This window comes from Chenopodium quinoa, unplaced genomic scaffold (assembly GCF_001683475.1).
Source record: "Chenopodium quinoa cultivar QQ74 unplaced genomic scaffold, ASM168347v1, whole genome shotgun sequence".
Classification (NCBI taxonomy): Eukaryota; Viridiplantae; Streptophyta; class Magnoliopsida; order Caryophyllales; family Amaranthaceae; genus Chenopodium; species Chenopodium quinoa.
Window position 1 is genome coordinate 125,723 of NW_018744301.1, and position 72,089 is coordinate 197,811.

At 38.1% G+C, this 72,089-nt stretch overlaps 1 protein-coding gene and 1 long non-coding RNA gene across 6 annotated transcripts; both read right to left on the reverse strand.

The window, feature by feature from the left end:
- Nucleotides 1-16,914: 16,914 nt before the first annotated feature.
- Nucleotides 16,915-21,564, reverse strand: LOC110695484. Of its 3 annotated transcripts, none has more exons than XR_002506070.1 (5): nt 21,343-21,563; nt 20,989-21,072; nt 20,569-20,642; nt 19,014-20,465; nt 16,915-17,218 (listed from the first exon to the last, which is right to left on the reverse strand). It is a non-coding gene; the product is annotated as an uncharacterized LOC110695484 (long non-coding RNA). The 3 variants fall into 3 exon arrangements; XR_002506071.1 differs by having other exon boundaries at nt 17,135-17,211; nt 20,989-21,128; nt 21,343-21,564; XR_002506069.1 differs by having other exon boundaries at nt 17,135-17,211.
- Nucleotides 21,565-33,283: 11,719 nt separating this feature from the next.
- Nucleotides 33,284-37,760, reverse strand: LOC110695486 (transcription factor bHLH74-like). Of its 3 annotated transcripts, none has more exons than XM_021872711.1 (9): nt 37,200-37,760; nt 35,927-36,469; nt 35,351-35,581; nt 35,199-35,264; nt 35,040-35,108; nt 34,251-34,322; nt 34,016-34,156; nt 33,844-33,925; nt 33,284-33,728 (listed from the first exon to the last, which is right to left on the reverse strand). In XM_021872711.1, exons 2-9 carry the CDS (start codon nt 36,464-36,466, stop codon nt 33,706-33,708), a joined length of 1,224 nt encoding a protein of 407 aa, XP_021728403.1. In that variant the 5' UTR covers nt 36,467-36,469; nt 37,200-37,760; the 3' UTR covers nt 33,284-33,705. The 3 variants fall into 3 exon arrangements, with proteins under 3 accessions (XP_021728403.1, XP_021728404.1, XP_021728405.1); XM_021872712.1 differs by lacking the exon at nt 37,200-37,760 and adding an exon at nt 36,764-37,124; XM_021872713.1 differs by lacking the exon at nt 37,200-37,760 and adding an exon at nt 36,686-36,720.
- Nucleotides 37,761-72,089: the final 34,329 nt, after the last annotated feature.

Below are 72,089 nucleotides of genomic sequence, written 5' to 3' on the forward strand. Positions count from 1 at the left end.
CTATCATCTTCGGTCATGAGTAAATCTTTGTCAGGGAAATCGTACTCATCTTCTTCTTTCTCAACTTCTTCTAGCGGAAAGTCTGCTAAGAAGTCAGAAACCACAGAACCTTTGATGGCTTTTTGTGGTACAAATTTCAAGTCAAACTGAGCAAGATTGACTATCCACCTTGATAATCTTCCATTGAGCGTTGCTTTTTCGAAAAAGTATTTGAGAGGATCCATCTTGGACACGACATGCACTGTATGAGTGAGCATGTAATGTCTTAGTTTCTGTGCGGCCCACACAAGTGCGAAACACAATTTTTCAAGTGGTGTGTATCGTGTCTCATATACTTAAAGCTTCTTACTCAAGTAGTAGATTGCATTCTCCTTGCTTTCAATCTCTTGTGCTAGCATTGCCCCCATCATTTCTCTTGTGACCGTAAGGTAGAGTCGAAGAGGAAAGTCAGGTATTGCTGGCGCTAGCACGAGTGGGTTTTCCAGGTACTCTTTGATTTTGTCGAAAGCTTTTTGGCAATCTTCATCCCATGTGACTAGGACATTTTTCTTGAGCTTCTTGAATATAGGTTCACATATCGCTGTGAGCTTTGATATGAACCTACTTATGTACTGCAGCCTTCCAATGAAACCTTGAATCTCCTTCTCATTCTTGGGCGGTGGCATGGCCATGATCGCTTTTACTTTTGTGGGATCTATTTCAATCCCTCAAGAACTGATCACGTATCCAAGTAATTTGCCTGACGTGACTCCGAATGCACATTTTGCTGGATTTAATCTCATGTTGTACTTGCGGAGTCCTTCAAAGAACTTGCGAAGTGAAATAATATGGCCTGGGCGATCTTTAGACTTAACGATCATATCATCGACATAGACCTCCACCTCTTTGTGCATCATGTCATGTAACAATGTTGTAGCTGCTCTTTGGTAGGTGGCACCCGCATTTTTCAACCCGAATGCATTACCGTATAGCAATATGTACCCCATTGTGTGATGAATGTGGTTTTCTCTATATCTTCTTTAGCCATCAGTACTTGATTATATCCGGCGTAACCGCCCATGAATGATAGGAGTGCATGGTTTGTTGTGTTATCGACCAGAATGTCAATGTGAGGTAAAGGGAACCCATCTTTCGGGCTTGCTTTATTGAGGTCCCTGTAATTAACACACATTCTGACCCTTCCATCCTTCTTTGGAACTGGAAACACATTTGCTATCCATTCTGGATACTTGGATACTTTGATGAAACCTGCGACCAACTGCTTTCTGATTTCTTCTTTGATTTTGAGGGCCACATCTGGTTTCATACGGCGCAGCTTTTGTTTGACAGGATTCATACCTGGAATGAGTGGTATCGTATGCTGAGCTATATCCCTGTCAATTCCTGGCATATCTTGGTATGACCAAGAAAATACATCAACAAGATCACTAAGCAAGTTAATTAGCTCTTTGCGTTCATCTTGACTTAGTGTTAATCCAATTTTTACTTCTTTAACAGTCGTATCATTGGAAATGTTAACTGTTTCTGTATCTTCGATAACTGCTGTTTTATTTTCGTGTTCTTCCATTGCTTTTATTATTTCTTTGTCATTTTTATCATAAGTAAAGCAATATTGATCAGGGTTAGGGGAATGACACGCATCGTAAGCAAAGGTACTCATTTTATTGAATTCATTGGCTAATACATCAAGAGGGGCAAGTCATCTGCGACCTCACCGGAAAGAGAAGACTCAACAAGAGACTCGGGATTGGGCTCTATAACAGAAAGAGGGTCGGCCTCAGACTCTAAGGACTCGTCTACAGACTTAGACTCAGACTCGGACTCGGACTCGGACCCAGACGACTCAGACTCATCAAACATAGGACCTTTGCCAGCGGTTATTTCCAACTTCTCTCCGCTTGGTGTAGTAATCCTTAATGTATTGCGCCATCCCTTTGAAATATTATCAGCTCGGACGATTAACTCGGAGGGGTCAAAATCCTTGTTTGCTATAACAGCTTGAACGAGCTCGGAGTTATCATTGCAGACGAGCTTAGACTCATTCTTCTCCATTCCAAAAAGCAGGTTGATGCCTAGATCATCAGAACTCGGGCTAGTTGGCTTCTCGGTTGTGAAGAGCTCTTCGTCTTCATCAACAAAGTCACAATCGAGGAAAATCTCGAATCCTAGTTCACGCTTCCCATCGTGGACGAATGGCTCAGGGAATTCATAGCATGGGAAGTCTTCCCCTTCTTTGATGTACTGGCCATTGAGGGTGAATGGATATGGATCCATGGCCATTTCTGTCTTCGTGATTCGAGCGTTATTGCGAGCCTTCATCTTCAAGAGGGCTTGTTTCACATCTTCTTTTGTTGGTTTGAATCCCAAGCCAAAAGTATCCTTCTTGAGTGCACCAGGATGGCCCCAAAATTCAGCCATTTTCTTTTTGAGTCCGAAGGTCATTCCAAGGAAATGCCCTTGCTTCTTCAGAATGGCATTAATGTCGGTGTTTGAATAGGGATCGAAGTCGAAATGACACTTTTCCTCCTCTTCAATCACGAGAACATCATCGAGTGAAAACCCCCAAAGATCTTCGTCTTCTTCGCCATGTTTGACATGGACGATAGGAGTGTCGATAACTTGAATACACATAGGAGAGGCATCAATGGTAATTGGAACCCCTCCAACTATGGCTTTCACCTTCTGGTGCAACGATGATGGAATCGCCTTTTAGCTCGTGAAGCCAAGGGCGTCCTAATAACAGATTGAAAGAGGCCTTAATGTCCACCACCTGAAATTTGGTGCGACGTTCAATGGCCCCAGTAGCTATGTTGAGTATGATAGTACCCACGGCTTGACGGCGAGTATTATCATAAGCTCGAATCCCTTGAGTAGAGGGAGTCAGTTCTTCATTCTTTATGCCCAACTTCTTTGTAGTGCGGAGTGGGCATACATTGATTGCAGAGTCGTTATCAACTAGGCTCATAGGAACGTTCATCTGCCTACACACCACAGTAAGGTGTAAGGCCTTATTATGTTGATCCCCTTCCGGGGGCAGATCCTTGTCAGAAAACCAAATCAGATTGCTAGTACTTGACAATTCAGTAGTGAGAAAGTTGACCAGTCCTTGAGGAGTCATGTCATCATCAACTCCTATTTTCACCAGAGCATTCATCACAGCCTTTCAATGCTCGTGGGAGGTGGCCAAAAGCTTCCATACATTCATCTCCACCTTGGTCTTTTGCAATTGTTTGACCACATCGTTGTTCACTGGGTCGGTGGGATCAACTATCGGATGTGATTGTGGTGGAGATGGAGGTGGACTAGGTTGTTGTAACCGTCCACTTCTAGTGAGAACCTTGACCTCAAAGTCTCCCCAAAAATCTTCACTTGTGCCAAGAGATGAACAGGCTATATCCTTGAGATAGACGTCTTCATCGTCACTATCCCAAATTCCATTCACTTCTTCAGACCTCGAGACAAATACAACTTCCGGAAGAGGTTCATTCACAGGTTGAATGAGTATTGACGGATCAAAGGAGACTTCATCTCCCATGATAGCCAAAGCATCAGAAAGAGGACTTGTTTGAATGTTAGGCTTCTTGCCCCCTGGAGGGACAGGAAGTTGATTAGCATCAATTAGGTCTTAGATTGCATCCTTCAACCTCCAACACTTCATAGTATTATGATCCTTGCCTTGATGAAACTTGCAATAAGCTTTGGGGTCATAGCTAGCGGTCCTATTCTCTGGTCAAGGTTCTGGAAATGGTCCGATTGGCATAATCAGTCCTTGACCATGCAAACGGTCATAAGCAGCATCATAAGTGTAGGCGTCGCTCGAAGTGCGCCTACGTTAAAAGCATGTGTGAATATGCTTGGCACTCATAGGAAGTGGGAATTGACATTACTATTAGGGACAAATAAAGTAGGGAGCCGCCAACAAGTTTTTAAGGAACTTCTAAACCGTTCACGGATCATAAAAGGCAACCACGAATAAGGGACAATGATAGGCAACAACGATTGACCCGTGAAGGTTACACCCCATTCATAATCCATGAGATAACTAACTCCATATGGTTCGGAACCACGAAAGGAGGATCGAGGATGATGGTACGAAGTGAGTCATGGAGCCACATTCGCCCGTATTGGCCTCTACTCGATTCTTATATTGAAAAGCACTCCTGTGATCTCAAAGGCATACAAACAATAATTCAATTCGCTCCAAACTATTATTCAATTAAATTGGTTTAAAATTAATGCACACATAATTCTAAAATATTGGTGATCACTTGAATTAAACAACAAGATTAAAAAGGAACCTAAACCGATTGTCCAAATTATCTTATTAAGCGTGATTTGCAATTACATATTCCCTTTAACATGCAATATGGTGATCATAATAACAATAATATTAAAAGCAATTTAATCACAATTCCAACAACATAAAATCGTTAGAAAAATAATAAAAATAAAAGGAGCATGACTCTTACTTTGATTTTGTTTGTTTGCAACTACAAAATAATAAACGGGTTAGTAACTTCAAGGAAATAAATAAACAATAACTAAATTAAATTAAATAAAATAAAGTTGATTTTGGGGCCAAACCCTCAAACAGTTCTACATTTCACGCCTTGGTTTAAGGACAGAACCTCGAGTAAAATGTGGACTCCTTTGAGTGCTTGAAGAAGGAATTTTGAAGTGAAAAGGGTAGGCTAGTATTTAGGCTAAAGCATAGAAGATAGAAAATAAAATAAGAGAATTACTCGGTGCCCCGTTCATCAGAAATGAGGGGGTATTTATAGGGAAAATGTGCTGAGGGAGCATACGGAACCCTAAAATGATAAAAATCCTAAAAAAGTATCACGTGACACAGTCAAACTGTACCGTGACACGGGAAGCCCCACCGTCAGACGGTACACATTCTCGTGACACGGTACACTTTTGGCATAACACGGGAAATTTTCAGAAAACGGGATAGAAAACGCATCAAGGGTTTACGCGGAAAAGACACGGAATGTCCCGTGTCACAGCAAACCTCCCGTGTCACGGAATATCCCACCGTCAAACGGGAAGGATTCCCGTGACACGGTGGCAGTCTGCCGTGGCGCGGGAATTTCCAGTCCATTTTCCGTCTAAATACATTTTTAACCCTAATTTCCTTCGGCTTTTTTTAAGTGCCGATTGATAATTTCGAGCCTTTTCTGACTTTTATTATTCGGGATAAAATAAGAAAATAATTAAAATAAATAAAAGGTTTGGGCCAAAAATAAATAATAAAACAATAAAATAAAAAAAGGTTTGGGCTGAAAATTAATTAATAAGTTTGGGCTGAAATTAAAACTATGCTTTTACCAAACATCAAGACTAATCCATGGACTGTTCAAAAATATGAATTTAATAAAATACGATTTTTTAAGCACTCTCGGGATTAAATACTAAACCCGACCAATAGTGGCGGTGAAAGGTTGTTCATCATCGGGTTTGGTTTTGGGGAGACATTTTTAGGTGTCTACAATAAGTCATTCCCAAAGGCGTGTAAACCCTCCTTTGCCTTTGGAATCTTTGAGGAGGAGCATTAAGGGCCATCACATCATTGATATTGTTGGTAGCATTATTGGCCTTGGAAGACGAAGAAGAAGGAGTGTTGTTCTTCTTGTTTTTCCAAGTGCTGTTATTACTGTTGCTACCAGCAGTCATCATTAGTTCATCCTCGATACTGATTCCAATATCGTATACAAAGGTATCAGAGGCAGAAACTTCAAGTGTTGCTTGTACTTATGAGTCATATTGGCAATGAACAAGCGAACCATCTCCTTTTCCTTGGGGGGATCCACCAAGAGCGCGGTTGTTTCCCTCCACCTGCTTAGGTAAGTGGTGAAGCCTTCATTCTCTTTCTGTTTGAGAATGGAGAGTTCACGTTCAGAAGTCTTAGCCTGAATATTACACTTGTAACGATTCATAAAGCTTTCAGCAACATCCTCCCAGGTCGCGACATGTTTGGATTCTAAAGAGTAAAACCACTGTTGACAGGCATGCTCCAAGGAAAGAGGGAACACTGTAGGGAAGAGTGTCACATCTACTCCCTTAAGAGCCATGGTTGCAGAAAAAGCCTTCAAATGGAAAAGCGGATTATCAGTAGGCTTGAATTGGGGAATATCAGCAGTGGAAAACTTCTCAGGAAGTTTGTCCCTTATGGACGAAGAGGTGACAGGTTGTTCCACATAAGTGAATTCTTCAGAAATTTTGCTCATCTGTTCCTTAATCTTGTCCATTGCAACGGTAGTGACATTGTTTTGATTGTCTTGGTCTACCGTGCTGACTCTAGTGGTGAGTGTTTGCATCATGTTAGACAACATTTCAATTGTCTTGTTGATGTTCTCGATATCTTCCTTAGTAGCCATTGGTTGAAAGTAGACTGGAGATGGATCTTATGGAGATGATTGTGGTGGTTTCCTTGTACGCCTCTTTGGTATAAGACGTTGTTGAGGTATTGACTCGAACCATAACAATCTACCCTTGCTTCTTGACCAAGTGCTGTGACACCGAAACAAACACACCTTTAATGACCAAACTTAACCTTAACCCATCCGGATAAAATGAATTTTTTTAAAAAAAACTATAGCTTTGAAATTCTATTTGTTTATTTTAAAAAAAATATATATGGGAGGATACTATCCGACTTACTCCGAAAAAAAAACGAAACAAAAAACAAGACTATCCTAAAATACAGTCAAAAAGTAGTGCACGAATAAGGAAAAAAGTGTGTGAACACGATATGTGAGTGATTAAGTGAGGTTATGGACGCGTGTTTTGACCGTATAGCTAGACATGACACCAAACTAGACACAGCAACCACATACGTACGCACAAAAACCGAAAAAAGACTGACAGGACACTTTTCCTGGGCACCGTGTCACGGTGCTGACTGTCGTGACACGGTGCAGTCTACCGTCAGATGGTAGAAAGCCCCGTGTCACGGCACTGTTCACCGTGGCGCGGCAGAACATGTCGTGGCACGGTGCGCACTTCCAGGTCAGTTTTGTGATTTTTCCAGATTTTAATCGATTTTAGGTCCATACTAATTACTATGTGAAAATAAAAACCCTCGGTCATGGGTTAAACAAAAGAGTAAACACATGAAGGTTAGCACCAAACAACCACATAGCATTTAGGCACGATGATGTAAAAAAAAGTTCGCAACCTAGAGTCAAGATCTATGTTCAACTATTGGTCAAGATTTGGGTGTCCAAAAGGGTACCATGGTTAAGAGTTTGGACGCGTTAGCAAGGCAGCCTCCCTCGAGGGTGTATGCCAACGGGCAGCTCCGCGAGTTCGTGATGAAATCAAACTCGACTCCATGGTTTGGGTGGATTTAATAACTTGGATGAACCCTTATTGCCATGAGCGTTTTTGGGTTGATAGAGCTTAAATCCCCCGGGGCTAAGACGCATGTAGAACACATACGTTTTTTTCAGGAAAAATCGAAGGAAGTTGACTGTGAGAAGAGAAAATAAGCCACCGGACTTATTTTAGGACTGCCGTGACACGGAAAAAATTCCCGTGCCACAGTACTGTGCACTGTCAAACGGTGCACTTTACCATGACACTGCAGATTTTGTCGTGCCACAGCAGTCAAAAGATCTGACTGGTGCCCTGTTTTCCTTCGTGCGCAACCAAGTTATTCAATTTTTCCTACGGGACAGACCTAAATGCGACGTTAAAACGTCTATGCATATGCAAAAATGCCAAATTAATCACAGGAATATTTTTTCAAGAATCTTTCAAGTCTCATCCACTCATCTTAATTAAATACCGATCACTCAAATCGATAAATAATCAAGAATCCTCCGCAGTGGAGTCGCCAAATTGTAGGCGTCGTTCGAAGTGCGCCTACGTAAAAGCATGTGTGAATATGCTTGGAACTCATAGGAAGTGGGAATTGACATAATACTATTAGGGACAAGGAAAGTAGGGAGCCGCCAACAAGTTTTTAAGGAACTTGTAAACCGTTCACAGATCATAAAAAGGCAACCACGAATAAGAGACAATGAAGGCAACAACGATTCACCCATGAAGGTTACACCCCATTCATAATCCATGAGATTACTAACTCCATATGGTTCAGAACCACGAAAGGAGGATCGGGGATGATGGTACGAAGTGAGTCATGGAGTCACATTCGCCCGTATTGGCCTCTACTCGATTCTTATAGTGAAAAACATTCCTACGATCTCAAAGGCATACAAACAAAATATTCAATTCTCTCCAAACTATTATTAAGCTAAATTGGTTGAATATTAATGCAACACATAATTCTAAAATATTTGTGATCACTTGATTTAACAACAAGATTAAAAAGGAACCTAAGTCGGTTGTCCAAATTATCTTATTAGGCATGATTTTCAATTACATATTCTCTTTAAACATGCAATATGGTGATCAATAAATATAATAGAATTAACATTAATATTGGAAGCAATTTAACAATAATTCCAACAATATAAAAATCGTTAGAAAGTTAATAGAAGTAAAAGGAACATAATTCTTACTTTGATTCTGTTTGTTTGCAACTACAAACTAATAAACGAGTTAGTAACTTCAAGGAAATAATAATAAAACAATAATTAAATTAAATTAAATTAAGTAGAGTTTATTTGGGGCCAAACCCTCAAATAGTTCTACCTTTCACGCCTTGGCTTAAGGACAGAACCACAAGTAAAGTATAGACTCCTTGGAGTACTTGAAGAAGGAATTTCGAAATAAGAAGGGTAGGCTAATATTTAGGCTAAAGCATAGAACAGAGAAAAATAAACTAGAGAATTAATTGATGCCCCGTACATCAGAAATGAGGGGGTATTTATAGAGAAAATGTGCTGAGGGAGCACACGGAACCCTAAAATGATAAAAACCCTAAAAAAGTATCCCGCGACACGGCAAACTGTACCGTGACACGGGAAGTCCCACCGTCAGACGGGAAACATTCCCGTGACACGGTGCATTTTTAGTGTGACGCGGGAAATTTTTAGTAAACGGGGAAGAAAACGCGTTAAGGATTTACGCGGAAAAGACACGGAAATTTCCGTGTCACGACATTTCCCGTGTCAGGGGAAATCCCACTGTCAAACGGGAATGATTCCCGTGACACGGTGGGTACCTGTCGTGGCGCGGGAATTCCCGAATGCACACACGATTCATGTACGTTGAGTCATATCACCTCGAATTGAGTCTAACACATGTGTCAAAACACATTAAATCACACATTGAGTCAATCTCAAACACATTGAGTCAACCTCAAGACAATTAATCACCTTAGGTCAACCCTAAGAAAAACACTAGCAAAGTCTTTTTGGCAATCTTATGATTTTTACAGGATACAATGATTCAGCAAAGCTCCTGTTCGCAGCCAACCGAAAGATCTGAACAACAAACATTCAAATATCAAAGCTCTTTTGTTTAGAGACGCGTGGACATATTATCAAGCTCTTTTGTTCAGAGATGCGTGGGCATCCTATCAAAGTTCTTTTGTTCAGAAACGCGTGGACATTACTTTCAAGCTCTTTTGCTCAGAGACGCGTGGGAAACCTATCAAAGCTCTTTTGTTCAAAGACGCGTGGACATTCCTTTCAAGCTCTTTTGCTCAGAGACGCATGGGAATCCTATCAAAGCTCTATTGTTCAGAGACGCGTGGACATTTCTTCAAGCTCCAATGTTCAGAGACGAGTGAACATTCCTAAAAAAAAGGAAGAAGCTCTTTTGTTCAGAGACAAGTGAACATCAACAGCAGCGAAGCGCGACCACAACATCAACATCAGTAAAAATGAAGTTGGCTACAAGTAGTCACCTTCGACGACGTTCCCTAGAATGTGGAGAGTTGTCATAAACAATAGAAGATGGCTACAAGCGGAGTTATCTTCGATCATATTCCCTAGGATGTGGAAGATGGTAATAAAAAAGCAAAAATTGAAGGCAGCTACAAGCGGAGCAGTCTTCAGGCGATATCCCCTAGCTTGAGGAAGATCGTCAAACAAAAATTGGTTACTCCAGAGACGTGTGCTCGACGGTGCAAGATACGCCTTTCTTAACTCTTTTATCTGTTTAACTAATGCTAGTTTGCAGGTATTTGCGTTACAAGAATGATTTAGGATCACAGAACGTTCTGAATCATTCTCTGTCCTAATCGCTACTTTGACTTTTGTTTTCGAAACTTGCGTTTCTCCAAACTAAGTCAAAGTGGGGGCTTATGTAGACACCCAAATGTGTCTCCCCAAAACCAAACCCATTGATGAATACCTTTCATGTCATTTGATTATCAAACGAAGTGAAAGTGTGAAAATCCTAGTGATGCGGTTGTTTTTATTAAAATATCTTTCTTTATGTTTTTGAAAATATTCCTTTTTGTACTCTATTTATGGAAAACAACCAGTCTAGTTTAGTTTGGTCCACGATAAGGGTCCAATAATGGTGTAGTTGGTTGGGGTTTATAAGGACTTTTCCAGCGATATATTATAAACCAAATTCCGATGAATAATGAGGAAGTTATGGCCAAAATACTAAATTGGGCCCAAACCGGATTTTACCTACGACCCAATGATCATGTGGAGGGTTCAAAGGTTTAATCCCATTCTTAAACTAATTAGTATTTATTATAAGCTTCTATGAGTTTCTATAAGATCTTAATTATCCTTTTTTGAAAAGATAAGATCAAAGAATTCGAAATTGAATAAAATTTCTATTTTTTAGAGTCCTTGTTCTATGCGAAATGGATGATGGTCATATATTATTTTCGTGTCTCATAATCTTATCAAAATCTTATATGGTTGAATGTATCTTGAAAATTATCTTTCCAATGATATATTATAATATTAACTAGTACAGTGCCCGTGCATTGTACGGTTTATAAATCAAATCATTATTTTTTTTTGACAAAAACATGATTGATCCCGTAGGGAAAAAATCCTAAGATAATTCAATTAGTATTAAAGGGCTTATTTTCTCTAACAATTAATTATTAAAATTTTGTTCAGTTGCAATAATGGTCGATACGTAAATAAATTATAAAAGATGTGATTTGAATAGTATTTTATGTCATTTACTCATTTGCAATTCTTTTCTTTTATTCCCTATTATTTTTTATAATGTTATTTATTATAATTGAAAAATAATTAATTATCTTGCCTCACATAACTATATAAGAGAAGTAGAGGAAAACTTCGAGCTACTTGTCATACCATCCGCACATAACTATAGATGAACAATAGAAGAAATACTAAAATTTAGTTATCATATCACATATTCAGTATCTATACAATCTAAAACTTGTTTTACCCGTTGCATTCACTAAATATACAAAACATAGTACAATAATAGTCTTATATCTTATTCACCTCTATATTTTACAATTATCTAAGCTAAGCATTGTGTCAAAAACTATTACATCATATTCATATAACTAATCAACAACTGATGATTGAATATACAACACAAATATATAGATATGGTTATTAATAAACTTTATATGATTAAAAAAATATTTATTGAAATTATAAGAATAAAAGACATTGGGCATGTTCACTTCAGCTTAATTTCAGTTCAGCTCCAATCTGTTCAGTTCAGTTTAGTTCAGTTCAGCTCCAATCAGTTATGTTCAGTTCAGCTCCTAATTTCCTTCTCTCATAAAATATTCATTTCATCTCAATTCTATTCAGTTAAGCTCCAATCAGTGCAGAAAATGTGAACAGGCCCCTAATTTGTCAACTAACCAGTCATGTATGTAATGCATTTCTTTACGGACATGTATTCTTATACTGTAACTATGAATATTATAAAACTTATAAAATTGAATATTGAATTATTTAAATTTTTAATATGAGAATTACATGAATAAGAAAATATGAAAATTTAAAGACAAAAATATTTTGAAACTATTATGGTGTACCTTTCCATCAACTAAAATTGAATTGACTCAAGTGAGCTAATTTATTTTGATTGGAATATTTAGGTTGGTACCATATAGCCTCACAATTCATACTTTTATTCTCCATGATTTTTTTAAGAGGGGTGAGGTCAGATATCATAGTGCATGCCATATTAAATAACAATATATTAACATGCCCTGTTCACTTCACCTTAAAAAAATAATATATAGTAAAAATAATTTCAGTTCAGTAAAATTAATTTCAGTTCATTACAAATAATTTCAGTTCAGTAAAAATCAGTAAACTAATAGAAGAAATATAATAGAAAATCGATAAAAATAATTTAAGTTCAGCAAAAATAATTTTAAGTTCAGCAAAAATAATTTTTGTTCAGTAAAAATAATTTCAGTTCAGCAAAAATAAGGTGAAGTGAACGGGGCTTAAATGATATGACCTTAAAATGAAAATTGTAAACACTTATATAAAAATGACTATTATTTATATTAACCTAACATATTATATAGATGATAATACAAAAAAATATTGTATCTTATTTTATTATTTGAATATTATGATTTGATTTTACATGTTAAGTATATTTTATTTTTGCCGTTTTTTATACGAAATATGTGACAATATTATGTTTGACTAATTTATGTAAATCATTATTTCTATAGAGGGGTGTATCATGTTATCATAATATTTATAGACTTTACAAATAAGATATGAAATTGCATTTTACTAATTAAGGTATAAGTAATTAAGGAAGTATATATATACACGATATCACGATGTTACCATAATATTACTAATAGAATTAAGGATGTAAAATTTTAACAGAATTAAGAAATATGTAACTATAAGAAGTGGCATAGTAGTTTACTAATTACGGAAGTATATTTATGCACGGGTGCTATGCTACCATAATATTACTAACAAAATCATGCTCTGACCATTTACCATCATTATCACTATGCTAGACTTTACTAATTAAATGTGATATTACATTTTTTTTTTACATAATATTTTATGTAGTCATTTAGAAAAACATACTTAATTAGAATATTCTTGTTTTAATATGGAAGCATAAACGTTAAAAAAATCAAAAAAAAATATAAGATAGCGAATCATATAGTGACATTTGTGAGGCTCGCATTGACGCGCTTCTCTTTTAGTATAGTATATAGATTCTGAGCTATAACGAAAAAAGATATGAAAGAAATACAAAACTCTATCCAAAACTGGCACCCTTCCACTATTTCGGCCATATGTTTTTATCTAAAAAAGATTTTAATCTGATTGCAATTGGGTTGGAAATTACACTTCAAGAGATTTCCAATGACATATTATGACTTATTTGGACTTATAGATCAAAAAGATATGATAAAAATAAAATCCGCAAAAAATTGTCCCTGCGCCAGACGACAGTGTCTGTCACCAAACAACAAAACAATTTTATTCCGATTTGAATTCTTACTCTTTTCTATCGGTTTTTGGACTATTTTCTTATAAATAGGGTCCTAGACCTCCGTTTTCAAATCAACCAGAATTCTCTAATTCTCTCTCTTCTCTCTCTTAAGCAATAGCTTATTCTTTCTCTCTCTAGCTTTCTAAACTAGCTTTTTCATAAACACCATTCCGCATACATTATTTCTAGACACACCTAGCCAAGTTCGAAGTTGTCTTCGCCCTAGAGGTGAAAGGTTGATAATTTCTGAGGGTTTGATCCCAAATTCTATTTCAATTATTTAAATTAATTGTTTGATTTATTATTTTCCTTGAAGTTACTAACGTGTGTATTTTGTTATTAGAAAGAGATACGAGGCATCCAAGTAATTTAATTGATTAATATTTTGATATAGAAATTATGCATTAATTATAATTATTTTGATTCCTAGTATCATGTTAGGATGTTTTATTGCAACCTAGTATCATGTTTAGGGTAATAACTAAAATTTCTAATATCATATATGTTTATATGATGCTTCCTATTTCTTTCTAATATCATGTTAGTATCATGTTAGGGTTAAAGATTTAATCTTTATAGTTTAGTGACATGTTAGGATTTGTTACTAATCTAGCTTGTTAGTATCATGCCTAGGATCTTGCTAATATTATTATGATGATTGTTATTATGTTTCTTGTTATATTATTTTTATTGCTTGATCACGCTTTTTATGCATGTTTAAAAGGAATTTGTACTTGTAATCATGATTAATAAGATAATTAATCATCTTGTTTAGGTTAATAAGATTATAATTCAAGTGATCGCCAATAATAGGTTTGTTTGTGCATTTATATTCAACCAACATAGATTAAACAGGTTTAGGGTTAATCTATGGATTGTATGTTAGTCAAAAAGCGCACATGAATACGAGAAGAATAAAGTAGAGCCTATTATTAGGGAAGGTTCAATCTCTTTTAGGTTGAATTTGTACCTTCATCCCCGAATATCCAGTCATGGTTCCAGACCACTATAGAGTTAGCGATCTCATGGATCGTGAAGGGGTGTAACCTTCACCCTGTGAACGGTTTACAAGTTCCTAAAACTTCTTGGCGACTCTTTTACTCTAGCTTCCTTCCCTTTGGACGCCACCATGCTTAAGTGTACGATCACAGCGGGGCTCAAGTGTGGGATGCTTGAAATATTCCCTACGATTACCTTGATAGAGAAGGTACGAGAGCCGCTTGGAATATCCGGGACGTCTGCTTAACAGGCGTACTGGGTGCCGAGCACCGGATGCTATCATAGATGAGGACAGAGGCTCTTAAGTCAAAGATCCAAAGATTCTCTCTAAAGATTCACGCAAATGTGTGAACATAATGTGGGGTCAACCACTATTTATAAAAAGGGTGAAAATTTTAGGGTAAAAACCCTAAATTCTACCCATGGTAAACGGTAATATCCTAGACCAATGCCTCGCTGACACCTGTCATAGGTGCCACGTGGCATGCTACGTCACCCCTGTGAGGGGCAAATGATTTGGGTATTCTACCTCGCCACATGGCATAATGAGAGCTCACCACGTGTCACTTGAGAAGGCCTCCAAATGGACCTCTCAAGGACCGCCATGTGTCAAGCAGATAGATATACCCTCAGGAATTGGCGTCCTTCAAGGCCTAATTCCCGAGGTAGGCGCAAAACGACGCAGCCCGAATCCCTAGGTCATCACACCCTAGGGCAGGGCACACTTTCCTAGGATCCTATAAATAGGGAGATTCCCCCATGTTTGGGAGCATGTCCTAATCATTACATCATTTATTACTCTTGAAGACCACCTAATCTTGGAATCCAAGAAGATATTTACTTTCTGCAAGTTTTTACTCCGAACCCGTACTAACTTAACCGTCGGAGGCGGACCTCCGAACATTCGGAGCTCTGTTGTTTTGCAGGTACAAGCGGCTTCATTGGATCCAATCTTCGAGTTGTAACTCTCCCAAGGGACACAAAAGCACCTGAAAACAAATAGTGTGAGGAAAATTATATCTTTAAAATGTTTGTTACCTATATGCCCTTACTATATGATGTTATTTGCCTTTTAGTTTTTAATGATTCAACTCTTATAAATAGTATTTGGACAATTCTACCTTCTAAATGTTTATTTACTAATTGATCTTCGTTGATGTTAATTGTCTCTTTTTTTTTTTTTTTTTTTGAACTCATAAGAATATTGTATGGACATTTATAACCCTAGAAATATTAATTTACATATTTTCCCTTATTAATGTTGTTAACAACTAAAAGGGCTCTCCAGACATGGCTGCCTATGCCATACGCATGGCCACCCTAGTTTTATCAAAATAATAGTATTAGACTTTTATTGGATATTATGAGTTATTTGTTAGCAACTTTACAAATCTTTGTTAGCCATGTCATCCGAATATCCATATAACTCATGATAATAGTGTTTTTTCATATATAAAAATAATCTTACAAGTATTTGTTATCTTTTAAGTTAAATTATCAATAAATAATACTTGAATAGGCTTATTCATATTTCTATTACCCGTTGGGAGAAAAAAGTTCTACAAATATTTTTCTTGTACTAGTGGTCTATTATCCAAATTTCCCTTCGTATTCCCGTGGTATATTCATATATAGTACTGTATATTTTTTCACAAGCATAATACAAGAAATTATCACACTACATTCATATACAACCAACAACATCTATTGAATATATGCACAAATAAATAGATATCTATATAAGTTACACTTCAGGTCTTCAGTTCCAACCAATCATGTAATGCATTCTTAAAATTAATTATGGCGTAACACATACAGATGTATATAATTTATTTTGAAAATATAAGCATTAACTTTAAGTAAGGAAATGGTTATAGAATAGATAAATATTTTTCACGTAAATTTCATTAATCATCAAAGTCAATTTTATACTATTTTAAATTTTTTATAGCATATTTAATTATTATAGTGCAAGATTATTTGAATAATTTTTGGTAGAAACATATTTTAGTTTTTTGTTTGGAGGAAATTATCATTATTAGATTTCTAAATTTTTCACAATTTGGAAATTTACATTAGTAGGAAATACACATTATTAGAATCAATTATAAACAATAAAATATATATATATATATATATATATATATGAGAATAATTTACATATTAGGAAAAAAAATCATCTAACATAAGTTGACATAAATAAGTTCATTAATTTCTAAATAATTTGAGATCAATCAAAATAAATAAATAAATAAATAAAAAATATTAGAATCAATCACTAGGAAAAAAACCACTTAGCCACCGGTTCAAAACCCCCTAAGCCACCGGTCATTTGGGGGGTGGCAATAACCCCAAGAAAGGCCACCGGTTCAAAACCGGTGGCAAAAATGATTATTGCCACCGGTTAACCGGTGGCAAAAACCCATTCCCGCTTTTTTTAAAGGGGTTTTTGGCACCGGTTCTGTTCAAAACCGGTGGCAAAAATGGCCCAAAAAAATAAAAAAAAATATTTTTTTTTTTTGCTTTTTTTCACATAAAATGATATATAAACACTAACATATATATATACTTACATATTTTCATTAAAAAAGGCTATAATATTACAATTTTGGTCCAAAAAACTTAAAAAAAATACTAGTCACTGTTAAATACAAGCAAAGTCACACCAATGAAACAGCCTTGGCGAGGCAGCAGCTGCAGCAGCCTTACGAGGCAGCAGCAACCTTGCGTATAGATAAAATCTTCCAATAGTCTTCGTATATTTTCTCTTTTGTCACCTCCTCTGACATTGATCTAGAATGCTCCACCACTCCAATCAAGCGATGAATGCAATTGTCCCTCTTTGTGGACCTGCAAGCTTGTTCAAGCAACAGATCTTAATATATACTTCGTATACAGTCCTTACTACACCACACTCACAATAAAGGTAGCATGATACAGAATGCATGCATATTGCAATAAACACAGCTAAGTAGAATTTACACACACAAACTGAAATTTCACTCTCTACATTCATATGGTTCACCCCACCCTCCTTTTCTTGTCCTAGATTGGGAAACTCCATTATTATGAACTTACATGACTGTCTAGTCAACACAAAAACCAAAAAAAAAAAGGAAAGGGAATAAAAAGCTGGCACCTCAAATTCAAACATGCTCATGAGGGAGTGCTCTATCTCTTTTAAAGTGCCAAGTATTTGTAGCACATAATTAAACATACGAAGTATATATATATCATAATATCAAAACCAGGCAGCAAGGGCAGTAAAAGCAAGTAGCTTAATTAGCAATTAACACAAGTGCACCAAGAGAAATGCATATCATACTTAAGGATCCCTTCTTTCACCAAAACTCAAAATTAAGAAACATAAGACACATCGGCACCACATAGGCACATCACATCAGCATTGTATTTAGAAATAATCAAATCTCACAATCACACCACATAGGCATATCGCAGCAGCATCAATAATAATGCATAATAACAAAGAATCAATCACAACAGCAGAATACAAAAATATCATCATCAAATGTCAAAATTATCAGAAAACTAATTTGATTTTGACCCCTTACAATTAGCACCAGAATATTTCCAATAAAAAGCAAATTCAACCATATATAACCAATCAAATACTCGAAGTAAGGCAAAATAAACATGATCCAGATCATATTAAAAAGCAACAATCTTTAAGCCTAAAATAAAACAAAACCAGCTAAATTCGACAGAATATGTAACACCCAAATCCTTTCATCCACAAATTTTATAATCAAAACACCAAAAACTTGCATCAAGATATAGAATACGAAAAAAAAAAAGCAGGATTAATTGTGAAATTTCAATTAATAGAACCTACAAAAATCAAAGATAGAAATTTAATAGCAACTAAAACAATCAAAGATACAAATTTAATAACATGCTACAACGACACATGCTAATGAAATCTACTTTTTTGTAGAATGATTGAAAAGCTACAATCATGAAGCACCGCGCACCAAAACCACTGATCAAACAAGCAATCGCAAACACCTAAATATACAGAACTATAAACCTGACACATTGAATGGCAGGAGTACATGAATGGGAAGAGAAGAAAATATCTATATCCTCAAGACCAAACACACAAAAAAACACCACAACCCGAATGAACTCAAGTCGGTTGCAGGGGACCAAGTCGATCAACAGCATAATTTCAGTCCCAAACAGCAGCTATGCTTGCAAACTCAAACAAAAAGTTTTAAAATCCCATATTTCTAAAACATAGAATATAATGAGAATTCATCAAATCGTGAATTATGGAGAAAAATAACAAGAAAATACTTTCCATATTAAGCATTTCATTACCTAACACTCCAACTTTATCGTCTCCTAAAATCGACTCCTAATTCATCCAAATATCAATTAATAGCAACTAAAACAATCAAAGATACAAAATTTAATAATAAGCTCTGGACAAATTTTCCCACATAAATTATATCAACAAATTGACAAAACAACATCAAATATCGAGATTTTTCATCCAAATATCATAATAATAACAACTTAAACAATCAAAGAGGCAACAATCAATAATTATAAAGGTTCAAACTGATTAATTTCACGAAATAAATCCATACAAAACCACCAATATGACACATATACAGCCACTAAGGTACCTTCAGAAGTGATATTAAATCTGGTGATCGCTAAATGAAGCAAGCATAAAATCCAAGTCTTTTTCTGACCTGTGTGAAAAGTATACTTGTCAATAATTGATACTTCCCTAAGCAAGATACGGAGTATCAGAGCAACAAACAAAAAGCCTAAGAAATTATCAAACACATGAAATTAGAAACTGCAAAATCATTATTCAAAAAAAAAAAAAAAAAAAGAAACTGGAAGATCTATTTGTATACTCTAAGCATACATCTAGGCATATATGTTAACTTTTGATTTTAAAAATCTATTTCAATGGACTTAACTTCTCTAAATTTACCTATCATTAACTTTGTTCTAAAATATGATTGAAATCATCTCAAAGGTAGTCAAGAAAGGTCTAATTTAGCCATGTCTAAGATATATACAAAGAAAAGGAAATGTGACCAAATCTCAGGAACTTCAACATAAGATAAGTAAATTATTAATCAAAATTCAAAGAGGTCAAGGATATGAATTTTGTAAAAGTAATGAAAAACATTAGGATCTACAAGCTGAGGGTAAAATAATTAAAAATAAAATATGCATAATGCATAAGATAAATTCTGTATATCAGATCATTAGGATTTATGCATTAAAAGGGCAGAAGACAGGTGTGCACTTTCAAAGAGATTAGATATTGAAAGTAACTAGCAACTCCATCCATGCACAAACAACTAAACAAAAGGCAAAAGAAATTTCATGATTTCTTATGTAAAAAGCAGGAAGGCTGGAAGGGACAGCCACTACACATCTTTAAATAGCCAATAAACAAGGAGACCTGGTGCTAGACATGCAGACTCAATTTTTCAAAGCAGAACTAAACATGTTCACTGCACATTATGAGCAATAAAGATTCAAGAGACATCACAGGGCCCAAATTGACAGAACGTTGAAAGAGACTCATAACACATTTGAGCACTTCATTCCATATACTGCTAATGTACAAGTGCAATATTCATCAGTTTGAAAAAAATTCAAGTAGAAGCCAAACCTCCACCTCCCACCCTCTCACTCTATATATAGCTCCCGAAAAAAAGTAGCTAACGACAACAACTATTAATATATTATCTAATTCGAGCTGCAAAATCATCATTACAACCAAAACAATAAAACATTGCATCTTTTCGAGATCTTTTTCAAATCCAAGTAGCAAAATCATCATCATTATTTCAAACAAAACAACCCCCTTAGACCTTGCATCAGATTTAGGATTTCAAACAAAACAAAGCCTCATTAAGAGACAACAGAGGAACATTAACAGCAGATTTAAAATTCAGAACAGAATCCTTAGCTTGGTAACATCTGAGTGAATTCAACATATCTTCATACAACCCCCTTAGACATTACTATTTATTCCTTGAGACGTTTACCCATTTTTCAGCATAAGGGTTGGCACTAATGTTGACATCAACACCACCTTTAACAGTCCACTGCAAGTAGATAAACACATAATACCACATCAATTAGTTGCAAGCCCAGAAAACCATAATTCACAAACTTGCAAGAAATGAAAAGATTTGTACAGATTCATACCTTTCCATCTACGTCCCAAAGGCATCCATTGAAGAGTTCCTTGTAGGGGTATGAGTCAGACAAAAGCTCAACACCTAATAATTTCGAGTTTCGGATGAATCCATTAGATAACAATCAAACGAATACTATACACACAAAATATTGACAGATCTCACGAGCAAAAAACAGTACTTCAAAATTAAATTGTTCGACCAAAATTGAGTTCCTACATATCTATTTCTTAAGAATTCAGTGATTTATAGACAAACCAAAATTCAACATTGATCACAAATATAAATCAAATCTCACGATAAGAAACCTATATAAATATACATGATCAAAGACAAAATCGATAAGCCCCATATCAAGTTCAATTTTTTTCTGTAATTAGGGTCAGATTATCACGAAAATGCAGAAAAATTATTAAGAAACATCCTTTACCTCATCGTCATCAAACTCATTACCATACCCAACCTTCACATGGCCTCAATACCCGAGTTAAATCCCGTACCCAGGTTCGCTCCACTGCACATCAGTAATTTGAAAGCACAAAAACACAGATCTATATGGTGTTAAGAAATCTGACAATGAAATGTTGTCAAAATTCAGTAATTGCGAAGCTGCATGTAATTGAGAAAGGAATTGAACAATTTCTATAGTAATATTGAATTAAATCGAAATCCATAAAACCCTTGGTTTCCGAAAACATGAAATTGTAAGTTTGACAAAAATGAAAACTCAAAAAACACGAAATAATGAAATTATTTACAGAGAAAAGAAGAAAAACGCACGAACCTTCAGGGAAAATCATTTCGCGAGGGGGAAACGACGAGAGGTGGGTTTGTATCAGCTCCTAGCGCCACTGCCGCCGTTGCTAGGACATGAATAGAGGGAAGCGGGAGGAATGGACGACGGCACGGTGGAGAGAGGAAAGAGAGAGAGAATAGGGAGATCTAGTTGAGGAGAGAGGAGGAAGGAGAGAGAGAGAGAACGCGAGATAGAGGAAAGAGAAAGAGCTGAGAACGCGGAAAGAGAAAGAAAATAGAGGGGCGAATTTGTTTTTTATTATTGCCACGGGTTTTGAACCGGTGGCCTTAAAAACATATGCCACCGGTTCGGTTTGAACCGCACAAAAATACTTCCTCTGTTTCTATTTATTTAACGCGTTTAATTTAGGCACATATATTAAGGAGAGGAGAGAGTAAGAGACAATGTCAAGTTATTCTACATATAATAAAGTATTACTCCGTATATAAATTAGACAAGCGTGATATTTGTCATCCTCACATTAATTTGCTTGTTTTTTGGTATATACTAGGTATTTTGCCCCGTACAATGCACAGTTTTTATAATAATAATATTTTGGAAATTTTGTGTAGAAGTACCCTAAAGATAGAGTCATTTGTGAACAACTACCCATTTTTTTAATTTGTTTAGAACTACCCGCAAGTTTGAAAAAGTTTTGGTAGCACTACCCACTAACGTTTTTCGTCCCATTAAAACGTTATTTTGGCCCAATTTTATACTTTTTTCAAATACAATGGTCAATGAATGCTGAAATAAGCAAAAACCCCAATTTAATTAAACTCTCAAACCTTTGAAATTAAAATCCCCAAATAATACTACACTCATGAACCCTAAAATAAATTATGATTAAAACCTTAGTGAGGTTAATTAAGGTAAATTAAAACCTTTATACAAATTGGGAGAACTAATTGGATGACAAAAGTGAAAAAAAGTAAGCTCCGATAACGTCTTAATTGGACGAAAAATGTTAAAGGGTAGTGATTAGGGGATTTTTATCCACCAATCACCGTCTGACAAGTGGACCAACCAGGTTCCGCCACGTGTCCTTCACGAAGGCCAATAGGAGCCTGCCACGTGTCAATCACATATACGTCCTCTACGGACCAATCGAGGCACGCCACGTGTCCACCCATGCCAAATGGGAAAACCGGCCAACAAGGCCCAATCCTGTCTAGAGGCCCGGTCAGCCCTAGGTTTACCCTAAACCTAGAGAGTGGCACGCTTCTCAAGACTATAAATACTTAATTAATCCTCATTAATTAAGCAATCAAAAAATCAAGAAAAGAAAACATCAGGCAACGAAGCAATTGAGAGGCAATTGATCAAGCAATTAATCTCACCTGAAGAACAGAAACATTACGGAACACTAATAACCGGCTAATCTCGCTAACAAAGCAGATTACCAACATTAAACACTCTCACCTAGAGAGGTCTTATTACTTTAATTTCCGTATTAATTACTCCTTAATCAGGTACTAACTTGACCGTTGGAGGCGGAGCTCTCAGGAGTCTCCGTTATTTTGCAGGTACAGGCGTCCGGTTCCAGTCTCGGAATTGTAACTCTCCCGCAGGACATCAGAAAACCCCGAAACATTTGGCGCCGTCTGTGGGGAGAGTACTTCAGAGATGGCATCCAAGTCTGTACCGACTCCTGAAGAGAGGCGTCCCCTAAACGACCCTCAAGTTCAGTCGGACCATGACACCGAAAGTGAATTTGAAGTGGAAACTCATACAGCTCCAGACGGGACCCTAAGGGCCCGACGTACCCGTCATACCGAAAGGAGGGAACGGGAGCATCTTCAAACAGGAAGCGAGCCAGCAGGCGCACCGCCTGCTCGGCAACAGCCGACTGATGGGTCTGCTCCCATCACAAGGAACGAACTCATGACCTTCATGAGGGACTTCAAGGGAGAGATTCAAGAGTTGATCAACAAAAAGCCGCCTGCTTCAGTCAAAGAGCAGTCGGCCAAAAAACCTTCCACTTCACTGAAGAGGAAGCCAGTTCAAGGGCGAGAGGCGACTCCTCATCCTAAATCCAAGAAGCGGGAGCCACCTGCTCTTGATTTCACAAAATTCCGTTATCCTACGGGAAATAGGAAACCGGTTCGTCATATTCAGGCGGACGGGTCAAAGCAAACGTTCACAGATGCTCGGCTACTGCTAGAGCAGAAGAAGAGTGACCGATTGTCAGAGTCGGCTTCTACTTCAAATTTTCAAGACAGTTTGCGAAATGCCTCGATGAGGCATACTCAGTCGTACCATGAGAGTCAGTCAGGCGGCACCTCCCGTCAGTCCGGCTTTCATAGTGCCCAGGCGGTACCAAACTTACCATTTGTGCCGCAACAACAGTATTTTATGCAGCCACCTCCATTTGGTGGACCTGCAGCAAAAAACGTCCAACCTATGGACTGGCAGCTACGGTTGCTTAGACTTGGTGAACAGCCGTCGGCCTTCTCCAAGGAAATTACTGAAGCCGCTCAGCCGGCCAAAGTAAAAAATGTACTAGTAGGCGCCTATGACGGCACTACTAACCCAGAAGACCATCTGATGGCATTCACCAACCTGATGTACCTTCAAGGGTTGGATGATCCCACTTGGTGCAAGTGTTTCCCAGCGACTCTCAAGGGAATCGCACAGCAATGGTTCGGCAACCTGCCGACTGGTTGTGTAAACAGCTTCAGGACGCTTGCTTACTTATTCGCCTCCAACTTCGCCATGAACATCCCTGCGAAGAAAACGACCCTTGATTTGGGAACAATTCAGCAGGGCGAGAAGGAGGGGCTTCGTTCTTACATTAGGCGGTTCAACCTGATGAGAATACAGATTCAAGGGTTACCGGATGAGGTAGCTTATACTGACTTTTTTAGAGGTCTCAAAGACGGGTCTACCTTCAAATTTGACTTAGTTCGAAAAAGGGTGGCGACTCTTCAAGAGGCCTTGATTGAAGCAGAAGCCTATATACAGGCGACTGATCTGTGTGCGATAAAACAGTCGGACGGGAAAAGGTTCGACAAAAGAGAAGGACGACAGAAACAGTCGTCTAACAAAGATGAGAAAAGAAAAGAGGTCTGGGCGGTTGATTCCACTAAACAGCCGGCCCAGAAAAAGAAAAAAGAATTCAAACCATACTCCCCAAAGTATGTGTTTAACAAGGATAACCAGTTTATCCTAAAAGAAATAAAGGGACGGTTCTCAATTGAGAAGCCGGTCCCCATGAAGGGTTCTGCAAACAACCGGAACCAAGACAAAATCTGTGCTTATCATGATGACGTTGGTCATCACACCAATGACTGCATCAGTCTCATGCGGTACCTAGACCGCTTGGCTGAGCAAGGTGATCTTGACACTTATGTCAAGAAATCTACGGGGAACACTTCCTCAAAAAAGCAGTCGGCCAAAAAGAATCAACAGGCCGACAGTTCCGATACAGATGATGCAGTCGTCTACACCATTGCAGGCGGCTTCTCAGGAGGCGGCCCCACTATTAGGGGCAACAAAGATAATATAAGGCGGTTAGATGTAAATTCCGTTCACCAAGAACGGCCGTCCAAATATACATTTCCTGAGATTGTCATCACTGAAGAGGATCTAGGAGGGGTAAGGGGGCCGCATGACGACCCTCTCGTTATTGAATGTAAAGTGGCCAACCAGAGAGTTGGCCGAATCCTCATAGATACCGGGAGCTCCTCAGATCTCATCAGCAGCAAATGTCTGTCAAAACTGAAATATCAGACGGACTGCATACATCCGGCCTCCCACCCTTTAATAGGGTTTGGAGGAGGAGTCGTCCACCCACTGGGACGAGTAGATTTACCCATTCGCCTGGGCGAAAAAGGGGAAGGACGACACATGGTAGTCCGGTTCCTAGTAGTAGAGGAACTGTCGGCCTACAACATGATTCTGGGTCGACCAACCCTGAATAATTCCAAGGCTGTTATAATCCCGTCTCTTATGCTGCTTAAGTTTGAGAGGGATAATGGAACAGTCGGCTCCCTAAGGGGAGATCAGAGGATGGCCCGAGAGTGCTATCTCTCGGATGTCAAGCCCACTGTTATGGCCACTGGGTCAAGTGGAGAAAAAACAAACCTTGACAATGTCAAGGAGAGTGCGCCTGTTCAAGAAACAGGCGACAAAAAGAGAAAGGCGTCCCAGACAGAGTCCGCAAGAAAAGCAAGAAAATAGCAATCATTGGCAGAGGAGTGGCCGGATGAGTTCCGCCCTCAGCCGGCTGGTGAGCATGCGGACCTGATCTTAGACGACTCACGTCCTGACCGAACAGTCAAAGTTGGGACGACTGCTCTGAGAAACCTTGGTGACGACTTTCACAACCTATTGAAAGAATACAAGGACATCTTTGCATTTGAAGTCCATGAAATGCCAGGCATTAGTCCTGATCTGGCAGTACATAAACTCGCCGTGGATCCGAAAAAGAAGCCGGTACGGCAAAAGAAGCGGAACCATGGCGAAGAAAGAAGTCAGGCGGCAGCCGCCGAAGTTAAAAAATTACTTGATGCAGGGTTCATTCGGCAATGTTACTTCCCAGACTGGGTTGCAAATGTGGTGCTTGTTAAAAAGACGAATGGCACCTGGCGAATGTGTGTAGACTACACAGACTTAAACAAGGCGTGCCCCAAAGACAGTTACCCTCTGCCTAAAATTGATAACCTGGTCGACTCAACAGCGGGTCATGCCTTGATGAGTTTTATGGACGCCTATTCTGGTTTCCATCAAATTCCCTTATGGAAGAAAGATCAGGAGAAGACGGCCTTCGTCACTGATCAGGGGTTATACTGTTACACGGTCATGCCGTTTGGTCTTAAGAATGCCCCAGCTACCTTCCAACGAATGATAAACACAGTGTTCTTTGATCAGATTGGGAGAAACGTCGAGGCATATATTGATGATATGATTGTCAAGACTAAACTTCAGAAAGATCATCTGACGGACCTCCGAGAAACTTTCGCCACACTCAGGCGGCACCATGTCATGCTCAATCCCAAGAAATGTGTATTTGGAGTTGAGTCTGGGAAATTTCTCGGATTCCTTATCAATCAGAGAGGAATAGAGGCGAACCCTGAGAAGGTGCAGGCGGTCATTGACATGCAGTCGCCTCGTACCATCCGAGAGGTTCAGAAGTTAACAGGTTGTCTGGCGGCCTTGGGGAGATTCCTAAGCCGATCAGGCGACAAATGCCTATACTTTTTCCAGGCAATTAAGAAAAAGGCAAGGTTTGAATGGGGGCCGGATGCTGAGGCCGCCTTCCAGAAATTAAAAGTTCACTTGCATTCCTTGCCGAGGCTGGTCAGCCCTTTGCCCAAAGAGGATCTCTACATGTACCTGGCCGTCTCTGATCATGCGTTAAGCGCTGTGCTCCTTGCTGAAAGGGACGGCTGTCAGCTCCCGGTCTACTTTGTCAGTCACGTACTGAAAAATGCCGAGTTGAGATATCCCCTAGTGGAGAAATTTGGTCTTGCACTCTTCATGGCTGTTAAAAAATTGAAGCCCTACTTTTTGGCACATGCAGTCGTCGTGTATACCGACCAACCAATCAAGCGGCCCCTTACCATCACGGAGTCGTCAGGACGAATGATCAAATGGGCCATAGAAATACAGAGCCTCGAAGTTACTTTCGAGCCTAGAAAAGCAGTGAAGGGGCAAGCCTTTGCTGACTTTATTGTAGAGATGACTCGTCCTCCTGACTCTCAAGTTCCAGACCAAGTCTGGAAGGTATATGTGGACAGAAGCTCTACTTCAAATGGTTGTGGAGCAGGCGTCGTATGTCAATCTCCAGAGGGCGACAGGTTCGAGTATGCTCTACGCTTCAGTTTTCAGGCTTCAAACAATGAGGCAGAATATGAAGCTTTACTAGCCGGGATCCGCATGTGCAAGGCGGCAGGGGCAAGAAAAATAGACGCCTGTTCTGATTCACAATTGATAGTGAGTCAGTACAATGGCGAATACGAAGCAACCCATCCGGCCATGATCAAGTATTTACAGGCGGTCCGACAAGCAGTCGGCTCCCTTGAGGATTTCCATCTGATCCAAGTGCCGAGATCAGAAAACAACCAGGCAGATGCACTGTCAAAATTAGCATCATCCGCCTCCTCCGATACTCCTCGAACTGTTTTTTGGGAAGTAATGGAGAAGAGAAGCATCGAGGAAAACCCTATTGGAATCCTAGACAGAAGCTCAACCTGGATGGATTCAATCAGGGCATATCTGACAAACGGTACACTGCCGGATGATCCTCAACAGGCGGCAGCACTGAAAAAACGAGCCTCCTGTTTTGAAATGATACAGGGAGAACTTCACAAGAGGGGGTACCTTCAACCCTTCTTAAAGTGTGTTACTCCTGAAAAGGGACGAGAGATACTAGATGATCTTCACTCTGGTTACTGTGCTTCTCATATAGGTGGTAGGATGCTTGCTCAAAGGGCAAGGCGGCAGGGCTACTTTTGGCCTACTTTGGAAGCAGATGCAATGGAGATGGTGAAAAAATGTGACAAGTGCCAAATGTTTGGCAAATTAATTCACCGTCCGGCTACTGACCTCACTACCATTCACAGCCCACTACCGTTTGCTAAGTGGGGCATGGACATTCTGGGTCCATATACGCCTGCTACAGGCGGCAGAAGGTATATACTTGTTGCCGTTGACTACTTCACTAAATGGGTAGAGGCGGAGGCTGTAAAGGGAATCAAGACGAAAGATGTAATTTCATTCATTTGGAAAAACGTCATCACTCGGTTCGGGGTTCCCATGTCTATGGTTTTTGATAATGGTCCCCAATTTGAGACGCCTGTTCTCCAAAGCTGGTTGGGAGACCAAGGAATTGCACACTACTTTGCATCTGTCGGCCGTCCACAAGCAAACGGCCAGGTAGAAGCCTTTAATAAAATCATCTCAAACGGTCTCAAGAAAAAGATTGAACGAGCAGGCGGCCTATGGGCGGATGAACTACCACATGTTCTCTGGGCCATTAGGACGACTGAAAAAGGGGCGACTGGAGAAACTCCATTCCTCCTAACTTATGGTGCGGAAGCTGTTCTTCCAATAGAACACTACGAGCCGACTCTTCGAGTAATGCTATATGACGAAGAGGCAAACTGGGAAGCCATGCGCCTGGCATTAGACTCACTTCCTGAAAAGAGGGGCAATGCTGTTTTGCGCCATGAGATCTATCGCCTGAGAATGACTAGATCATACAACAAAAAAGTACACAGGCGTCCACTCAAAGTAGGGGACTTTGTACTTAGAAAAATGGAAGCAGTTGGTAGGGCTAATGAGTCTGGCAAACTAACTCCCAACTGGGAAGGACCCTACCGAATCTATGAGGAAGTCAGGGACGGTACCTACCGTCTGGAAACACCAGACGGACAACCGTTGCCTCGAACTTGGAATGTAGACAACCTTAAAAAATATTTCTTCTGAAAGATGTAAAGTAAAGAGCTACTTAATAAAGTTTGCACTTACTATTCACTTTTTGTATTACGAGGGGCATGCCGTCTGTACCTTTACAGTCGGCTACTCTCCATTGAGTTTTTTCACTCTATCTTCAGAGGGGCATGCCGTCTGTACCTTTACAGTCGGCTACTCTCCATTGAGTTTTTCACTCTATCTTCAGAGGGGCATGCCGTCTGTTCCTTTACAGTCGGCTACTCTCCATTGAGTATTTTACTCACAATACTTAGCTAAAAAGATTAGGGCCTGGCCGACCCTGTGCCTAACAGGCGGCTACCCTTCTTTTACTTAGCACCTACGTTCATCAAGAACTTACCAAGGCCACAGGCCGAATGATCAGACCAGGCGCCAAGCCACCTGATCAAATCTACAAAACTAATACGACCTGTCCCAACATCATAGCAGGCGTCCGACGGCATCCCTCCGGATGAAATTCGTCGCAGAGAGCAGCTCCCTTTTGGGTGGAACATTGTTCTATAAACTAATTACACGGCACCTATACGACTGTCCCCAAGGGCAACCACGTAGCCGTTTTTGAGACAAGGATAACTCTATCACTAACCAAACCAGTGGTAGCAGTTGACATCTGAGTCAGATGACCGCCTGTATTACTTGGGATAAATGCAGGGGGTACCTATTGAGTTAATAGCCAACAAACATTGGCGAATCAAGGGGTCTAGCCGGCCTACGCCGCCTGGTACCTCTACTTCTCAAACAAAAGTGACGGCGACTGAGTAACTCCAACGTTAACTCATAGTCACTCCTTCAAATTTGGTATGGAACCTAAAAGGTTTGAGTCGTCCGCCTGTTTTAAACAAACAAGGGCACTCAAACCCCTATTCCTACTAGGTAACCTATTGAGTTAATAGCCAACAAACATTGGCAAATCAAGAGGATCAGCCGGCCTCCGCTGCCTGGTACCTCTACTATTCAATCTAGAGTGTGACGAAGACTAAGTAACTCCTATGTTAACTTAATAGTCACTCAAACTTAGTATGGAGCCTAAAAGGTATGAGTCGTCCGCCTGTTTTTAACAAACAGGGACTCTCAACCACTACTCTTGCTAGGTTAACAAATTACGAGTTAAAATCCAACATTGGCAATAAAGGGAAACAACCGGTACCCGCTGCTTGTTATCCTACTTAATTCCTTGGCGACTAGGTAATACTATTTACTTGGTCAGACCAATTGAATAAATAGTTCGAATACCGATTGAATAAATGGCCGACTGATCGTCTATCCTGGAAACAGACAACCAGTCGTCCAGGGGCATAGGCGGCGTACTTACTATTTGTACCTGTCTGCAACGTTCGGCCATGCACAACAGTCGGTCTAGTGAACAATGGGATATTAGATATGGAATACTTAGACAAATTTGAAGCAAAACAAAAATTCATTAAAAATAAGCCGGTCATTAAAGACCAGCAAAATATTCAAAGCCCCGGCCCCCTGGCCGGGTAAATACAAAGCAAACGGCACGCAGGCCGTGGAAAAAATACATTAAGCTTAAGAAGGGGGCAGTTCAGTATTAGCAGCTGCCGCCTGGTCAGCACTCTTCTTGCTGGACTCGGCTTCAGCTGCATCCTCTTTTGATGCCTTACCCCCAAGTGGCACAAGCGCCACAACCGGCTCTTCCTCCTCCTCCAACGCATCTCCCAACGCCTCTTCTTCAGCAGCCGCCAGGATCTCTTGATTATATGTTTCCGAACACTGGCGGTACGTTCTTTCCCATGAGGCAAAGTCGGCATTGGGGAACAGGCGGCCCCAGGTCATGCGCTGGATTTGAGCGGAGTCTTCCACCATCTCCCGGACGAGCTCTTTCTCTCTTGCTCGGCCTTTTCCGAGAGCTCTTGGGTAAGACTCTTCTCTTGGCTCACCAGGCGTTCTTTTACGTTGGCCAAAGATTTCTCCATGGCTTCGTAAGAGTGCATTTTTTGGCGAAGAGGTTTCAGCTCGGCCTTAAGATTTGTGACGGTCGCCTCCAGCTCGTCATTCTTCTTCTGGGTCGCCTCTAACTGAGCCCGAACAGCGGCGGTAGCCTGCGCCTGATAATAAAGAATATCAATGGTCAGTACTTCATTTTGGGCAATTTGAAACATTGCCTTATCACAGTTGGAGGCGGCCATAGCTTTTGCGGTCTTTACCTCTTTGTTTTTCCGATCAATCGGCTTGCGAAGGCTGTTAACTCGGAGCAGGGCCTAAGTACAAAAAAAAAAAAAAAAAAAAACAGGCGTCAGTTTCCAAACAAAAAAGATAACAGGCGTCCTGGAACTCAAATACTCAAAAATATGCTAAGTATACCTCAGCAAGGACCCCTGAAATCCCATCAAGGTCAAGGGTGCCGGCACCCCTGACCGCCTCCCTTTCAGATGGAGGAACTACTTTGATCATGGACTTGGCTACCTCAACCAAGTCAAGCCCCTGAGGGCCGGCTGCATCAAGCGTAAAAAAAAAAAGCAAGTTAGACCTAGTCAAGAAGGAAGCAAGTGTGAAAGTTTTTACAAGAGATTGTCCATACTTCTAGGCGGCCCCGCCGGGGTTTTAGAAGAAGTGGCCGGCTGCTTCTCAGCCGCCACTGTTTTCCTGGAAGACCCAGGAGAGCTTGCAACAGTCGTCCTCCGGGCCTTGGGGTCCGGAAAAATAAAAAGAAAATTAAGAGTAAGAGAACTGAGTTACCTGAACGAGTGACGGTTGATGAAGTTCTGGAAATCTGGTGCAGTCGGCTTGTCAGAACAGGCGGTAGGCAGAAAAGGTCCGAAATGTCAGAGCAAGTTCAGGGGTCCGAATGTTCTCGCAAAGTTCTCAAATGTGAAAATGACCGAAGTCAGCACTTCCTTATATAGGCAAAGTGAGAAGGCGAAGGGTCGCTTCCAAATTCAAAATTTGGGCGGGAAAATCTCTCGGCCGTTTACAAGGTGACACCTGTAACAGGCCGTCGCCTGTCACCGTGCGACACCTGTCACAGGCGACACGTGACCAGTCACGTGCCACCTATGAGGGGCAAATGATTAGGGGATTTTTATCCACCAATCACCGTCTGACAAGTGGACCAACCAGGTTCCGCCACGTGTCCTTCACGAAGGCCAATAGGAGCCTGTCACGTGTCAATCACAGATACGTCCTCTACGGACCAATCGAGGCACGCCACGTGTCCACCCATGCCAAATGGGAAAACCGGCCAACAAGGCCCAATCCTGTCTAGAGGCCCGGTCAGCCCTAGGTTTACCCTAAACCTAGAGAGTGGCACGCTTCTCAAGACTATAAATACTTAATTAATCCTCATTAATTAAGCAATCAAAAAATCAAGAAAAGAAAACATCAGGCAACGAAGCAATTGAGAGGCAATTGATCAAGCAATTAATCTCACCTGAAGAACAGAAACATTACGGAACACTAATAACCGGCTAATCTCGCTAACAAAGCAGATTACCAACATTAAACACTCTCACCTAGAGAGGTTTTATTACTTTAATTTCCGTATTAATTACTCCTTAATCAGGTACTAACTTGACCGTTGGAGGCGGAGCTCTCAGGAGTCTCCGTTATTTTGCAGGTACAGGCGTCCGGTTCCAGTCTCGGAATTGTAACTCTCCCGCAGGACATCAGAAAACCCCGAAACAGGTAGTGCTACCAAATGTTTTCAAACTTGCGGGTAGTTCTAAACAAATAAAAAAAATGGGTAATTGTTCACAAATGACCCAATGTTTAGGGTAGTTCTACACAAAATTTCTTAAAATTTATACATAATAAAAGTCAATTAAAATGAAGTTAATTTAAATTTAAGGATTTATATAATTTTTGTTTTACAAGTATTTAATTTATTTAATGTCTACCTTTAAAACTCTCTTGTTTGATATATACGTAGTAATTATAATATTTTATGAATTATTGTAAGTTTTTATTAAGTAACCTTTTTATCACGTTATTTTTTAAGGGAAAAAAATGAAAATGTTTTTGGCGGAAAAAAATTATGTTGTGAATGCGACTCGTGCTATTTAGATATAACTTTCGTGATGATTGCTTTAGTATAGATATTGATTGATTGTAATTGTACTACATAGACATCTTTTTTACAGATCTTTGTGTATTATTTATATGGTCAAAACAGTCGTATCACTCATATGAAATCTAACATAGCCATATATACATTTAAGAAAAACAAAGGAAGTGGTACATCAACCTCAAGGCTGGTACATTCAAAATAGTCTAGTACATGAATACCTCTCATACGGAGATAAACAATGGATTCCTCAACAACAGGTGCACGGAGGGTGCCATTTGTTTGAATGTTACGTACACTTCGTATACTAGCATGCCATTATGCCAACATAAGACATGACACACAAGATTGGACATGATCCCGAACCCAGGAGGAGAAGGGACCATGGACCTTACAAGTTACAACTACACAATATTGACACAAAGATGAACAAGTAATCTATTGCTAAACTTGTAATTGACAGAAGCATAAAGAAAAAACCCGATCTCACTTCTCATACTATCAATCATCAGATTTAAATTTGGATCTCTTTACAAAAAAAATTTCCTACTAATCATAGCAATCAAAACATTTCAAAGCTTTGCGTTCCCAAGTTAATGTTGGGTAAAAAAGAAAAAAAAAAAATCAATTGTCTTTAACAAGTTTTGAAACAGCTTTCTCAATTTACAAAGAAGTTGTGAATCTAACAAGTCACCTTCTTCTCTAAAACTCGAAGAAAAGTCAGGAACTGAACACCTATACAACACCACACTACAGCCTTAATTTTCCATTTTTCCTGCAAAAATAATCTTTTTTTTCTTCGTTTTTCTAGTTGAGTCAAATGCGCAGTAAACTAAATATTGAATTTTCTGTTAGGAGAGATCAGAACCTGCGTATTTTCCATAATAATCCTACAGCTCAGTCTTTGAGCTACCTGTCACAGTTCCAAGGATAAAATTTCAGCTACAATCATAATACCAATAAAAGTAAATTTTATAGAGAAATAATTATACAAAGAAAATACGAAAAATAAATTAATTTTTTCCTACCATTTGGTCCTAGACCACCAACAGCAGAGTTAGAGTCAAAACCCATATGAAGAAGACTTTGCAGGTCACTATCCCATACAGCCTGTATGAGCAAGGAAAATAAACATGTTACACCTTTTTTTACACTATGAAAACAGGCAAGTTACATTTTTCAAGGGGTCTGAGGATTTACTTGAGGCATGTGATGATATTGCGACGCTGAATTTGGCATAGCAGTCAAACTTTGATGGATTCCTTGAGTAAATGGATGGGCAGAGCCCATTCCTTGGTTAAATCCGAGTGCAGACGATTCATTACCTCGTGAGTGCAGAATCTAAGCAAGAGGAAATGAGTGCAAGCTCAACACTAGCTCAATTATTGTGTAATTGAATATGGAATTAATAGTCTTTTGAAGAACTTATGCTTACATCTTTGGTTAGAAGTCTCTCAATATCAAAGTTCAGCTCAGGGTTCACGGTGGAAAGTTTCATTGACAGAAACTGTAACAGGAAATAGAAAAGATTAGCAAGCATTTAAATTCCACAAGAGTTCGATAATGGCCAAATGGGTTCCCAAACCAAAACTAACATGTGCTATCAGCATTCAACAATGATTGCAGAAGTACTATTTAGTAACCTCAAAAAGTTTAAGTTCTGATAAGTTCCAATATTTTCTGTACGAAGCAACGAGTATTTAAGTTAATTTCAAGATTAAAACAATTTATGTTTTGTTCCAATAAAAAAGAAAAATTCATGCAACTTGAGATAATTGTTTGTCAGCTAAAATAAACAAAGCTGTAACAAAGTAAATGTACAACTATTTGCAAATGCAATTTTTTCAGGAAATTGAGACCGAAATCAAGTAAAGCAAAGAAGGTTTCAAACCTAAAATGTAGCAATCCACGACAATGGCAAAGACATGTACCAAATGTAAGAATAGATACATGTGATATGCCGTAAGCACTACTGGTTCTCTATGAAAAAGGAACTTCACAATTAATAAGCAACATCTAAGAAGATATATATCCATCTCTGCTTTTTGAGAACAGACAAATCATACAAGATGGAGGTACCAACATGCATTTTGAACTTATTTTATCAATCAATTGACTTTTTCACACTCGTTTTATGACTTCTAATCTGCTTTAACTGAAGGTACAAATTTTTTCAAAGACAGTATCCAAGCAACAAAGGGATAAACCAAAACAAATTACGCACCTCAACCTGCTGCTGGAGCGATTGAACATAATTGATTATCTCATCTAGCATCACAGCTTTCCCGGTAATCTTGAAATAATTAAGCAAATCATGATCAACTCAGTTTACACGAAAAATTAGTTTCTACCGCAACTAACAATTAAAGGAAAATTTAGTCACCTTATTACACCCAGGAACAAGTTCTTGAAGAAGTCTCATTCTCTCACTGATCTTCTCTCTCCTCACCTAATAAATGGACATGGTTTATGTTCAGAACATACACATTAAGTTTTTAAGTTTATACCACAAGCTAAGGTGTTCAAACTGATTACCCTTTCCGCAAGGCTGTGACTATTTGTTGCCTGACCGCGTCTAGCCCTCACATGAATGTAATTTTGCTTCGGAGCCTCTTCACTTTGAGAGCCATCTTTCACCTGTTTACCTGCTTGAGCACTGGACGAATTGGCAACAGCATTTGGCTCGTTTCTCTTTTTCTGATCATCGTGTCCCTTTTGGCCCGACACATCACTTGAATGATCTTTCTGCGGGTCTCCATCAGTAGTCTATCATGCACAAAATCCATCATATTAATCAGCTAGTGCATCGATGAATTAACCAGTTCAAGATACACAAACCATTAAAGGTCATCATTGATATAAGCCCTAACCCCATTTATGGGATTAAGGCTTTAATTGATCGATAGATACTGATATAAACCCAATAATCTAAAGCAGGACTCCATCACGTTATCTAGCTAACTAAATACAATACATTTATTACAATAGCCAAAAAGCAATAAGAAATTGACACATTTGTCAAACACAACACATTAATCAATCAAATTGCAAATACATATCACAAATTACACAAATCAGTCAAGTTACATAAGCTGATAAGCTGATATGTACCTCATTAGTCGGAGAAGGAGACTCGGAGTCTCGCTTCCTCTTGCCATTTGGTGATACACCTACAGCTCTCCCATCGGCAACTTGGCAGCCTCGTTCAGTCTGTGCAACATTCGCCGATGACTTCTCATCGATGCCCCTTCTATTGGATGCATATGCTGGAGGAAAGTGAGACTGTGAGCCCTCATGTAGGCCAAAAGGACCAACAATTTCAGGGAAATTCCGGCCCCCGAACATCGGAAGCTTGGGCAAAATCTGATGAGCAAGGTTCGGATCAGCAGGGTAGTTACCAAGGTGTGAACTGCTAACCCCTTGGGATTCAATTAACATAGGATAGGAAGACGACTTTGTCAATTCACCACTAGAAACCATAGAAGCACCACCATAATTTCCACTTTGATTACCAAGATTAACCATTTGATCCCAACTAGAACCATAAATTGAACTTAATGTCGTAGATCTTGAGATCATACCCGAAGACGGCGAATTGGGTATAATTTCACCATGGAACCCCATTTGATTACTACTCCCATCATCACCCATATTCTAGAAAACAATAACCAAAAAGACCCCAAAATGTAAGTTCATGGTTGATATATAAATACACAAAATGTAACAAAATAAAATACTAAAATATAACAAAAAAAAAAAAAAAAAAAAAAAAAAAAAAAAAGAGCTCAGAATTCAACAAACTAACACAATTACACACACCCAGTACACAAAAGAGGAGCAAAAAATTGATAAATTAAGTAAAGGAGTTACAGCAACTAAAGCCAAAGTGACTTTGACCAAAAATGAAACTTGTTGATATCTTGTATGACTCAACAAGGAACAAATTACCTTTGCAGCTTTTTATAGACACTGACTAGAGATGAGCTAAAGTAAAAAGAAGGCTCTTAATTCAGCATCCTATGAATACAACCCAAAAAAATTGAAAAAAAAAAAAAAGAATTGGGATTATGTAAATCCTTTATATCAACTTATCAAGCATAAAATCTACTACCCGGTACCCCGTATCTAAAAGTCGTTACACCACGGTTCATTTGTAAGGATGAATTAGATTCGTAAGGATGAATTAAGTTTGCGATTCTTTAGTAAACACGACTTGATGATAGATGACTGATTAGCTAAGTTATCCCATTGCCAAAAAAATCAATCAAGTGACATACGTTAAATACTATATGAAATAAATAAACCGACAAGAAAGTGATGAATTTTTCAGAAGCATAAAGTTTTGGAAACAAAGAAGAAACGAATAGCATTATTAACAGCTCACCAGAGTTGCATAAAGAAAGCAGATTCCCTTTTCTTGCTCTTCTTCGTTCTACCTTTTATTTATTCACTCTAAATATTAAACCAAAAAAAAAATGACCTGGGCTACCAAAAACAGAAGGGATCAAGAACAACTCTGCAATCAAATCGACAGTGCGAATCGAAATGGGTATCAAATACTTGCAATAATAATGGATCAAATTTTGTTATTTTTGTTCAATTTTCAGAATGAGATTTCCAGAAATTCAAAGGAGAGTAAATTGAATTGAAGCATAAAAAATATAATAAAAATAAATAGTATGGATCACAGGAATAATAATAATAATAATAATAATGGGAGTAGATTAGATTAGTATAGTAATGTAATACTAGAAGGTAAGGAAGAGAGAGTGTAATGATTGTGATTTAGGAGAGAGAATGAAAAAAGGGTGGTAAAAGATTGGTTACCTGCTGAAGCAAATGGTGACATACATTATTTTTTAATACACTCTAAAAACTACTGCCAACTGCTCTTTGTTTGGTAAAATCATTTCCTAAGAACTTCAATAAATTTTTTTTTCGAAAAAAAAAAAAAAAACTTTAACTTTTATGTAATCTTTTAACTAAGCTTTAAAAATAATAATTACATGTATCAGAGAAATGCATTGATGAGTTAGTTTTAATTAGTAAACAAATAAGAACTTGGAAGAACAGAGTTAAGACTTCAGAGGTGCTTCTCTTGTAGCCCAAGCTTGTTGGTAGTATATTTTACTTTTTGTTTTATCAATTTATTTTTTTGTTATTTTAAAATATGAAATTACTGACACAAATGCCAACTATTTCTTAACTAGCCTTCTCTAAACAATTTGCTGTTTCTCACTCATTTTTTCTGAGTGCCAACTAACCCCACTCTTTGTTCCTTTTCATTTCTTTTGATAAAACTAACTCATTATTGTGTAAACTAAGGTTCATGGCCCTATATGATCACCTCTTTCGTCATCTACATTGTCCACTGACCACTGGTGTGGTAATCATGGTTTATTTAACCGGGAAAACAAATCTAATTGATGGCTGTCTGGTAAAAATTGGGTGTAGAATTGAACAATTAAGGTGCATTTTATTTATGCAATTTTAATTTATTTGAGCTAGTCTCATGTCTCATCTAAGTTGGTTTTTAACTTAGAGGTGATCAGAATTTGGGATATAATGGGCCTTAGTATACAACTTTAAGCCCAAGCCCACACAGAAGTGTCAGGCATGTCTTGTTATACAAATTTTTACCTAGACTCCAGGGTAGGTAAAAGTCCCTACACCCCGCCCCACTGTATAACTCTATACTCTTCCCCACTACATCTCTCCCATCCTTTATCCCCTTCTTACAAATTATTGCAACTATCACCGCATCTTATCCCCAAATTATGTATCTATCTATCTTCATCAACTCTAACTATAGCATATTCCGTCCATTTCTGGCTATTTCACCGCCATTCTCTTCTTCTCCGGCGACATTCTATAACTCGTCCCGTCTGCACTATGAGCTCCGATAAAATCTCAAGATTGATCACTTTAAAACACTCGATTTGTATAAAGAATCTCGGATCTTCGAAAATAAATTTAGTGGCAGTTTCAGCCGTGCTTCTAGTGGCAACAATTGTGGTTATGGTGGTAGTCGTTGTTATGCAGTGGTAAGCGTATTGAAAGCAGAGAATTAAAAGAAGGTTTTGATTACATGGAGTGATGGAGTAAAAGTAGATGTGGAAGATGAAATTCCATCGCATCACCCCCACCATGGATCATTTGTCACTAAGAAAGCATGGCAGCTTGAACTGATTTTGCTTGGTGATGGGGCTAGAATATCGAACAGAGGAATTTCGAAATTGTTGGAAAACTTTTTATTATTGAACATTTAATATTTTTAAATGAACATTTTTTTTAATGGTTGTAAAAATGAACATTTATTTATGGATCGGAGCATTAAAATAACCTATAGCGGTTAACGTATCACTTGCAAATTTATTCATTGACCAATGAAAAAAAACATCTTTCAATTAAAAACTAAGTACTCTATATCTAAAAGTTAATAACATAAAATTAATAAGATATACTAATTGTAAAATATTCAATAATATGCAAATGAACATTTAGTATTATGAATATGTATTATTTTAATGTTCATTTTTATATGTGTAAATGTTCATTGTTACATAATATAATAAATTTTATAAATATAAAGTACATGATATAATAAGTGTTTTAGTATCAAAATGAACCTTTAAATATATGTAAATTGTTCATTTAAATAAAATGCATGTAATTGTTTAGTATGAAATTATCATGAATAAAAATAAAATGAGCATGTATCAATATGAAAATGAACATCTGTATACAATAAAAAATTCAATACTTTTTCTATAAATTTTTTAGAAAGGTTGTTTGCAGGAGTTCTAAAAACTTTATGAGAAGGAATTTGTAAATTAGAAATAATCATAATATCAGCTTCCAAAATTTACATATATATTTGTCTTTTAAATTGAACATCCTAGTATACTAAAAATGTACATATTCGGATTAGACAATTGTTCAAGAAAATGTTAAAAAAAAAAGCTAAATCATTACTTCAAGTTGTTTAGCTTACTTAATATTTTTTATTTTATTTATGGACATGTTACTTTCCTAATATGAACACTTTATAGTGTTTAGGATGGAGATCATCTCATAAAAGGTTGGTATGTCACTAACTCACTACTTTACCCATTTTACTCTTAGAATTTAAATTTTTAAGTATTAGTTTAATAATTTTTTTTGTTGACGAATTGGCTGGCAATTTGGGACATCTTTCCCTAAGATTTTATCATTATTTAGGTAGGATTTATCAATGAAAAAGAGTAAAGAATCATGTTAGTAAGGAGTACGGTTTATGTTACGTAGTATTATTTATGAACATTTAATGATATAGCTTAGTAATGACATATAATTAAAGAGATGATACAATCTAGCGAACAATATCGATTATAGTCTAGATTATGACATACAAAAAATATAACTCATTTATACTTATCGATGTGTATTATGCTACCGATTGGGTGTTCCGTTGTTCTCTGCCTCGATACCGTGCTCTGCTTGTTCGAGGGTTTTTCCAGGGGATATTTTTGGCGATCACGCAGTGTCCTGTGCTGGTATCGTGGGTATTAAACATAGACATAATGTTGTTCGGGATACCCTAGTTGATGTTTGCTATCGTTCTGGGATTTCAGCAAGGAAAGAGGTTGATATTGGGTTGTCTGGAGGGAACGATGAGGCCCTCAGACCTGCTGATGTGTTACTTTATTCTTGGGATCGTGGTCGCGATGTCTGTGTTGATTTGACAGGATCTTCTCCTTTGACACAGGCAAGGCTATCTGACTTTATTCCTGGCGGGTTGTGGTTGATGCAGCTCAGCGGAAGCGGGATAAGTATGAGGCTCGTTGTCAGGCGATTGGATATGGGTTCATTCCCTTCTCCTTTTCTTCGTTTGGTGAATTAGAGAAGGAGGTTGTTGCGTTGCTTAAGTGAATTCAGAGGTTCTCGACGACGCAAGACATTGGAGCACGTGTTGCAGCTCATATTTTTACTAGGGTAGGCTTTTCTATAGCTAGAGGAGGCGGGGTCCAGATTGTATCTCGACTTCCTACTAATTTATTGTAGGTTATATGACTTTTTGTATAATAATAATAAAAATAATAATAATAATAATAATAATAATAATATTAATAAATCATAAAGATACAAAGTGTATAACTGTGTATACCTCACGATGAAAACAAAATTTGAACGTCGATAATCTAAATTGTTATCAAACAATCAGTTTGGGGAAAAAATAGGGTAATTCAATAGTCAATGCACAATCATATTAATTAATTTTTTTCAAACTTAGAGTTACATTCAACAACAATTCATAAAATAGTATATCAAATTGAAAAGGAAAATATAAATTGGTACCTCAATAACAATATTGCGTTGGCAATGAAAAAGGGGATGAATGGAGAAAGTTTTGGGCGGAGTAAAGAAGATAGTGAAAATAGAAAAGTGGTACCTCCTCCGTTTTATAATGTTAGTCCCATATAGAATCAATTACATAAAATAAGAAAACAAATATATTAGGAATCTAACATTAAAGTACAACATATTTCAATATTAGTTTACCTTATTTAATTTTTTTGATTTTTCATTAGGAAAGCACAAGTCATAATTGCATAATTTAAGGTAAAATTTTTCTTACTTAGAGGCATGTCGTTAATCCAAATTCAATTAATTCCAAAAAAAATCAAGTTATAAATGAAATATATTCAATATGGGTAGATTTTTTTGAAACACCCAAAATAGTATATGGGACTAACATTATGAAACAGAGGGAGTATTTAGTTACTGCGATTATTGTGGGTTAGTGGGGGGGTGTGGATAGCACTCTAAACAACGCGTTTAGAGGGGGTGTAGGGTGTCCTACCTACACTAGGGTTTAGTGTTCAATAATTAGTCTTGTTAGACTTTTCTCGGGCCAAGTTCGATTTTAATTAATAATTTGTTTTTAAGGTTGATCAATGGCCCTTTTTAAGAAGATGGGGTAATAAGGTGGAATTATTTCCAGAATTTCAAAAGTTGGGATTGTTTTGAGAAGATGAGTCAAAAGATGGGGTTATTAGTTTCAATTTTTCCCTTACCATTTGAGGGTTACCACTCTTACCATTTTATATTTTTATTAGGGTTTTACGTTATATTGGCGTCGAAGCAGCCAGAAATGGTGGCATTGATCTAAGGAGAAATTTTTTGTATATGGTGTTGGTGGGGTTGGGGATGGGGATGGGGATGTTGTTTGGCCAAAACCACCTTTTTTGCTAAGAAAGGAAAAAGGAAGTAGAAGGTAGAAGGGAAAATGGAGAAGTTAACGGGAAAAAATATTACTCCCTCCATCCCTTATTGATAGTCTCTTATGGCCTAATTTAAGTCCCAAAATGATAGTCTCATTTGCATTTTCCAACTATTATTAATATTAATTTTTTTACTTAAATTTCATTCAAATTGCAACATTATATGTGCAAATTTAGCTTTCCTTTGTAAATTTTGCATTTTCATATACTTTTATCACTTTCTCTCTTTACTTTTTTGCATACCCTATGTAAATTTACTTTTCCTATATACTTTTACTATATCTTATTTAAGTTATTTCAGTTCCTTAATTCCCATAAAATTCCACCATAAGGAACTATTAATAAGGTATGGAAGGAGTAGATGCTTTTTCGGGCCTGTTCATATTTAATGAACTAAGCTGAACTGAACTGATGAAATGAGCTGAAATGAATATTATATGAGAGAAGGAAATTGAGAGTTGAACTGATCTGAACTGATTGGAGCTGAATTGAACTGAAATTAAGCTGAAGTGAACAGGCCCATAGTGATGAGAAATTAGGGCTGCCTAAACATTATGTCTTATATAAGTGGTTATTTTCTCATTCTTTATAAGATTTTTGCACAACTTTATATTTATGCAAAATGTTTAAATCTACAATAATGGGGCTATAGTTAGCGCTAGAAAAACAATTTGGACTTAAATTTCTAACCAAAGAGGCATTCTTTTATTTCTATATATATATATATATATATATATATATATATATATATATATATATATATATATATATATATATATATATATATATATAGGATTTTTTACACATGAGATTTGGGGTAAAGTTTATAATTTATTCTAAAGCCCGATACTCGGAGCTAGCTTCTTAATTCTGGAGGATCAGTTTATGCAATACAATTTATAAGTGTATTGCAAAGTGTATGGTTTCTCGATTGAAAGTTGTTCTTCCTTCTTTAATCTCCGACTTTCAACATGGCTTTATTCCTAGAAGGCATATGGAGGACAATAAATTCATGTCACAGGAGATTATACATTTCATAAACTCTAGATGTAGTATCACACATCTAGCTGCAGTTAAGGTGGATATGTCAAAAGCTTATGACATAGTTAATTGGCTCTTTCTATTGAAAACACTTCAAGCTTATGGGTTCCCTCAAAAATGGATACAATGGATTTCCCAATGTATTTCAGTTGTCTCTTTTAAGGTTCTTATTAATGGGAAGACTTCATATTCCTTTAGGCCAAATTATGGCATACGACAAGGTGACCCTCTTTCATCGTATCTTTTTCTATTTTGTATTTTTGTATGGATGTTCTCTCCAGGATGTTAAGTTTGGCGGAAGACATAAAACTCTTAAAAGGTGTGAAAATTTTAAGGCATGCTCCGTCAATTTCTCATCTTTTCTTTGTGGATGATGCCTTATTATTTTTTAAACAAATGAGGATTATTGCTCGATCTACTTTCATGGAGATTATAGCCAATTTTGGCAAAACTTCTAGTCAACAAATAAACTTTAGTAAATCTTTGTTAAGTTCAGCCCTTCTATTCCTCCTGTTTTAGCCTATTCATTTAAGAACATCTTAAGAATGCCGATGGTGTCTAATTCTGGAAAACACTTAGGCGCCCTAGTGGATTTAGAGGGGAAAAAGGCTCGTTTTTTTCTAATTTGGTTGAATTGGAGAAGAATTTATTTTTTTTTGGCCATTGGCACATTGTAAGCTTTCTGAAAACGAAAAATCAATTCTTATTAACTCGGTATTTTTAGGAAACACGACCCATGTAATGAAGTCCTTCAAGATTCCTCTTGCAACTGCAAATAAGATAGACTCTCTAATTACTAGATTCTGGTGGGCAAAAAGTTGTGATAAGGGTATTCATTGGGTAAAAAGAAAGTTATTCAATTACCAAAAGGAATTGGGTATTTGATCTACTTCCACCTATAATGACGCCCTCCTTTTCAAGCAATTTTAGCGGATGCATTCCAATCCTTCTCTTCTAGCAACAAAAGTTTATAATGTTAGCTATAATTGGATCCTCTGCCCAAAGGCTATTATAGGATCTATCTCGACTTCTTTCTCTTGGGCTACGAGATCTATGCATCATCTTTCTCTAAAGATGAAAAAAGGTTTTGAGTGAAAAGTTGGTTATGGAAAGGATATCCTATATACCAACTCTAAATCGGTCCACAATTTGGTTCCGGTGGTTAACTCAAATCAAAATTTGAGGGACAATTCTAAATTGAGGGTTAACGAGTTTATTAATCAACATTCTCGTTCCTGGAAAATTTATATCATTAGACAGCGTTATGAGGGGGAAAGTGCTAAAAATATTTTGTCAATAGATCTCCCACAAAAAGAGGAAGAGGATTTCTTGTTTTGGCCCTAGCATGATTTGGGTAATTACACTGTTAAAACGAGTTACGCTTTTCTTGCAGGACTCACTGGTATCAAAGAGTCTGCTAATAGAAAAGAGACTTTAAAAAAAATTTAGTCATTTGGCATTTGAAAATCCCTCCAAAATAGAGCCTTTTCCTTTGGAAATTAGTTTACAATGGTATTTCAGCCAAGAAGAATCTGGCTTTTGAGGGTTGTTTCAGCATAGGTTATGTGACTGTTGTGCAACGGAAGAGGAAGACACCTATAGGGAATATTTCAAGCATCCCACACTTAAGCCCCACTGTGATCATACACTTAAGCATGGTGGCGTCCAAAAGGAAGGAAGCTAGAGTAAAAGAGTCGCCAACAAGTTTTAGGAACTTGTAAACAATTCACAGGGTGAAGGTTACACCCCTTCACGATCCATGAGATCGCTAACTCCATAGTGGTCCGAAACCATGATTGGATATTCGGGGATGAAGGTACAAATCCAACCTAAAAGAGATTGAACCTGCCCTAATAATAAGCCTCTATTTTATTCTTCTCATATTTATGTGTGCTTTCTGACTAACATACAATCATTATATTAATTCTTAACCTATTTAATCTATGTTGGTTGAATATTAATGCAAAACAAAATTATTATTGGCGATCACTTGAATTATAATCATATTAGCCTAAATAAAATTATTAATTATCTTATTAAGTATGATTACAAGTACAAATTCCCTTTAATCCTGCAAGACAGGGTGTGATCAAGTAATAACAATAATAAATATAATATCAAGCAACATAATAACAATGATACAACAAATCATCATCATCATAATAATATTAAAGCATAATAATATTAGCAAGATCCTAGGTGTTTGGGGTAATTTTACCCTGCCATATGGTCCAACCAGAGGGTGACACGTGTCACTTTAGGGTTAAACCAAAATGGACCAACCCCTGTTTGACACGTGTCATTCCAGAGAAAAGGGAGAAAAGGCGGCCTTCACGGCCCAAATCCCGAGGGCGCAGCCCACCAATGATTAGGGCTCGATGACCTAATAAGGGGCACAAATCCCAAGGACTTTATAAATAGGGAGAGTTCCTCCATTTGGGGGCACGTTTTTAACCATTTATTACACATTTTACTCTTTGAAAGAGACATCTCGAGCTTGGAATCCGAGCAGATACCCACCTAAATTTCCGCACCTTTTTACTCCTATTCAAGTTACTAATTTGATCGTCGGAGGCGGAGCTCCAACCACCCGGAGTCTCCGTTGTTTTGCAAGTACGGCTCACGCTGGACCAAACTTTGTGACGTAACTCTCCCAAGGGACAAAAACACCCAAAACATTTGGCGCCGTCTGTGGGGAGAGTACCTCAAAGATGGTTCAAAAGTCTGTACCACCTCCTGATCCAAACAACCCTCAACCTATTACTCGACTGGGTAATACAAGCATTTCTCAACCGGTTAACCAACCGGGTAGTTCAAGCGTTCCTCCACCAGTACGTCAGCCAGAAGTCTTCACTGACCAAGAAGATGATGATGACAATGATGATGTGGGGACGTATGTGGCCAAAGATGGCTCATTCATCTCCTAATACACTAATTCCAGAGATCAACTGGAACGTGAAGCAGACAAGGCGGGTCGAATCAGACCCACTGGGAGGCTAGAAGGGGAAACCCAAAAGGCCAGAGGATCAGCTCCGGTCACCTGAGACGAGCTCATGACTTTCATGAACTTCTTTAAGGGTGAAATCAAGGAGATGATCAACAAAAACAAGGCTGGTCCCAACAAGGGTCAGCCAGCAAAGAAGACACCTCCATCTGGGAGGAAGAAGCCGGTCAGGCAGCCTACTCCTCATCCCAAGGAGAAGGAGAAGGCAGCCGCAAGACTTGACTAGACTAAGATCCTTATGCCTAAGGGTCCTCAAAGGCACACCCGACAAGAGCAGCTGGGGGCCACAAAGAAAACTATTTCTGACACTCGACAAATTATTGAGCGGAGGAGACACCAGCAACTGTCTGAGTCAGCTTCCACCTCGAGCTTTCCAGAAAGCTTCAAACAAACCTTTGTGAGAACTCACTCTCCAGACATGAGAGTGGGACAGGCGGTAAGTCCGTCAACACCGATCCTCAAATGATGATAGGGTCTGTTTCGTTTGCACCTCAGGCGCAATACGGGAAATATGGTTTTCCATTTATGCAGCCGCTTCCTTTCGGAGGACATGTGGCATTCAACAGCGTCCAACCTTTGGACTCGCAGCTCCGACTGCTCAAACTTGGTGAACAACCCTCTGCGTTCACCAGGAATATAACCGAGGCGGCACAACCGGCAGGTTAAGAATGTGTTGGTAGGTACTTATGATGGTACCTCCAACCCAGAAGAACCTAATGGCATACACCAACCTCATGTGTCTACAGGGGTGGGACGATGCCACTTGGTGTCGTTGTTTCCCGGCTACATTGAAGGGTATTGCCCAACAATGGTTTGGCAACCTGCCGGCCGGTTCTATTGATTGCTTCAAGAAGCTAGCCTTCTTGTTTGCCACAAACTTCTCTATGAACATCCCTGCTAAGAAAACGAGCCTTGGTTATTAACCTTTCACGTCTAGGGCAAAGTAAACTTCGAGCTTGGCTAGGTGTGTCTAGAACTTGTGAACGCAGAATTGTATTTTTAAAAGGCTAGGCTTAGAAAAAGGGAGAAAGAAAAGTTATTAGCTTGAGAGAGAGAGAGAAAGTAGAGAATAGAATTAGATGATTGTTAATTGTTCAAAACGGGAAAACACGACCCTATTAATAGAAAAAATTGTTCGGAAATGATCAGAAAAAGACCAAATCCTATTAAGAGTAAAACTGCCCCTGTCGTAGAACGATAGGGTCCAACGAGACGCAACAGACTTGTCGCTGTGCGACAGGCTTGTCTTTCAGTGCCATCTTTGTCATTCCATGCTGATTCATGCATTTTCTATAAACCTATACGAAATCCTTAATCTAATTAAATTCGATTAACAACGTCTGTACTTATCTTTAAAAATCAGATTTAAACACTTGTTTTAATCCAAATAGAATTCTTTATTTTATAAAAAATATAATTATTAATCCTAACTTCATTAGAACTCAAATAAACCTTCTAGATTACCTTAGAAGATTAAAATCAATCGTAATTACTTTAGGAATATTAATTAATGGGCCCTCCACTAGATCATTGGGCCATAAAACCATTTCAAGCTCAATTTAGTATTTTGGCCAAAACTTCCTCATTATTCATCAGAATTGGGCTTATAATATATCGTTAGAAAGCTCTTTTCGAGCTCAATCCAACTACACTATTATTGGAACCTTATCAAGGATCAAAATAAAAAAGATTTGAAATTTTCATAAATAGAGTACATTTTTGAAAACAGAAAGAATGAAGAGTTATTTTTAAAACAACCACATCACAAGACTTTTCACATCCTCACTTCGTTCGATAATCAAATGACGTAAAAGGTACTCATCACTGAGTTTGGTTTTAGGGAGACACAACTAGATGGTGTCTTCAATACCTTACACCTATTTGTTAATTGTTAAATGGGAAGGCATGTTTGGAATAACTGTCAAATACCAGGCTATCAAAATCTAAATGATTTTAATTCCTTTAAGGTTTGGATTCAAAGCAATATTGTAGGGAATATTTTAAGCATCCTACACTTGAGCCCCACTGTGATCATACGTTTAAGCATGGTGGAGTCCAAAAGGAAGGAAGCTAGAGTAAAAGAGTCGCCAACAAGTTTTAGGAACTTGTAAACCGTTCACAGGGTGAAGGTTACACCCCTTAACGATCCAGGGGATCATTAACTCCAATAGGTTTGGAACCATGACTGGAAGTTCGGGGATGAAGGTACAAATCCAACCTAAAAGAGATTGAACCCGCCCTAAAAATAGGCCTCTACTTTATTCTTCTCGTATTCATGTGCGTTTTCTGACTAACATACAATCAATAGGTTTACCCTAAGCCTGTTTATCTATGTTGGTTGAATATTAATGCACAAACAAATATATTATTGGCGATCACTTGAATTATAATCATATTAACCTAAACAAGATTATTAATAATCTTATTAAGCGTGATTACAAGCACAAATTCCCTTTAAACATGCATAAAAGGTGTGATCAAGCAATAACAATAATAATCATCAAGCAACATAATCATCATCATCATAATAATAATCACAATTATATTAATCATGTTAAAGCATAATATTAATAGCAAGATCCTAGGCATGATACTAACAAGATTAATAACAAACCCTAGCATGTCACAACACATTAAAGATCAAAGCTTTAGCCCTAACATGATATTAAGAAAGAAATAGGAAGCATCATAATAAACATACTTGATATTAAAAATTTTAGTTAACCCTAAACATGATATTAGGAAGCAATATAACATTCTAAAATGATACTAGAAATCAAAATAATAATCTAAGCATGATTTCTATATCAAAGATCAATAAAATAATTAAAGTACTTACTTCGATGCCTCGTATCTCTTTCTAATAACAAAATACACACGTGTAACACCCCCAAATCTCCCTCTATGGAAATACCATTATAATGTGTATAATTATACCGTAGAGATAGAATTAGACGTATTATCGCCGCGTGATTACGCAAGGCTACTCAACTTACTAAACAAAACTATACTTTGCAGTGGAAACTTCAAAACTCTTCTTATTAATAATAACTATAATAAGAAACCAATGTCATGAGTACTCAAATTAAATAAAAAGACCAAGATTCCTGAATTAGTGAAACCAAATCCCGGGACTCCATGCATCACTTTATTCACTTCACCTGAAATAACACTGCTTACCATTACGGTAAACAGGGCAAACCAAAACAAATAAGAAGTACGGGTTAGCAAAACATGCTAAGTACGGTAAGTGCAAGATAATTAAACTCAATTTATTTGCAAACATGCTTTTAAAACCAGTTCCAATAATCAATCCAATAATTCCAAACTCATGATTCAAAACCAAATTCTCAATATTCCAATCTCAATAATCAATAAAACCAATTCCAATTATTTAAAACCAAATCCTCATATTAAAAACCAATTCCTCATAATAAATCAATAAAACCAATGAAACCAATTAAACCAATTCCTCTCCCAAGTGTGCACACCCCCCAAGCTAGTCTCCTAATGTTACAAGGCTATTCTTGAGGAAAGACCCGATCATACAAAGTCCTAGGCCTTATCAATAAACCAAATCTGTATAGTGGGATTACTAACATGCTTATAAAGAATAATAATAAATCAATGATTCAATAAATCCTCTTTTAAATCCAATAATTCAACCTTTAATGAAAACAATCCAAACTCCTTTTTAATAAATTCAACATGCTTTTAAAATCAATCCCTTTTTAAACATGAATAATAAATTAATTAATCAAAACATGTTATGAAAATCAATACTCCAATTCAATTATTAAAACCAATCTTTTAAACATACTTTTATTTCATAAACCATAATTCAAGTCAATTTAATTCAAGCAACATAAATCATTCAAACATGTTCATTCAAATCGATCACTTCCAAGGTATCTAGCCACCTAACGTACCTTGATCCTTGCTTAGCCAAAAATTACTTCAAAAGAACTCTCAAGTAGCTTGATCAAAAACACCCTACAAATAAATATAACCTTAATTAATATAAGGTTATCAAATAATCACAAACAATTAAATTAAACCCTCCCAACTATATGTACATGAACCTTTTAAATTAATTAAAATATAATTAAAACTACTTATAATAATTTTATATTAATCTCCCATAATAATAATAATAATAATAATAATAGTAATAATAATAGTAATAATAATAGTAATAATAATAATAATAATAATAATAATAATAATAATAATAATAATAATAAATGAATAAGAGAAAAGGAGAAGAAAGATAAGAAACCAAGGAGAAAGAAGAATTGAATTTGCGTTGGAAAAAGGAGGCAGAACTTGCAGAGGCTATAACTCCTTTGTTATAACTCCGAATTGGGTGATTCTTGAGCTTAACCTCAAGGATTTTTCAAGAGGAACAATTATGTGAAACATAAATTCCCCAAAACTGATCAGAAGTGCCCTAAAATTGGCTACAAAGATAAATGGGATAATTTGTGTCAAATTGAGGAGAAGAAAAGAAGAGAATTGGTGTGAAGAATGTGAGAGGTATGAAGGGGTATTTATAGGCTAGCTCATGCAAGAATTAGAGTGGAAAAATGTAAGAATAATTATGGTAAGTAGGGTTTAAGGGATTACTTGGAGAAGTGAGTAAAGATTTAAGGAAAGTTTTAATATTGAAGAGATTGTGTATAATTGAATATGGAAGGTATGTATGTCATGAAAAATCTGAAGGAAATTGGAATTACTTGGGGAATAATTAAGAAGAATGAATGGCAAGAAAATATAATGATTAGATATTAAAAAGATGGAGAATTAGAATTAAGGAAAATAGGAGATTTTAAGGAGATAATTAAAAATACAAATTACCAAAATATTTTTCCCAAAATCTACATGGGATGGCCGAAATTTTTGAGCTTTCCTAAGCTCATATTTTCGGCCCTCCTATTTAGTATTTAGGAAATTATTTTGATAGTTTTAAGGAATTAAAATAATTGTGTAAATAATATTTATTGAATAAAATAATTAAATAATAAAATACCAAATATTCACCAAATAATTTAACTAATAAAATCAGATTTTCACATAGGAAAATCCAAAATTTATTAGTCAAATAAATGGGATTTTTGGATTTATTAAAATAATCATAAAATATAGCTTTTGCCTTAATTAAAATATCCGAAATATATAAATAATCTGGTTTTTAAAATGGGATAAATGGATAATAAATCTTATCCAAAATAATAATTTGTTTTTAAAATACTTTTGGCGCCAAAATTCAAATATCATTTTGGCTCCAAGATTTAAATAGTAAGTTGAATTACTAAAATACCCATTTTAGAAAATAATAATTAATTAATTAATTAGGAAAATACGTATGAAAATACGGGGTATTATAACATGTTAGTAACTTCAAGGAAAATAACAAATCAAAACAATTAAATTAAATAATTGAAATAGAGATTTGGAACCAAACCTTCAGAAATATCAAACCTTTCACGTCTAGGGCAAAAGCAACTTCGAACTTGGATAGGTATTTCTAGAACTAATGAGTGAGGAATTTTGAAAGAGGGAAGGTTTAGAAAAAGAAGAGAGAAAGAAAGCTTCTAGCTATTAGAGAGAGAGAGAGAGATGAATGATTATAGATGTAGATTGTAGATGATTTGAAAACAGGGAAATACGACCCCTATTTATAGGAACACGGGATCAAAGAAAATCATATTCGGAATAAAATACCTCCTGTCGCCAACGACAAGAGTCAGCGCCAGGCGACGACTCTGTCATCTCGTGGTGGTTCAAAAGTACAACGCGCTTTTACACGTGGAATTACCTTTTAAACCAGTTACAGGTAATTCTGTGTCCAAGCAGATTTAAAATCGGATTTAATATATTTTATTCAAAATAAAACATATTTAAAAAAATATAATTATCAATCCTAATGTTGTTAGAATCAAAGAGAACCTTCTAGATATTCCTAAAAGATCAAAATCAATCCTAATCACTTTAGGCATAATAATTAATAGGCCCTCCTCTAGATCATTGGGCCTAATTTGATTTAATCCATAACTTCTTCATAATTTATCGGAATTGGGCTTATAATATATCATTAGAAAGATCTTTTCAATCCCAATCCAACTACACTATTATTGGACCCTCATCATGGACCAAACCAAATTGGATTTTCTATTTTTCATAAATAGAGTAAGAAAAGAAATATTTTTGAAAACAGAAAGAGAAATATTTTAATAAAAACATCCTCATAACTAGACTTTCCACACTTTCACTTTGTTTGATAATCAAATGATGTGAAAGGTATTCTTCACTGGGTTTGGTTTTGGGGAGACACATTGGGTGTCTACAAATATCCTGCTGTTTTATAGTCATGATGGAACTGGAAGTTGGCGTGTACAACAATTTGTTGCCAATCTTTTGTCTTTGTGGGCTACAAGGAATAAGCGGATTTTTGATGTAGATAACGGCTATCTACTCTCCTTTTTCATTAATCTTAATCTAGCGATTGCACTTTTTTAAGATTTTAACAAAATCAATACTAGCAGCTTGGGAATTTCGACAACTCTTGATCAAGAAACGTATCCTCCACTAGCCTTTCTTAAGGAAAATTTGGGTATGTTTTTCCATCATCTTTGTTACAAAACCACGCCTAATCCCTTTACTATTCGTGTAAATGGATTTTGGCACAAAACATCGAAATTGTATGGAACAGGTTGGAAGATTACTCTTTCCGACCAAAGGGAGATCAGAGAGATGCAGGGGATACCTTTGGTATTGCTTTCTTGGCTCTCCAAGCAGATGGTTTGTCAGCTATGATCTGGGCCCAGAAAAATGGATACGTTTCCATACAACTCTATACAGACTCTACTATGATTATCTACTCTCTACGTAAAGAGAGGATTTTATCTATGGAACTCTACTGGATAGTCAAAGAAATCTGAAGGCTTAGCAAGCTCTTTCAACATCGTGTCTTCTTAAAAGTTGGAAGAGAAGAAGTCAGTCGTTCTCATTAGCTTGCCAAATAATGTCGTTAGACTGTCTCAAGTTTTGCTACTGCCCTTCCTTTTGATGTCTTTTAAGTTTTTCCTTTTCTATGTTTTGTTCTTTTGTGCTTTCCGTTGTTGTAAAAAAAAAGAAAAAAAAAACAAAATCCTTTGTGGTAAAGTGGTAGAGGAAAGATTTTGAGAAGGTAAAGACTTATCTTTAGAGAGAAAAGGTAAGAACAATAAAACATTAATAACATCATGTCAATTAAGGCAAAATTGACTAGAAAAGCAAAAAATATTCAGCGCATTATCGGTGCGGCAGGTGCCACATCAGTAACCCCTAAAGTGACCCCACTTAAGTAACCCCTCTAGTAACCCCTCAAGTAACCCCACTTAAGTAACCCACCAATTAAGTAACCCCTCAGTAACCCCTCAAGTAACCCCATAACCCCTCACTCATCTAGTAACCCCTTAAGTAACCCCTGGCCTAGTAACCCTTGATCGGATCTAGTAACCCCTGACCCACCACTAGGGGTGTTCAAAAAAACCCAACCCGATTGACCCGACCCGATTTCCCGACGACCCGGGTAATACCCGATGGGAATTTTAAGCGAAAAATCTGTTTTTTCGGGTCAGGTACCCGACCCGGGAAAACTGCTTTCTCTCTGGGTCGGGACATGGGCCACATTTTGCCAGATTCGGGCACCCGATTACCCGAATTAAAAATTAAAAAAAAAAGAAAATCGCCCTCAAACAGTCGAACTCCCAGCCCTCTCACGAAATTAGGGTTCTCACTTCTCAATCTCCGCTCTCTCTCTCTCTGCCGCTCCCTCTCTTCCTATCTCTCTATCTCTCTCTCTCTCTCTCTCTCTCTCTCCGCCGCTCCCTCTCTTCCTATCTCTCTCTCTCTCTCTCTCTCTCTCTCTCTCTCTTCCTGCCTCTCTCTCTCTCTCTCTCTCTCTCTCTTTCTCCCCCCCTCTCTCTCTCTCTCTTCTGCCTCTCTCTCTCTCTTAGGGCTTTGTGTAACTGTGTTCCTGTCTTCTTCGATCTGCCCTTCAAGCGAAGTTTAATTTCAAGCGAGTTTAAGCGAGTTTTCAGGTAATTTATATGATCTTGCGAGTTTAATTTTGTTGTAATTCGTGGTAATCCAATTGATAGTGTATATTTCGTGGTAATTGTCTAATTGATAGTGTATAATTCGTGCTAATTGATAGTGTATTTCGTGCTATAATCTCTATTAACATGTATATGTCTTGAATTAATGTATGTTTTATTTTGGGTAAATGTATATGTCTTGAATTGATGTATGTTTTATTTTGGATGCAGAACGGGTCATCTGGGTACACAGTAAAAACTGCGAGCTGCGGCTTTATACTTCATGTTTCAAAATTCTAAAGATCTCTTATACTCTTTTAATTATGCATTTGTAATCTTAAAAATCAAATGTGATTACCAAATTTAAATGTCAAAGACCAAGAACCTCAGATGCTATTTGCAACAACGGCTCTTCTAATTTCTGCATTTGTAATCTTTAATTGATGTATGTTTTATTTTTACCAGAAAATGTAATTTCTGCATTAGTAATCTTGAATTGATGTATGTTTTATTTGTAATCTTTTAATTACAGTAGTTTTTTTTATTTTTTATTTTTTTATGCTAAATTACAGCAAGTGTAAATACATAAAATTAAGTAAAAATTTATTAAAAAAAATAATAATAAGAGATTCGGGTACCCTATGTCCCGACCCGTTTCGGGTACCCGAATTATTCGGGACGGGACATGGGATAGATTATCAAGTACCCGAATTTCCGAGTACCCGAAAACCCGGGTACCCGGATTTGAACACCCCTACCCACCACCAACAAAAAACCACCACCAACAAAAAACTACCACCCACCTAGAACCACCACAAACGAACCACTACCAACCTAAATCTAGTAACCCCTAATCGGACCTAGTAACCCTTGACCTGACCACCAATTCCACCGCTAAAGTAGCCACCAAACACCACACCACCACCCACCAACACAAGAACCACCAAACCACCACTACCCATCCACAAAACCGCCACTACCCACCGACGAAACCACCACGAAACCAGATTTGAAAATTACATACCTTCTAATTTGAATTTGCTTCAGATTCAAATCTCTTTTATAAACATTACTTTGGTCCAATAATTTCTTTGGTTTAGGACATTTACAACTCAACATCAACCAGATTTGGAAATTGGTGTACAAAGACAATGATGGAAGTTTGTGTACGAAGATGACAGCGGAAGTTCGTGTACGAACACTACTAGAATTTGGCTCTTTTCCGACAGAAAAAATCCGTCAATAGCATATGAAATTCTGTCGGAAATCACCTTTTTGACGAATTCCGTTGGAAAATAGTTAGTAGAGAAATCGTTATTTTTCGAGGAAAATTCCGTCGGAACAGTGCTTTCCGACGGATTTAAGTCCCTCTCTAGATGGATTGACCTAAATTTGAATTCCGTCGTTGATTTCCGACTGATAATTCCGTCGCAACCTACTCCTTTTCCGACGGAATTTTTCCGTCGTAAACTTGTCCTTTTTTTCGAGGGAATAAAATCAATCGCTAATTTGCGATGCTTTTTTCGGTCGCAGATTTGCGACAGAATTAATTTCCCTCAAAATTTGATGGTTGTAGACATCTACTTTTGGCCTCTTGTCCCGACTGGAAGTGCTATGATGATAAATAAAACCATCTTTGTGTGTGATCAACGTGAAGAATGCATATGGTAACTGATTGAGCCACAAGAATACAAAACACATAGCCTAACCCAAAACAAAATGAATTAAAGTCCAATTAACTAAGTCCGATCAGTAATTAGGCTTAAACCTGAACTAATTTTGACGGAATTAAAGGCGCTTATGTTAAAAATAAAAGCTGCCACAGAAAAAACCGCGCGCATTTCAAAGAGTCGAGTTGGTCTGGCGCGCGCAACTCATATGGTTGCGCATGACGACCAACGCAGCCTCTAGTGTTACACTCACGGAAGATTCAGAATTTAATAAACATATAAAATCGAACTTATCATAATAGCGCGCGCAAGAAGTTCTGTTATTCTTCCCGTAGCACGGCACTTGAATCACTTGCGCTGAGCAGGTGCGAGCAACTCATTCAGATTCACACGACACCTACTGAGGCAGAACCCTCGAAACCCTAAATGCATCCGTTCCCTTTAAATAGAGGCTTAATACGAGGCTTAAATAAATAAAAAAACCCGAAATTCTAGCAGAAACTTTGTAAACTTGTGTACTATCAACCCTCTTGTCCTAAACACTCACCCCTTTCATTACTTGTTACAAATGTGTCTATTTTATATAGTATTTTACCCCCGTCCCTTGGTCATAATTAGTGGTGTTTTTGGCTCTTTAGAGCCACTTTTATTACTAATTAGTGTTTTATAGTGTTTTCGTAGATTTGGTTGACTTTTGCAGGGATTTGCACTTCTGGAGCATTTTTCTGATATATTATGGAGCAATTACGAGCACTGGAGAAGCACGACTAGATTTTATAACCCAAGGCCGGTTAGAGCCATTGAACCGGTGATTAAGGCTCGGTATAGGTGATACCGGGGCATTTGGACCAAGTATTCAAGACCCGAAGAGGAAACCCATATTGGCCCGAAGAATTGGAGCCCAATCGTAGTCCAAATAGTGGCCCAAGAGAGCCGCTCGGCCAAAAAGGATGGCGCCCGGAGGCACGTCCGGCCAGGCGAGGGAAGAAAAGGTTGGCGCCCGAAGACGCGCCCGGTCGGGCGCGAGAAACGTACCTGATAGAGGAAAAAGGCGCACCCGATCGGGCGGTGCCTCGCCCGATCGGGCGCGTGTTATTGTTAGGGGACGATTAGTGTCGTTAAAGTTTGTTTTAGTTTAGGATTCTTACGGAGTATAAATACTTCTCCGTAAAACGAGTTTAGCACCTTTCTTTACTCTTCTTTACTCTCTCTTAATTGTTTTCTTAGATTTTCTCTCTCTACTTAGCTTTTAGATTAGTTTTCTCTCTCATATACTTTGTTCTTAACTCTAATCTTAATTTCAGATTTATTTTGGTAACGATTCCTCTTCTCTAAATCTTAGTTGTTTATTTTATTCTTTTGATCATGTCTTGCTTTATTACTTTGATTAGTTTAGTTTTTATTATGCGTGAGTAGTTCTATTTCTAGGGTTTATGGGGATCCATAAATAATATGAAAGGGTAATTTATTGTTGTTAATTATCAATGCTAGATTAATTTCCTATTGATTGATTTAATGCTCTGTGACTAGATTTGCGCAGATATTTTATGCATGAGTTTAACAATATTGATTCGAGATTCGACAGATGAGAATTAATGTTTAGGTCTAGTTTCATTAGGCAGGTTAATTTATAAATGGTTAAGTCGAGATTCGAAAGATGAGATTTAATACCGGTAAATCAATTGTGTGTTTGTAATACGTAGCGAAAGCCCATTATGATCTGATTACTGTATGCATTGATGATTGATTATTATGTTCTACCATGGAATATTATTTATTGGTGAACCTATGCCCTAGATCCTATTATATATTGTTTTCTCCTTATTCTTATTCTCCGTAGTTTAGTTTATTATCCAAATTTACGTATTAGTTACTTTATAATTTAGATTACTTTAATTAATTAGGAATAGAAAGACTCGTTTCTCTGTGGATTCGACCCTACTTCCCTATCTACATTAGTTAGATGATTTAGGAATTACTTTTGATTAGGGGATACGACTTTACCTTGTCAAAATTGGCGCCGTTGTCGGGGAAACGGTTTTATTTTTGTTTCTGATTATTTTTGTAGTCTAGGTTATTTCTTTTTGTCTCAGAGAACGTTAGTTCTTTGAGGCAAGTCTCATATTTGCTTTTGTTTTTTTTTTGTTTATGCCCAGGTGTTCCAGATCAGGGTACGTCCCATTCGATCCTGAGATCGAACGATCCTTCCATAGATAGAAGAACCTTTACAAGCAAATTCTGGTGGATTCTAGTGATAATAATAATCACCAAGACCCTCCAACTGGTTCTAGCGATTCAGAGGTATCATCTGATCCAGAATAAGGGATGATGGTTCCAAAAAAGCTTGGTGACTACTCACAACCAAAGCTTACAGAGTTTCCACATCTCACTCCCACTGCGGCTCTTGATGGGGTATAATTTTAGATTAAACCCCAATTTATAACGATGATAGAGAGGAAGCAATTTAGTGGAGCCAAGGGTGAAGACCCAAATCTTCACATTGTAGACTATTGTCAGTATTGTAATACCATCAGGCAAGCCGGGGTCACACAAGACCAAATCAGGGAGATTCTCTTTCCTTTCTCTTTAACCGAAAAAGCCAAATTATGGTTTAATGGTTTAAATAGAACTGCACTTGTTATAACTGACTGGGAAACTCTTGTTTTGAATTTTTATAACAAGTATTATCCTGAAGAGAGAACAGTCGTACTACGGAGTGCAATTCGGAACTTTACCTAAGAAGCCGACGAAACTTTATATGAGGCTTGGGAGAGGTTCAAGGACCTACAAAGAGAATGCCCCCACCATAATTTGGCACAATGGCAGTTAATCCAAGCCTTTAACAATGGCATTGGAAATTCATCTAGAATAATTTTAGATTCTGCAGCTAGTGGGAGGTTTATGACTCTTAATGTTGATGATGCAGGTCAGGTTATTCAAGATATGGCGATACATAATTCCCAATATGGGAATCCCAGAGGCTTTGTTAACAAGGGGAAGCATAGTGTTGACTCTGTATCCTTTTTGCAAGCTCAACTAACTTCTATCTGCCAAAAATTAGATAATCTTAGCACTGCTAATATAGCTAATGTTTCTGCAATTAATAATAATGCTAATGAGGTTTTCTGTGAAAATTGTGGAATTCTAGGTCATTGGGAACAAGATTGCAGGAGTTCCGTGGAGCAAGTTAATGCCTTTCAAGCTTATATGCAGAATAACCCATACTCTAACACCTACAATCTTGGGTACCAGAACCATCCGTACCTTTCCTACCGGAGTACCAACGTTCAAAATCCACCACCACAAGAACCACAGGCGCCACAACAACAACAGTAGAAATATTACCATCCCAATGCTGGCTAAAAGAACCAACCACAACAACCCTCCTCATCTTCCGACCCCGCTTTGGTAGAAATTAGAGCGATGCTGGTTAATATGAAGAAGCACATGGAGAGTAGAGATGCACAAATTGATTCAATTCTAGCACATAATAAAATTGTAAATAATCAAATTGCGCAACTTTACGCTACTCTACAAGCCCGCCAACAGGAGCTCTGCCGGCTCAGCCGACTAGGCCTACGGATCAAGCTTATGCAATTACACTAAGGAGTGGTTCAAACTATGAAGGGCCCCCTATGCCTAGAGTTGATGAACCTGTTTTAATAAATAATGCTAATCTTGATTCCGTTAAACCAGACAATGTAGCTAATAGCCCTGCAAGGCTAAAGCATAATACTAATATATCTAATTCTGCATTGCAGGGTACGACTCCAGAGAAGATGGCCACTCCAGATAAGAGCAATAATGCTCCAAAGCCAATTATCAAACTTCCATTCCCCAATCGTCAACTGAAAATAAATTTGGATAAGCAGTTTGGTAAGTTCCTGGAGATGGTAAAAGATTTAAAGGTAACAGTTCCCTTCACTGAATTAATCACACAAATTCCTGTATATGAAAAATTTATAAAAGAAATATTGACAAGAAAAAGGTCTATTAGTGAGGTAGAGACAGTAGCTTTCACTGCAGAGTGTAGTGCCATACTTCAAAATAAATCTCCACCTAAATTAAAAGATCCGGGTAGCTTTTCTATCCCTTGTCATATTGGCAATCTAATGATTGATAATGCATTGTGTGATTTGGTTGCTAGCGTTAGTGTTATGCCATTATATGTGTGTTCCAAGTTGAATATGGGTAAATTAAAAGCTACTAATATTACTCTACAAATTGCCGACCGTTCTTTCAAATACCCCTTAAGTGTTTTAGAGGATGTTCCCATTAGAGTAGGTAAATTTTATATACCTGTTGATTTTGTTGTTCTTGATATGGCTGAGGATATGCAAACCCCAATCATTTTGAGTAGACTATTCCTTAATACTGCAGGAGCAATTATAGATTTGAGAAGTGGTAAATTAACACTATCAGTAGGGGACGATAAAATTATTTTTAATCTTAATAATACCCCTAAAAGCCCCATGACAGAGGAGAAGTGCTTTAGTGTTAATGTGGTTTAGAATTATTCTAACAAACCCCAAGCTCTTGAAAAAGATCCCTTTGAGGCGGTGTAGGGAATAATTTCAAGCCTTCAAAAATCCCACTAGCTTGAACCCCACTGTGATCATACACTAAAGTACGGTGGCGTCCAAAAGGGAAGAAGATAGAGCAAAAGAGTCGCCAACAAGTTTTTAAGGAACTTGTAAACCGTTCATAGGATGAAGGTTACACCCCTTAACGATCCAAGAGATCGTCAACTCCATAAGGTCATGAACCAAATAAGGGTTCGGGGATGATGGTACAAATCCAAACTAAAAGAGATTGAACCTGCCCTATTAATAGGCCTCTACTTTATTCTGATCGTATTCATGTGCGCTTTCTGACTAACATACAATCAATAGATTTAACCCTAAACCTGTTTAATCTATGTTGGTTGAATTTAATGCACAAATAAACTATTATTGGTGATCACTTGAATTTATAATCACAATTAACCTAACAAGATTATTAATTATCTTATTAAGCGCGATTGCAAGTATCAATTCCCTTTAACATGCAATAAAAGGTGATCAAGCAATAAAAAAAATAATATGCATATCAAGCAAAATAATAATAATCATCATCATTAACAATAATAATATCAATCATAATCATAATAATCATAAATATTAGAGAGAATATAGGAATCATCATAATTTTAATCATACTTAATATTAAAGATACCCTAGACATGATACTAGGAATCATAAATAACAATCTAAGCATGATATCTACATCATGAAATCAATTAAACCATTAAAGTACTTACTTGGATGCCTCATACCTCTTTCTAATTACAAAATACACGCGTTAGTAACTTCAAGGAAAAATAATAATCAAAACAATTAAATTAAATAATTGAAATAGAGATTTGGGACCAAACCCTCAGAAATTAAAACCTTTCACGTCTAGGGCGAAGGCAACTTCGAATATGGCTAGGTGTTTCTAGATCTTGTGAATGCGGAATTTTGAATGAAAAAGTAAAGTATAAAACAGAATGCTAAAAGATTAATGTTATTGAAAATTGATGAATGAATGATGTAGATGAAGAGAGAGTTGATGAATAATTTTGTGAATGAAGAGAGTTGATTATTGGTAATTCATAAAGTGATTGTTGATGAATGAAACCGGAGTTTTTGATACGATATTTATAGAGAAAAACATCCAAAAAAGATAATTTATCAAAACAGAGTCTGAAGATCGAAAAAACTAACTTGGCGCCAGCCCTGGCTCATTGGCGCCAGGACCAGTGGCTAGCGCCAGGCGCCAATGGCTGGCGTCTGGCGCCAATCGTGATTCTAGGCGCCAAGGCCTGGGGTTGGACGCCAAACCGGCTTTTAACGCGTTTTCAAAAATCTGATAATTTTACTGTACTGGAAGATAAAATAATATAATTTCAGTTGAAAATGCTATTTATCTTGATTAAAACTCTAAAGAGTCCTAATTGAATTAAGAATAATAAGACCTTCTAGAATGTAGTAGAAGACCAAAACCATTCCTAATTACATTAGGAATGATAAATCATATTAGGCCCTCCCCTAGATCATTGGGCCGTACTTAAAGCTCAAATCGGGCCCAATTTAGTAAATTGACCATAAGTCCTCAATATTCATCGGAATTGGGCTTATAATATATCGTTGGAAAGGTCTTTGCAAGCCCCATCCAAATATACCACTATTGGACCCATATCATGGACCTACAAAACTGGATCGGCTGTTTTCTTAAAATAAAGTTTTTAAAAAACAGAGAGAAGAGAAAAGAAAAGAAATAAAACTTTCCGCAACACTAGACCTTTCCACACTTTCGTTTCATTCAATTATGATTCGACGTGAAAGGCACTCATCACTGGGTTTGGTTTTGGGGAGACACAAATGGGTGTCTACAGAAGCCCCACTTTGACTGAGTTTGGAGAAACGCAAGTTTCGAAAACGAAATTCAAAGTATCGATAGGGAAGGAGAATGATTCAGAACGTTCTGCGATCATAAATCAATCTTATAACACCGATACCTGCAAAACTAGCATTAGTTAAACAGATAAAAGAGTTAAGAAACGCGTATTTCTTGCACCGTCGAGCACACGTCTATGAAAGTAACCGATTGCTGCTGTTGCTGTTGTTGTTTTGATGACCTTCTACAAGCTAGAGAATGCCATCCCGCTTGAAAACCGCTACGCCTTGTAACTGCTTCCAAATTAGAAGATTGCTTCGCCTGAAACTACCTTCTCCGCTGTGATAATATTCCACGTCCAAGGGAATATCATCGAAAATTATTTCTCTTGAAATAATTTTCATCCGCATTATGATCATCTTCCATGCCTCAGGATCTATGATCGAAGACAACTTTGCCCGAAATTATCTTCAGTTGTTTGTGACAACTTTCCGCAAGCTAGGGAATGATGTCGAAGACATCTTCTCTTGAAGTCATCCTCATTTGATGCGATAATCTCCCAAAGGAAAATACCGAAGATCCACGCCTGTCGATCCTTAAAAAAGTTTGCCTGAACTTGCCTTTTGCTATGACTGTATGTCGGCGCTCTTTGCTCTTGAACCTGTATGTCGGTGCTTTATGCTCTTGAACCTATATGTCGGTGCTTTTTGCTAATGAGCCAATGCTTAGGCGCTTTAAGCTTAGTGAGACGATCTTTTCATCAGGTCGATTACTTTATGTAATCAAGCCGATTACCTAATCATGTCAAATTGCTTAGAGGGGCTAACTGGCATACCAAGGAACCCAAGATATATCGCAGAAGGCTAGCACAACCCCAGAAGGTGGCTGGCTGCTTTGGCGTCGCTGAAAATCAATCAGCGCCAGCCTTATGGCATTAGCGCCATGCGCTGAAATTGGCGTCTGGCGCCAAGCACAGAATGTGACACCAATGCCTAGGGACTGGCGCCAGCACGGGAATCACTTTAAATTCCCATTTTCAGTTCATTTCGTGCTCTGGTTTGTTGCGAACGCTGCTCGAAAGAAGTCGAAACTTTAATTGATCGTTGCTCATTCGTTTCTCAACCGAATTCGCTCAAATTTGTTGCAAATCAAAGCTCTTCTCATCCATATTCCCGATCTATGTAAGTTTTCCTCCAAATCACACCGGTTTTTACGAATTCTTGGCATGTTCATTCACGAATTTCATGAAAATTCGAAACTTATAGTGCTCAATTTGCTTTGTTTATCAAGTTTTATGCCATGAAATTGCTTGTTCATGTTTGTATATTGCCTTGGGAGTAATTTGAGACTTGTTTGACTCAATTTGGTGAAGAAATGAGCAATTCGCCATTGTTGGACCTCCTAAGGCCGTGAAGAACAATGTGACCCGTTCTTGTTGTTTTTGCTAGCAATTCTTGTTCAATTTGTCACAATAATCACTATAGTGTTGCAAGAAATTATTTGATTGCTTGAAAAAATGCTGTCATGCTCGATTTGAATTTGTGCTCTGTTTTAGTACTACGTACTCTATTTTTGCGAACGTAGTATCATGCGGCTAGGAAAACCTTTAGATACTATAGAACCTTAATTTATGATGATTTTGCACAATGTAGCATGGCTAGACAACGAGGCTCAGGTTCACGGTCCCGAAACACCAGACGGGAGCATGAGCCCGTGGAGGACGACACTACACCGTCCACTTCGCTTGGTTAGCTCCCAGAGTGGGATGAGCAGACCTTATTCTTTTCCCTTGTCCACCACATTTCTGAGAGGGTGAGACGGGGAACCGAGCCTGGAAGGACACGACATCACGGCTCTGGCTGTGATGGTCTAGGCGATTTGTATAGGATGCATATCGCCAGAGATCGAGAGACGAGACTCCTATGGGAGTCTTGCGGACTGGTTGCCCTGTTCGAGACCTTCGAGGCTATGGTCGCCTCCAGCGGGGGTCACCACGTAGTACGCGATCTGGTGGAATTCTTCTGGGACACCACCAACACTTTTCATTTTCCCTGGGGTGAGATGATGGTCACTCCTACAGACTTCAGTCTCATCACAAGACTGGATTTTACTTCTGTGCCATTGCCATTCGACGGCGGTATCGACGTCTTTTCTCCAGAGGTCGAGGAACTGTTGGGGCCAATTGCCGTTCGGGCCCAAGCTGAGGTCGAGACGACTCAGTTCAGTGCTAGGGGGATTCGCCGCTCGACGCTTGCAGCGGCTCTTGATGACGATGCGACCATCCGAGAGCAGCAGGTGCGCATCTTTGTGCTGATGTTGTTGTCAGGGACATTCTCCCCTAACAGGGGTAGTAGGGCATTGCTTTACTACCTCCCTGCTATTCGCGATCTCCAGCGGATCGGGACTTATGACTGGGCCAGCTTGGCCTACACGGACTTCGTTCGCGCACTGAGGGACTCATGTCGCCATCTGTTTTTTTAGGACGAACGTTGCTTTGTCTTCTTTCTGGAAAGTCGTAGAGGTAAACATTATTCCCTATAAAGTTTAGCCCTATATGTTAGGCAGCATTTACTCATGCTTTAGCTTTTTTTTGTAGTTCTGGTTCTATGAGTACTTTCCTTCCATTGCGTCGGCGAGACCATCGCCGAGGGGGTATCCGGTGAGCGCCTCTTGGGGCGGCCACCATGTGGACCTGTCTACTGCACGTGTCCGGAGTAGGATCATCTCGGTACGAATTTTAGTGTTTATCTTGCACTTCTGTGAAGTTTTAGACATGTTCTTACCCGATTGGTATTCTTATAGGGACCTGAGGTAGTATACCGACCATGGGGCGGTTGGACAGTCCCTGGATTAGCCGCACAGTACTCTGCTGAGCGCCGCTACTTTCTGGGGACCTACGGAGCGGTTGTGTACTTAGGAGAGAGAGTTGCTAGACAACACTCTTCCGATATTTTTGTTGTTCCTGCTCCTCCACCACGTCATATGTTCGACGAGAGAGAGTTGTCGAGCATGGCTGAGGAGTCTGGTTCTCTTTGGCGGTCCCATGTGATCCTTGGGCGGAGTTATGCTGAGGAGCTGCTTCCTTTGTTAGCTCCAGCCCCTGTGCCGGCCGAGGATGTGAGGGTAAGATCCTTAGCTTTTTATTTTTCGCTAAGTAGCCCCCAAGTAATACCTTACTGATTTCTTTCTGTCTTAGCAGGATGGTCCTACTGAGTTTGTGCCACCCCGTATGTCCATCCACTACCAGGGGATGTACGGGCCAATCGAGGAGATGATTTCTCCGGCTCCTGAGGGCGAGCGCTTCGTGGAGCGGTCGATTCCTCGTCACCAGACCAGGGTAAGTCTAGTTCTAATTCAGAATCTTGTATTCAGTTATCATGCATTTTTACTAACTTAACTTTCCTTGACAGTTCTCACGCGAAGTGGTTTCGGCTATGGCACGATGCATAGATGCCTTTCGGAGTGAACTCGTCCGGATGAGGAACGCGGCTACCTGTCGTCGAGACGACACTGTCCGAGAGGTAACTTTTCTTTACTTATTGTTTCTGCACTATGCTTCATTTTTCACCTTGTTTCTGATTTAATTTTTTTTTTGCAGGGTCAGCCGATTGCTTCTCACACCCGTACGAGGCCTGAGGGGCGGAGAGAGCCAGCGAGGTCTAGCTCGAGACGTCGTCGTACTTCGTCAGGAGGTAGAGGTGGCCGTTCCGAGGCTGCTCGAGCCGACGCTGCTGAGGGCTCAGGGTCTTCTACTGAGGGTGCTCCTGCTGCACCGGTGGGAGAGGCTACCTCGGCTTTCAGAGGTGGTGGGATGTACGAGGTTGGCTCGTCATTGCAGCAGCCTCCGCGGTCTCAGCCTCAGGTTGACCTTTGCTGGAACGGTCCTGTTTTGAGTTTCCCTCCTCCTACGGAGACTGGAGCTGGTGCTGAGGCTGGAGCTGGTGGAAAGGTGACTCCTCGGACGACGCATTTTTATGACATGATGGGCCTACGTCCTCCGGGGCCGTAGTTTATTTCTGTATATGCATTTTATTTTGACTTTTTATAGAACTTTGCCTTTGACTTGTTATTTAGACACTTTTTCTGTAAATCTATTATTATCTATTATTATGTTAGTGTATGTTAGTGTGTGCAGATGTGATAACAATTTTGCGCAAAAATTCCGTCATTTTATTATTGATAGGGTATTATCCGACTCTCTCCCCCAAAAAGAAAAAATAAAAAGGAAAAAATAAAACCGGAGAAAAAGGCTGATTTTTGAAAATTAATTCATAAAAAAAGAAATAAAAAATAACTGTTATATTTAATTAATAAATAGAAAAATATTTAGAAAAATAAAAACGGGGCCATAATGTCATTAACTGACTCCAATTTAATATAAGAACGCAAACTGAGCACGCGCGACTGTCCTGCTGGCTTGGCGCCAACTGGTGCCAGCCTATGGCGCGTGGCGCCAGGCGCTACACCTAGCGTGTGGCGCCAAAAGCGGATGGGTGACGCCAATTCTGGGTGGGTGACGCCAATTGACGCTGACTCTGTATTTTATCCAGATTGAAATTCCTCGCAATTCGAGCATAAATAGCCCCCTGCTCAGCCGATTCTTCACATAATTCCAGCGAAAAAATTATTCTTCTCTTTAGAAAAAATAATAATCATGTCTTTAGCCACTAAAACCTTCACCCAATATTCTCATGAATGGTGTCGATCTCTCAATGCTAGTGAAAGAAAATAATTGGATTAATTTCACTTGGGGGGAATATATGGCATTAAAGGGGTAGATCTAGATATAGACTTCATACATACCGCTTTAGAATATTGGAACATTGATACACATTGTTTTAGAATAGGGTATGATGAAATTAGCCCTTTGCCAGAGGAATTTGGTGCTATTTTAGGCTTCCCTGCAATAGACCTAGTAGTAATCCCTAGAGTAGATGCATATTACTATAAGGATTTTGAGCGCTTTTTTAACTTGAAGGAAAGGGATTTATCAAAAATAGTAGATGGCAACGTAGTGAACTTAAAAGAATTCGCACGCTATTATTTTGATAAACCGCTTTCTGAATCTTTTCACATATATAGAAGATGGGCGTTTTTATTCTGCATGCTTAATCAATATTGTCTTAGTAGTGGTAAAATTAATGAGGGTCAACCAATTATAACCACTGTGCTAGAACAAATTGAATTAGGGAGAAATCCAATGCCATTGATAGTTGGAGAGACTATGATTAGTCTAGATGAGTTGAATAGGGACCCAAAAGCACCTCTTCGCGGTTCTCCAATTTTATTACAGGTAGAAAAATAATATTTTTAATTACAGAAATAAAAAAATATATTTTGTATTGTAATATTAATTTATTTGCATTGGAATTTTTTACAAATGTGGCTAATGGAGAGGCTAGGATTAATTAGCCCTCCGGACGACATTGAAAGTTATACGCCCACTTGCTTTGTGAGAAGAAAGAAGCGCATCCCTAAAATTGGGCGCCATGGGTGGAAGAAAGTCTTTGAATCACGTGATTTCGCTATCAAGTGGGTCATCCCATGGTGGAAAATAAAAAGGATGGTTGGTGTTAACAAGTAGCCTTTATGCCGTCTTCTAAGCTTGTCTCGCATGACATATTATGACCCCTGCAGAGTAAAGAGACAATATGGCTTGCTTCAAAATATTCCTTCCGGGGATCTTCGTCCTCCCTATGAGTATCCCATATCTCAAGAAGTAGATAAATTTGACACTTACTAGAGCGCTAGACCTTTATGGGAAGTGATTACCCAAAAGGTTCCCCCTTCTTTACCTAATGATGTAAAGAAGTGGTTGTTAAAGAAGTCTTCAATTGATCAGGGTAGAACCGATGTGAAGAATCGTCTAGGTGATAGGGTGACACCGGCCAAGGAACGCTTAGGTGCAAGAATTGAGTTCAAGTCACCTACAATGCCTAAGAAGAAGAATACTACTAAAGACAAGGGGAAAAGGAAAGCTATAGACAAGAAGGCTTGGGTGGAAAAGAAGCATTGGGTGCTAGCTGAAGGAGAAACGATCTATTCTAAAAATGAATGTAGGTCCTCTAAAGGATGCCTACTAGCTAAAGTAATGGATGAAGAGGAGGAGGCGGAAAAGAATTGGAAAAGAGCAAAGAAGGAGAAGAAAGACTAGAACATTGCTTAGCTTTAGATGTATTAAATTCTTAATTTTTATTTAAAGTTAATTTATTTCAGCCTTATTTAAATTCCATTAACAATGAAATTTTATTTCATTAATGAAATTTCAGCTTTCAATTAAATTGTTACTTTAAATTTATTTTATTAAAGCAATGAAAAACCGAAAAAAAATTAATTTTCGGAAACCTTTCGAGTACGGAAGTCGAAAATTTTCCAAAAAACACCGAAATTCGCCTTGATTTTATGACTGAATTGGCGTCAGTAATTGCAGATTGGCGCCAGCTATTGAGGTCTGGCGCCAGGCGCCAATTCCACCGTCTGGCGCTAATGGCTTTTGGCTGGCGCTAGACTATGTTCTGTGACGCCAATTGCTTTTCCGACTTTTGTTGACTTTTTGTTGATTCTGGAACGCGGAGATGTCGAAAAATAAAGTGGCCGCACCCGTAATGGGTTGCCTACGTATCCTTTCCTAAGGAATCAGGCCGAACGTAGCTCTCTTGAGTGTCCTACTCAAGTAATTATGGGTAGTATTTTTTAAGTTGATCAAGATTGGTCATGTTTGAGAATTCATTGCCATCCATGTCAGTTAATTTTGCTGCACCACCTGACAGGATTGTTTTGACAATGTAGGGGCCAGACCAATTAGGTCTAAACTTTCCCCTTGGATCTTTCTTGTCTTGACCTTCTTATTAAAATGTCTAGCCATACGAGTTTGATAGCACTGAGTGTGCTGTAGAGCTTCTAGTCGTTTTTCGTCGAGTAGGATCAATTCTTCATATTGTGCCCTAGTCCATTTGACTTCATCGAGTTTACTCTCTAGCGCAATACGTAGAGATGGTATTTCTAGTTCGACAGGTTGTACGACATCCATTCCATATACCAAAGAAAATGGTGTATTTCCTGTTGACGTACGGATTGACGTGCGATAACCCCACAATGCAAAGTGAAGTTTGTCAGGCCAATCCTTATAATTTTCTGTCATTTTCTCGATGATAGTCTTTAAATTCTTATTAGCTGCCTGCTCCGTTTGGTTGAGGTCTATAAGAGGACGAATGATGATGTTGGATACCATATTTATGTAGCAATTCTTCACATTCGGCTTGAAAGTGAGTGCCATTGTCACTTATCATTTCATGTGGGACTCCATATCGACAAATGATATTCCTTTCGATAAAGAGTGCTACATGTTTTGCGGTGAGTTTAGCATATGATTGTGCTTCAACCCACTTCGTAAAGTAATCAATTGCTACTAGAATAAATTCATGGCCTCCTGTCCCTGGAGGAGCGATCATGCCAATTATGTCAATTCCCCATGTAGAAAATGTCCATGGTGATGTGTAGGTGTAGAGCAAAGATGGAGGAACGTGTTGTAAGTTGGCATAAATTTGACACTTAGGGCATCCTTTTACATATTGATGGCAGTCCCTATTCATGGTAGTCCAATAATACCCTTCTCGCATTATTTTCTAGACTAACATTTTGCCATTCATATGAGTTCCACAGATTCCTTCGTGGACCATTCTCATTATTCTTTGTGCATCCACCTTCCCTACACATAGGAGGGCTCGACTTTTAGGTACCCTTTTATGTAGCTCGTTGTCTATGAGTACATATTGAGAAGCCAAAAGTCTTAAGGCTCGTTTAGCTCTTTTGTCAGCATGAGGAGGGTATTCTCCATTGGTGACATAATTGAGAATGTCTGTGTACCATGGTTCTTCTTCTTGTTCTTCATCTTCGTCTTGGACTGGGTAGTCGTCTTCTATAGCCTGTTTATATGCCGGTTTGTGCCTTTTTTCGATAGTTAGAGGCATTTGCTCGATATCCGTGGGAATCCTAACCATTGAGGCTAATCTTGCCAAGGCATCAGAAAATTGATTTTCTTCTCTAGGTAGATATGTGTATTCTACATTCTCTAACTAATCGGTAAGAGTTTCCAGATAAGTTTGGTAAGGGGCTAGGCTTTCGCTCCTTACTTTCCACCTTTTAGATATTTGATTGATGATTAGAGAAGAATCTCCGAATATCCTTAAATTCTTTACTCCCAATGTCAAGGCTGTTTCAAGGCCTACCACACATGCTTCATATTCAGCAGCATTGTTAGTAACGTCGAAATCAAGCTTTATTGAGATTGGGACGTATTCTTCTTTAGGTGATACTAGTAGCACTCCGACACCACATCCCTTTTGGTTTGAGGCTCCGTCGAAATACAAGGTCCAAGTATCATCTTTGGTGACCATCAAATCTTCATCTGGAAATTCATTGTCTTGTATTGGTGTCGAGTCTTGTATTGGAAAATCTGCCAGAAAGTCTGACACCACAGATCCTTTAATAGCTTTTTGTGGCATAAACCGCACATTGAACTAGGCTAAGTTGACTATCCATCTTGAAATATGCCCATTGAGCGTTGATTTCTCGAACAAGTATTTGAGTGGATCCAATCGAGATACCACGAAAACGGTATACGCCAACATGAAATGTCTCAACTTAGTTGTGGCCCACACCAAAGCGAGGCACAATTTCTCGAGTGGTGTATAGCGTGTTTCGTATTAGAGCATCTTCTTACTTAAGTAATAGATTGCATTCTCTTTGTTTTCTACCTCTTGTGCTAGCATGGCTCCCATTGTCTCTTTGGTAACCGTCAAATATAACCTAAGAGGTATTCCGGGAAGTGCTGACGCTAATACGGGAGGATTTGCGAGATAGGCTTTGATCCGGTCAAAGGCTTTTTGACACTCGTCATCCCATATTACTGGTACATTCTTCTTGAGCTTTTTGAAGATTGGTTCACATATCGTTGTTAGTTTTGATATGAACCTACTTATGTATTGCAACCGGCCAATGAATCCTCGAATCTATTTCTCGGTCTTAGGCGGTGGCATTGACATGATTGCTTTAATCTTGGTTGGATCTATCTCTATTCCTCTAGAGGTTATGACGTACCCCAAGAGCTTGCCTGAGGTGACTCCAAAAGCACATTTTGATGGATTTAACCTCATATTGTATTTTCTTAGCCTTTCGAAAAATTTCCTTAAGGCTACTTGATGGCCTGGACGGTCCTTTGATTTCACAATCATGTCGTCGACATATACTTCAACTTCTTTGTGCATCATGTCATGGAGCAAGGCAGTTGCTGCGCGTTGGTAAGTAGCACCTGCGTTTTTCAACCCAAATGACATTACCGTGTAACAGTAAGTGCCCCATGGTGTGATAAAAGTTGTCTTCTCCATGTCTTCTTCCGCCATGAGAATCTGATTGTACCCTGCGTATCCGTCCATGAATGAGAGAAGCGCATGATTTGCTGTGTTGTCTACCAGAATATCGATGTGTGGCAAAGGGAAGTCGTCCTTTGGACTTGCCTTATTTAGATCTCGATAGTTGACACACATCCTTACCCTTCCGTCTTTCTTTGGAACTGGGACGACGTTGGCGACCCATTCGAGGTATTTGGATACCTTGATGAAACCTGCAGTTATTTGTTTTTGAACTTCTTCTTTTATCTTAAGTGCTACGTCGGGTTTCATTTGACGTAACTTTTGTTTTACAGGTTTCATTCCTGGAATTAATGGTATAGTGTGTTGAGCTATTTCTCTGTTAATGCCTGGCATATCTTCATATGACCAAGAAAATACATCGATAAGT

Coding starts and splice junctions, on each gene's coding strand:
- LOC110695486 (XM_021872711.1), bottom strand. CDS start 36,466: ATGGGTGATGATGGGAGTAGTAATCAAATGGGGTTCCATGGTGAAATT. Junction 34,323..35,039: donor CGCTCCAGCAGCAGGTTGAG/GTGCGTAATTTG, acceptor TTCCTGTTACAG/TTTCTGTCAATGAAACTTTC. Junction 33,729..33,843: donor TGGTGGTCTAGGACCAAATG/GTAGGAAAAAAT, acceptor GAACTGTGACAG/GTAGCTCAAAGACTGAGCTG.